Raw genomic sequence first — 72,089 nt, forward strand, 5'->3', positions numbered from 1 at the left:
AGCTTGAGCCTTTCTCAAACAGCACAAGTTTCCAGGTTGCCTCTAGTTGTGATGGACCCTGCAAAAAGAAATGAATGTTGTATATGTATGAAGAACTCCAAGAGATAGAGCAGAAAACAGTTGTTATAAATGGTTTTTTTGTTGTTTTTTTCACTTGAACTACCTGTAATTAGTGAGTCATAATTACAAAGCAGTGCTCTCCTCTTGAGCTGTGATAAAAAAGTTGCAGAGTTGCCTTGACAAGGTGCTAAGATGTTCCTTGCTGATTTTTTTCTTCTGTCATGGTTGATATTTCTTTCTCTCATTCCACACAAGAAAGACTTAGACAAGGACAGTACCTCAGTGAAATGCTGATAGGCCACGCGTGATTTCAGAAAATATCTACAAAACAGAATTCGAATAGACATACATAAGAAACAGTTAGGACTGAATTTCAGCCCGTGGTCTCACCATTTTCCTCGGTGTCAGTTTCAGCAGCAGAAAGATGAGATTATACTGAATCATAATCACAGTGTAGCCATTCAGGATTTCCCAGCCATCAGATCACTTGGGTAAAGTGCAGAACCATGAGCCTTCATAACTGATCCAAACTCACTCCACCAACTGCCAACTACAAACTTGCACGTTGTGATTCCATCTCTAAAAACTCAATGTACACGCTACTGCTAGTAACAACCCCCTGGAGCCTGGTGCCTTGGGGTGTAATCCCACTTTTACTGCCCACAGAAAAGTAAATTCCACTGAATGCCCATTTCTGTATGGGTGCTTTGATAAACAGGATCATTTACCCTTGTTTCAGAGTGTTTGAATATAGGACTGTTTAGACGTGACAATTGCTTTGAATAAAAGCAGAACAGAACACTGTTATAAGTCAGTACTATTGTTCTCTGACATATAAATGTGCTTCTTTGAAAATATAAAAAATAGGATAGAGTTTTAAGGAGACAATAAAGGATTGATGTGCAATTTAGTAAAGCAATCAAAAGCAAAGAGACTGAAAAAAAAACCCCAAGAAGGTATGACAAATGACACTTTAGTGTTAAAAAACCTAAAAATGGAGCAAAAAATATGAAGGGAGTGTGTTTATTAGAAGGTCATGAAGAGTCAAACTGAAAGCTAAATGTAGAGGTAAGGAGAAACTTCAGGAGGAGATAGTCTTCCAGGAAAGTAAACTTGTATATCTTAAAACATATGTAAAAACTATTCACAGATTTGGATAACTGACCAGCCAGGACAGCACTTCATCATTCTGATAGAAATACTGCCTCTGGCTAATACAGTATGATGATAATCACTTTGAATTGTAAAGCAAGAAAGGGATTAAAATTAGACCTGAATTTGAAGAAATTCTGAACAAGCTTCTAGTTAGATTCAAATGGAGAGTAGAGCTGTTCAGATTTAATCTTGCAGCAGTCTTGCATTTCTCAATGTTTTCCATATGGTCATCTGTCTTGTAGATATTATATCTTATTCCTGGTAGTTCAGACAAATATTTTAAGCATAAGAAATAAAATGAAATAAAATGAAATAAAATGAAATGAAATAAAATAAAATAAAATAAAATAAAATAAAATAAAATAAAATAAAATAAAATAAAATAAATAGTAGTGCATAAAATAATAGAAGCAGTAACATATAAAATATAAATGGAGTTATTTCATAATTTCATGTGTAGAAGACACTACCCATGGTCACAACATGTGAAATAAGTCCTGTGGCTGTACAAATGCACTTATGTCTGTTTTAGGCCAAGTACTTTATCAGAAAAATGGAACAGATGTAAAGAAAATAAGATGTCTGTCTAAAGGGATATCTCTGTACTGCTCTGTTTTTAACCAACAAGATATATGTAACAAAGAAGAGCATTTTGATCTGTTCAGATTATTGTTCCTCTTGCCAGAGATAGTTCCAATCATAAGCAACATTTTAGGAGTTGATGTGATTTTTACCTCCATATAGAGTTTTCTTTTTCCCATTTATAAAAAAGCACATTGAAAATAAAATAAAACACATCAGTTCTGCAGCTGCACATTAAATAACAGGCTAAATGGCTTTAATTTAGGTGACAAATTGGTATAATAATGTAATGTCACCCTCTGAGACTGCCTTACTGAACTGACCCTTTGAAAAAGAAGAAGTTATAATCACTTTTTTCTTTGGAAATCTCTCAAAACTTTTGTTGAACTTTATTCCTTTCACTTCTTTTCTGTTAACATCTCAGAGTAACAATGAGCCCAGTATCACATCTCTCACTACTAAGAGAGCTTTAGCATTGTTTACATCAGTGAAGAAAAAGGCTCAATGTGAAAACCTGCAGATGCTTCTAAATGTTAAATGCTTTGTAACACAGTGATGGCAATCAGAAGCAAATGGACTCTGGTGCCCCCCATTCCAAGTGTTCCCTGAAGCAAATGTTCCTCTGATGCACCTTTTAATTACTTTTTTTTTTTAATCAGTAAATGAAATATAAATTAATTTAAAAAGAGCGCAATGGCTGATCAGATTTACCTGGTGTATGTAGAATACCTTCCCAAGAAAACTGTGCAAACCACCTCTTTTGTGGTATCTTTATCAGGCTGTTTTTGCTCTTGGATGCAGTGGCCAAGGCATAATGGGGATATAAAATATCCTATAAAAATGTAAGCAAGATCCCATCTGCATTACAAGCTAGTATGTCAAATGCTGATATTAAGGAGCAACTTTGCTTTAAAGACATGAAATCAATGCATTATCTGTGAATAAAAGGATGCGTGTTACTTTAAAAATCGGATGTGATTTAATTATATTCTATCCCATTTTCAATTCTTTGCTGTTAGTTTTAGTTAAAGGCTTTGAATTTCTGTTCTTATGCTGCTGCTCTCTATCATCTAAATAAATATGATTTTAAGTAAATATGGATGCAGAGAAAAAGGGGAAAAGCTAAAAATTATTTGCTCAGGGCCTCAATACCCTTTGACATGCCTATGAAGAAATTCTCTTTGGAAATTATCACTGATAATATCACCATTCATTTTGAAAGGAATTTGACATACCATTGATATATGTAAATGCTTTGTCATGGCTTTCCTTCTTAGACAGTGTTTCCGTGAGGAGCCCATGAGGGAGTTTCATATCTGACAGGGTGACCAGGAAATCCCATGTGGGTGCCTCTCAGTCCCACTAATCCACAGAGGCTCTGAGATGCCTTATTCTCTCTGACTTGTTCAGAAATTGGTTTCAGGAAGGGATTTATTGAGATATGCCTCATTTAGGATCTACGAAGAATTTAGTATCTTGCAAGGACCTTGTGCAGTACTATTCTGATTGTGTCCTACACTGCACATGAGAATGTGATCTGGTCCTTGAAAATTAGCAGAGCTAGCAAGAATAAATCCCAGTATACCCTCTTCTGTTACCACATCTACCTAAATAAACCAGTAGAAGCTGGTCCTCAACTTTTTTCCCCCTACTAACTGTATCAATCAAGAGTTCATCCCTAGTGTGTAGAGGAGAGCTGATGCTACCACAAAACACAAGAGTTTTGCAAAAGGCAAATTCACAAGAGGTAAAAGACATGTTATTTGCAGACCTTCAGAAGCCTTACTTGCACACAATGTGGTTTACAGGTTTTTGGGTTTGGGCTGGTTTGATTTTTCTAATTTCACTTATGGCTTTGAAATCAGAAAGAAAAATCTTCTAAGTAAACTGTAAGAAATAATTCTTAAGGCAATAGTTTTTTTGCCAAAAATATTTTTTCTTAAAACTTTCCTAGGTGTCTTCCTTGTGAAGAGTGTGTACATATCTGCTTTTATAATAAAAAGTCTTTACTTTGGCAAAGTCACTAGTTTTCAAGAAAAAAATAAGGATTAGTTTACCTTTGAAGTGTTGGCAATGAAAAAAAATTAAGTGGTGAATAGAGATTACCACTTTTAACGTGTTTTCCCTTTGGTGTCAATTATTTCAAATCCAGGTTTCAGTTATTTCTATAAAAGTGTGGTAGTCATTTAGACCATGAATACCCTTAAAGAGATCAAAGACTACCAGAAGATTGATACATGCTGCAAAAATATATTCTTTTGCTTTCACTTAGACTTCACAGACTCTTAAAGCAAAAAATCAGCAGAAGCCACTCCTGGTGTAAAAAGTGAACACTTTCGTGTCTTTAACTCTTTGGATTTTAGATTAGAGCAGAGGTAGAAAAAACCACCCACAGGTAAGAAGCCTGAGAACATAGGTATCCATCCTACTTTTAGACAAGAAATATAAACCTAATAACATACTGAAATGATATTTGGCTCACCAGTGGAGATAAAAGGGGTTGTTTAAGCCCTGGCCTCTTATGATATCTGAGATTTGATTCTGAGCCTTCAGAAAACCCAAGTCCTTGAAGATTAGTCTTCTTATGACAAAAATCCCTCCTGTCTTAGTGCAGAATAAGCACAGCAATGGTCAAAACTCCAGCAACTACCATTGTCATCAACATTAGCACCAGTCGTTTTCAGGCTGTTACATTTTAATGGTGAAACTCAGCATCCTCTGTTTCTGAAGTCTACAAATTGTCTGTTTGAATGCTTCAAAATTAGCAATCACTTTTAAAGTTCTGGCTGCATTTTGTGTACGTCAGCTGCATGCTGACTACCTGTTCTCTCTGTATCAAGGACTCTATAGCCCAGTGCATGGATAAAACAGTTTAGGTCGATAACATGTTAGATGATGATACATGTACAGGCTACAGAACAGTTTCAGAAATAAGCAGAAAAGAAAGCCAGCATGGATGAATTGTGCTCATACAAGATTAAATAGCTGAGAAGAGACTGCTTGACAGAGGAAGAAAGAGAAGAAATCAAGTAAGCTCCAAGATGTGCTGCACAGGGAAAAGATGCTACTACATGATGCATTGTTCGCAGGGGTCTTAGGATGAGGGAAGAGGCGAGAAAGTTGACTCCATTTCAGAAGGTTTGGTTTATTATTTTATGATATATATTATGTTAAAAACTATACTAAAAGAATAGAAGAAAGGATTTCATCAGCGGGCTTAGCTAAGAATAGAAAAGGAATGAATAACAAAGGTTTGTCTCTGACTGAGACAGTCTGGACACATGGACTGTGATTGGCTATTAATTAGAAACAACCAGATGAGACCAATCACAGATCCACCTGTTGCATTCCACAGCAGCAGATAATCATTGTTTACAGTTTGTTTTTGAGGCCTCTCAGCTTCTCAAAAGGGAAAAATCCTAAGGAAAGGATTTTTCATAGAACATGTTGGTGACAACTACCTTATGAAAAAATAAGAATGTGTAAATCTTAGATCTTTGAATCCTTGTAATCTTATTTTCTGAGGAAATTTTAAATATGAGTTGTTTACTGTTTACTCATGAGTTGTAAACAGAAATTACTGGAAAGTGCTTCATTTTATAATTCAAAATATATTTTATAGATAGATAGTAGGTAAGTTTAATGTTTTCTGTCTGTTTGAATCTAACATTGTAGTTGTTGAACAGATGATATTTAATCATACCCTGAAACTGCCTATTACTTCCAAAGAGGAAGTGCACTACATTCTTTTCTAGTGCACTACATTCTATTTCCTTCCTTCACAAATATCTTTGATACATGTAGTTTTTACTGCAAGATTCAAGAATCTCTGTACTGAGTTCTGATGTACTGGATCAGCTGCTGCATGTTGCTGCACCCAGTCTTGCAAAATCCTCGTGATCCAGCATTTCTAGAAACAGCTTGATCATATACTGAATTGCTTTTCCGCAAGAAATCCCAGCATTTTAAAATATTTTCTGATTTAGAAGAGGAAATTTGTAGAATCCAGAAGATAAGGGCCTGATGTGTCTGTCTCAAACAGTGATAGCTAGATGACTGTGAAGCCAAATGAGCATCCTTGGTAATAACAGAAAATGATTATTGGTAATACCACACCACGTGGAAGAACAAGATGTGTCAGGAGAAGGGGGCTATAAGGAGGTAGGGCAACACTTTTCCAGGACAAATATCTTTGGTCTAGTCCCTGGAAATAAGCACAACACAGTACAGCACAAGCAAATGAATGAAACCGGGAAGTGAACATTGGAGTGTGGAGGGATGAAGACAACCAAAGACCCCTGAGTCCTTCTGACACATTGCCAGAAGTGCCTGAAAGAACAGACTGTGAATGATAACTAGTTTGCATAGGAAGTAAGAAACCTATATTCAGGGTGGGGAAAACCTATTTATAAAAGGCTACCCCCAACTAGCCTGGATGGGAATCCCAGGACCCTGGATATCCTGTTCGTGGATCAGTACTGGAATCAGAATTTGTGATCTCATTGTCTCTCTCTCTTTCTCTATTTTTCTTTTTCTCTCTCTTTCTGTCTCTTTATGTCTCTCTCACTTTCTCTCTCTTTGTCATTAATTACTCTCTTTCTATCGCTCTTCTTTTTCATCTCCTCCCTTTACCTAAAACCCACTGCTTTGTGCCTAAATAGCAGTACTACCATATTGATTTCTATGCCAAGTGTGTAATTTATTAATAAAACTTTGTGAATTTTTGCAGACTCTCTGACTTTTTTCTTTCAACCACAAGCATTTACAAATCTTAGGTGTCCCTTAAGAGTGAGATATCACAAAATTTAACTATGAAATTTTTCAGAATTCCAGTTATATAAGGAAAGAGGACTGATAGCTTTATCATGCTTTTTAGCTGCTAACATAAAAACACAGGCAGGCTCTAAGTTGACTTTTATAAAGAACTGTCCTTAAAATGGTGGTTCTGCTGGGGAATAAGCTTTTTTTCCTTCTTTTTTTTTTTTGTTTTTGTTTTTTGAAATGCGTTAATTTAAACACTTTGTGGTAAACGATAAATGCCTCAGAAAATTTGTTCTCACACCAAGAACTGATTTTCTTCCTGGATGCAGAAAAACAAGTATGTATCTGCATGCACTGGTTGGCTGGAAAACTTAGCTAAGCTAACAGAGGATCAGTTTCAAACCTTTATTTAATCATTCTGTGCCAGCGCAGCATCAAGCAGAACCTTAATCATCTACTTCGCTAACCAGTGCTCAACCCCCAGGGTGTCTCACTCTGCCAAATGACACATCTTCATGTTTTACTTTGGCTCTGATATAATTTGAATTTGTCTTCTGACTAGCCTTGTCTAATCTTACTGGGATTTCTTTAAGGAACTCATCTAGAAAGTTTAGCTGTTTATGAAGAAAAATATAGGGGGAGGAAACCAGGCAGATTTTTCCCTGCATACAGCTTGCAAATTTTGAGCAAGGGTTTTTACAAGAGTGCACAAGAAACTCCTACCCTCTCAGCATGCCTCTTTTCAAGAATATCTTCCTACAGGATCTGTCATCTGAGGAGCATAAATATGAAGACAGTGTAAGAAAAATCTTATTTAAACTACATTAGAAGATGCTAGAGATTTAATTTTTTTCCCAACTTCATTCATCTGAAAGAATACTTAAAAAAATAACACTCTCAGGGCTCTTTTTTAACAAAGAATCACAGATTTACAGAATCATCTAGGTTAGAGAGATCATCAAGTCCAACCTATGACCATCACTATCGTGTCAAGTAGCCCGTGGCATTTAGTACCACACCAAGTCTTGTCTTAAACACCTCCAGGGATGATGACTCCACCACATCCCTGGGCAGCTCATTCCAATGCCCAGCTGCTCTTCTGTGAAGAACATCTTACTAATGTCCAGGCTAAACCACCCCTGGTACAGCTTAAAATTCTGTCCTCTTGTCCTGTCACCAGTTGCCTGGGGGAAGAGACCAAGCCCCACCTGGCTACAGCCTCTTTTCAGACAATTGTAGAAGATTATAAGGTCTCCCCTGGGCCTCCTTTTCTCCAGGCAAAACAACCTCAGGTTCCTCAGCAGCTCCTCACAGGAGACACTTTTTGTCTCACAAACATCTTCAGTTGGAAATGTTTGAGTTTTCTTGAGATGTGTGCTATCTTATATTAACAGTACATTTTCTGCATGCAACAAAAAATCCTTAGGGAAGACTGTGACTGCTAAAGCATAACTGTCTCAGCACTTTTCTGAAAGTAATGAAGTTTAGTAACATCTCTGAAAAGAATGACAGGTAATACACTCAGTTTATATCCTCCCAAAACCCAAGATGTTATTTCTCCAGTGAGAATCCAGTGGTTCTCACAAAGATCTTCTAAGAGCATGCATTTGTGAATGCATTTGACTTTTTTGTTTAAAGTGCTTCCTGAATTTTCCATGTATATAATTAATCATAAAAATATTTCCTGAAGAAAATAATTTAGTTATAAAGTAAGCAGAACATAAATATATCTACAAAATAGAAAGACACCTACTGCTGAACCCAACAGACAACTAAGAAACTGTTGAAAGCTAAGGAAATCCTTTTCTATTTGTGTCCTGAGCCATAATGTATGATGCAGATAATTCCAGAAAGGGACTTTTTGAAGGATCATCATCACTGTAGTTTTTCTTACTCAATATGTCCAAAATTCATTTCATAACCATGCTGGACAAGCATCACAAGCATAAAGATCCTTCCTCTCCCACAAGGTAGCCAAGGCAAGTGCTTCTATATTGCTTTCACCATGCATTTGAAAATCTCATTAATATACAGACGAGGACATCCAATACCCTGGAGGAGCTAGTGCACCTTGAAGCACTGACTCACTAAGGAATCTTTATGTATAAATGCCATTAGTTTCCAACTCTTCCAGATGTTTCCCTTAGCCAACAGAACAAGTACAATTATCAGCTGCCTAACATCATTTAGAAAAGTTAATTCACCCTCTTTTCCCACTATACACATATAATTATTATACACATATAGTTCTATGATAGTTGATTTCAAAGGCTTAGACTTGATGTAGGAATTCTAAATAGATGTTTTCAATAATTGCACAGCTTATAGCAGTAGAGAAGAATGTGTGACCTACTGCTATCACTGCCTTCAGCATTTCCTGTGTCTGGCTAAACTACCTTCAAACAGGCACTTTGGTGCTTAGTAAACTCTAATTACACTTTATTTAGAAGTAAATCCCAATTAAGTGCAGAAACTTTCAGGTATATTTACCATTTGGTCACTTTACAGACATTAATAAGAAAAACAGGCTTTTATTTCATCATGGTCTTGTATTCTCCAAATTAAATGGGCTGCAGACCAGGTTCTTCCCTCTATACATAATCCAGACAAAATGCCTCTTGTTGTCATGTTTTTAGCTCATATGCCTATTTGTCAGTGTTACCCCAGAAATATGGTTAACTGAGATTTCCATGATCTAAAGCTTTTTGTTTTGTGAGGCTTGCTACATAACACCAAAGTGGCAAAGTTTGCAAGATACCCACTATTCAATTTGACCTAATTCTGGTGTTGTCCTGGATGTGCAAAATTGTTCCAAGCTGAAATTTTATGCCAAAAAAGATGCCCATAATAATCTTATTTGTCTGAGACTGATCCATAGGTAATTCAAGCATGTATTCTCTCCAAAGTAAATTTTCTACAGACACTTGTTCTTTTAAGGACCTGCAAAGAAGGTGTGAAGTGTTTTCCTCATCCAAATCAGTGGGAAATATCTGAAATCTTGCTTCTACAGCTCAGCAGTTGTTCAGATCTTGCTTGTGTTCTTATCTTGAAGGTTTTTACTGTCACCTTGTGAAAAGACTCTCACTAGAGAGTCAGAGTATGAGAGCTTTCCAGCAGCTGCAATAGATAGTGGATTAAGCCACGATTAACTTCTGTATGATTTGGGTCAAACCTTGGATGAAGACTAAGAAATGGACCTGTGTTTACTCTATAAATCTAACATTCTACAACTCAGACTGCTTATTGCCATGGAGAGACTACTGGTTCACATGGCTTATTGTCACTGAGCTAAAATATTTATGAATCCCATGTTAGTGTGAAAATTCAAACACATTTACACAGATAAGAAAACAACAGTTGCAAGCAGCAATACTATCATGTACCTGTCAACTTCTGAGCGCTCTAAGATATTTCATTAGTTATATATTTTTATATTTTTGTCCTTGCACTGAATGTTCCAAGATATTATCTCTATTTCAATCTGTGCTTGAAAAATGATCTCAAAATGATTGTTTGAAAATATTACCACTATAACCTGTTATTCCTTAGCCAAATGTAGAGACTCTGGTAAATTACTTGCCTCTTTGAATTTGTCACTGTTCCTGGCAGCTTGCTCATACATCCAGTTATGATTATGCATTGATTTTAATGATGAATAAACTATATAAATGCTAAGATAAGCATGGAAAACCTCACTGTTTCAACATTCTTTCTCATAGTAAATTGCATATTCATCTCATACTTGCTAGAGCTGAAATTCTATGGATTAGGACAGGTTAATAATGCAAAACATGAGTCTAAAAGGCATGTCTGTTCTCTTAGTACTGAAGAAGATGAAACCTTGCAAAGTATCATGCAGCAGAAGGCAGTGGAATAATTTGTTTGCTGTTAGAGCTTATGTAGCGTTTCCCTTTATCTGAAATGGAAATGTCCATTTCTTAACAGCTGTGGAGAATGTGGCTACAAACTCATTCCTCAGCCTGGCTACTAGGACTAGTTTCTGACCACCACAACAGAACACACACAAAGAAAGGAAAAAGTCGGTTGGGTAGAATAGTTTAAAAAACTATGTAGGTTGTTAGATAGTGCTTTTATTTCCTTTCCTTATTTTTTTTGAATTTTAAAGAGACTCTTTTGGTTTAACAGAATAAATTATGACAAGATAATTTACATTTTCCTGACTCTGTAGATGTTTTTCAACACTGTTATGTCACTAATACCTTGTACCTGTTCTCTGCTAAGGCAGAGGATACCAGGTACAAGTAAATTTGATCAAACTGAGGCTAATGAGCTTCCAACTGACTCTCACATATTTAGGGAGGTCTCTCTTGAAGCACTATTTTTGTTGCAGACAACATGACAAAAAAAGATAAAATTATTAAATTGATATTCACTGCTGACATTTGACTTGCAAGATGATTTTAAATACCTATTTCATATTATAAATAGATTACTAATCTGGAATAATTTAGTTCTATATGACTCTAGAAACAGTTTGTCAAAAGCCATGTCTCCAGCACATGTCTGTTCTGGCAGCTTGTGGTTGTGCAAACCATTGCAGTAGGCAGGCATAATTATTTTATACATTATTAGGAGATCACTTCAAGTACCATACTCAGTTAGCCCTTGATATGTTTATCCTGAAACAGGGTAGGTTGGTATTAGATAATAGTAAGTAATTCTTTATTATGAGGGTGGTGAGGCACTGGAAAAGGTTGGCCAGAGAAGTTGTGGATGACCATCTCTGGAAGCGCTCAAGGCAAAACTAGATGGAGCTTTGAGCAACATGTTCTACTGGTAGGCATCTCTGCTCATGGAAAAGGGATGGAGATAGATGTTTTCTAAGGTCCCTCCAACCCAAACAATTCTATGATTCCATGAGTCTATGATAATAAAACTATCTATAAAGGTGCTATGGTGGTGCTTCATTTTTTCTTTTTCACAAGTTGAAACGAACCCAAGAACTTATTTCCTGTAGCCACCAAATTGTGATGTGCCCATAAAACCTGACTTCTGAACAGTCAAAATGCCATGCCTGGCAGAGGGAAAAAGTTTCCTGTAGTGTTGTTTCCAACCACAAGGACTATCTAATGCTGTAGTTGCTTTAAAAAAAATTCTAATCATATCAGATTTATTCTTTCTGCAACTGAAAATAATAACACTGAGGGAATGACCATCGTACACATCTTCAGTATCTAACTACTATTTTTCTTTCTCTAGGTGTAGCAACAGTAAACTTTGCTTCCAAATCTGAAACCTATAAAGAAACAGCAGCCCTGAAAATTCTCTCCTGAGTCTCCAGGCTATACTATCTGATACTAAAGCTGCTTGAAATTGTTTGCCAGAGATGAGAGCTGTGGTTGTGTTGATGATCCCTGCCTTCGAAAGCTTTTCAAGATAACAGTCAAGTTCAACTTTTTCTAAGTCTGTCTGAACTTTGGGTATAATCTCTTTAAAGCTCCAGCTAAGCTCACCAAGCTTTACTGGGTTTTTCTTCCCACAACATTTTTTTCTTACATTTGAAAACTTTCAAGAGCCTACCAAGGAGGTTGTGAAGAGCCCTTTTTATTTCAGATTCTCCTCTGACAGAGAAAAGATCTCCACAAACCATCAAAAAAAGAGAAAAATATGCAAGCCTGAAAAATGTTTTGAACATTTTCCCACTGCAAATTTCATGTGTACCATTCTTGCAGATTTTGCTATTTTGCTGCGCATAGGTCTGAACAGGATGGCTCAGAGAGCATTAGTATTCCACTTAAAAAAGTAAATTCAAACCTAAATCAGTGGTTTGAATTTTCTCTGACACCTAAGTCCACTATGGTTTTAACTCACCTTCATGTTTTAAACAGGAAGCTGAGATGAAAAAAGAATCTATGTCTTCTCTGTACTGGCTTGGTTTTAAAGAATATTTCCATCCAGGGGAAGAGAATCTAGTACATATCTGGAGACAACATCTGGACATTGGCAAATAGCCTGCTCCCATTCAAAACACTGGGGTTTTTTATGTCAGCCTGCTCTGCAGAATGTGCTACAGACCCAGTACAGATGCCCCAAGAGACTCAAAGGTGTGAAGCTTTATATAGATGTATTCTGGCACCATCACTATTATTTCTCTTGTCTAAACTGAGGATAAAGGTATCAACTCAATTTTAAAAGTAGTAAGGTTCTTACTGACAACAGCTGCAGCTCAAGAAAATTGTCTTACAGTTAATATTAAAGTCTGTGTAAGCAATTGACCAGGAAAAAAATGGAAATTTGACTTTTCTGAGGTTTTGATCAAGCCATAATGGCAATAAAAGTCTGATTGGTTCCCAAGCTGAATTACTGCTTAGAAACTGAATGAGAGATGAGGTGTAAATGGCATAGGTAAATTCAGGATATGTCTTTCTGTGTAGCTGGAATAGAACAAACAGGTAAAGTGGGAAAGTGGTCAGGCATTGAACATGTCTTTGGTATAGAATGAAGCTGAATTTTTGTATGTGTTTACAATATGGGTACTGCAATGGGGTTTTAAATTTTTTTCACTTAAATTTTTCAGTATTCTTGAACAATTGATAAAAAATGTATGAACACATTTGGACTTTCTCAGGTACAAGCTGTTTTACACTGCGCAGTAGAATTGCCAGGAGTGTGTCATGAATTCCATATGGAAAGCAGATTTTCAGTGTTGAAAGCATGACTGAAATATTTAAGGTGTTTCAGTCATGAAACACCTTATACATTTACGCTGGAAAAACACTGCTTCTACTCTTAAGGAACTAACTAGGACAAAATCTGAATCCTCTTTTAATTTCCAGCCCTTTAACTCCACACTCTTTCATTTTTTATGTCATGTGGATGAAATGGAAAAAAAGGTAAAGACAATGAAAAGAAACATACCTTTCTAACCATAAAGAATTCTTGGACAAGGTATGCCCCACACACATACCATTGGCAGTGCCCATCATCTGTTAAACCACTCAATGCATTCAGATATAACTAATTTGAAACTCTCTAATAGAAGTGCCAGATAATAGTCATTTCATTGGACCCAAATAATAAATGGAGGAATGACACTTGTCTTATCCCCATCACTTCATATTTCTATACATGCTACTCATTGCTTACAAATCTTATATCCTTAGAAAATGTTCAAACATTTATAGCTTGTTTAATTCATGAAGATATTATGCTTTAAATGCACATTTTTTTTCTGCCAAGTCTAGTATGACTAACATGGCTCAAACTCACTATTTCCTTCCCAGGAGGTTTCAATGCCAGAAAACAGTTCTCTGGAAGTTGTATACAATATTGCTATGTATGCTTTACTCCCAAATCTTAAGAAAAACTGAACAAAAAAGCCATTCTAAACAAATGCTGATAATGTTCAGTTTTACTTTATGTAACATGGATCTTAAAAACTGTATTAAAATATTTGTATTTTTTAAAAGTTTTTTCACCTGGATCATAATAATACACATTCCATAGTTATTTTTACATATAACCTTATGTATTTATTGAAATGCAATGAGAGTTGATGAAATTCTCCACTGTTCTAGAGGGGAAAAAAAAAAGTCATTTAAAAATGGGTTTTGTGAATTCAGGACGGGTAAGAAATTAAAAGTAGCCTTAATTTCCTATGGCTTTTGCCTTTACCTAAACAAGGTAATGTCAAAGAAAAATTGTTTAGATTCAACAAAGAATTTGAGGGGTGTATGAAATCAGAACAAAACAAAGCAAAAAAGCAAAACAATAAAACAAACAAAAGCAACAATAAAAACCACAGGAAAAAAATAGAAAAAAAAAAAACAAAGAGAAAAAAAAAAAGGGTTTCCAAAAATTTCAGACCACAATGGATGAACATTTTGGATTTTCTTCTGTTTCTGTTTTCAGCCATTAATGGTTCATTAAGGACAGGGCTTGAAATAGATTGAGGCAAAATGTTAGTTTGTTGTTGTTGTGAGAGATAGTCCACTTATTTATGGATATAAACTGTGAAATTTGACTTTTGGACATGAGATGAAGACAGCCCATATCTATTTTCTTCTGAGACCATGTGTGCAATCAAAAAGAATTGCAATTATAGGTATGCCAATAGAATTATAGTAGCAAACGACGGTGTTAGAGACACAGTTCACCAAGGGAATGTTCTTCTATAGATTGAGCCAGCATCAATTTATTGGGAAATAAACAAACATCATGCACACAAAAAGAATATTTTGCTTATACAACAAATTTTATACAAATGTTTTTACCAATGTGACTGTACCAGAAATAGTAATAGGGGAAAACCTACTAAGAGATACATAATAGAAAATCTCTGCTCTAGACTGACCCTGATATGAAATGTTGCATTTTAGAATTTGCTGCAAAGTAGAAGAATTTGTAGTGAGGATGGTTTGGGATATCCAAAGAAGCTTACACTGTAACTTGGAAGGTAATTGATATGGCTGTGCTGTTTTATTCATATGATTTCCTTAATTTTTTTCAAGTTTAGTGAAAAAAATGTCATTTTTTACTTTTTCTGTGTTTGTTTAATTTAATCTCTATTATCACAGTTTTTTCAGTCATAAGAAAGGCAAATATGATAAATGTTTCCAGGACCCTTATTTTTTTTAGTATTGAATAGGACCTGTATATATGTTACTGAATGCTGCTTTACAGCTGCCTTTTTCTTTCTTTTGCATATGGTAGCATAATTGTTTTTTCGTTATTAACATGATTTTGGTTTGCTTTTTTATTTTTAATGAGCAAACAGTAATGGTTAAATTTGAAATACTGTCAGAAATAACGAAAAGTGAAAGAAAAATGCAATGTGATATATTTCTAATCTTTTACAAAACAAATGGTTTTTACTTCTGAAACCAATCAAACTAAGCATTGAAAATTACATTTTAAATTCAAAATATGCTACATGATTTGACCTGTAGGAGACTTTAAAACCCAAAAAGGAATATTTTAAATTCATTTGTTGATATGGGAAAACTGACACACAAAGAATTTGACTGAGACATACAAGGTATATAAAAATATTACCTTCCTTTCCTTAAGTTCTACTTCATAATGACTTACAGGTGTGAGATTTTTCATGAAAATGAAAGAGGAACAAGAAATTCATGAAGTGGAAATGCAAATCTGATTAACAGAATTATCTTCTTGCATAACACATATTTTGAAACATCTTGCTACAAGATCAGTAACCTAGTAAAATCCAGAAATATGTGAAATCTTATGTAAACAATAAACATATCTGCTACTCATACACAGTACTAACAGAAGGTTGAAATAAGTCTGCATCATTACTATAACACAATGTCTCCCATCTTTAACCTCAAACTGAGACAAATCATTATGCTGGAAGGATTCCTTCCCTGTACACCCAGATTTTATGAGCAGGAGAAAGAAGACATCTAGAAAGAAAGCATTCAAGGAAGAGAAAAGATCCTGCTTTAAAAGATTCAGCTACAAAGCATTCCTGGAACATACCACAAAATTTGTTCAGACATTGTGGTGAAAGAGCTGAAGAATGTTGGGTAGCTGTGGTGGTAATGTGAACATTGATAAAAGTGACTTTGATGCAAAAGAAACCCTAAAAATGGTACTGCATATTTACTGATTTTCAGTTACTCAAGTCTGTCTGTGTTCTCCTTTGAAACATTATTTTGAAGCCCACCCTAGTGCTTGAATTCTTCCCATTCTAGGCTGTGTTTTCACAAAGGGGCAAAAGCATACTCGGTATACTCGGCAGCATCCCAAATGATATTGCTAGCAGAAAACACCTCTGTGAAAGAAAAGTGAACTATATGTCAAAATAGATTATCACTCTGTGGAAGCCAAGAAAAGAGCTACAAGTTCTGACTTGGCCACATCTAGTTGCGCCTAACCATGAAATCAACACAGAAGTAGCAGGGCCAAACCTGGAAGAAAGTAAATATCTGACTTTGTCTAAGACTGAAATACAAAGGCAAATTAAATTCAATAGTGACCAATTACTGGACCAGGAAAAAAAAAGAAAAAAAGAAAAAAACCAAGAATAATGTTAGGCTTCTCTCTGAGAAATGTCATAAAACAGCGTAAACATGCTCATTTTTAGTGCTGCAGGAAGGGCTAATCTGTAATTAAGGCTTTACAAAAATTAGAACTGCTTATACAGAAGAATCTGGAGCTTGAAAGCCTTGACTAAATAATACAAGGTCAAAGTAAGAGAGAGTAGTGGTTCTATTAGCACAACAAAAGAGAAAATATCAAAGCAATCTCCGGAACAATTGCAGCAACTAAGTTGCCACATGTCAAAATGAGCAGCCATGCAAAGCAGAGAAAAAGAGACAAGGTTTATGCAGACTAGAAAACCTAAAATTTCCCTATCACACTGCTGATCAGCAGTGTAGCTGATACATGCTTAGCAACTAAATGGAATTCATTCCTGAAAAGAAACTTTCTATTAGTGCTGAATGCATGATGTAGAGGGAAAAAAATTAAAAAAAGACTTCAAAGGCAAATGCCATTCCCCAGACCAAATCCATATCTGTCTGTGTATGATACTGACGAAAGCTAAATGGAAATGGGGTGATTTGATATGCTGCTGCTGGGATTAGTTCTGATGGCAGTACTGTGCTGTCCTGTAACATTAAACGTGTTGCAGCATGATGCAGCTTCTCTGCAGTCTGCAGGGGTCTTTCCTTTCACTGAAAGGGGAAAGGCATCATCTTCTTAATAAGAAGGGAGAGGTGGGGAGCGATGACAGGCTAAATACTGGAGGGCATTCATTGCTGCTGCTTTCAGCCCAGCCCAGTGTACAGAGCAGTTGCATTTCTGCAGTATCAACCTGAAATGGAAATTGTCGCTTAGTGGGTCACAGGCTAAAACTCTATCTCCCAGCTTCTTCAAAGAGAAGAACAAGCATCAGTCTGCATGCATGCATTATCCCCCCTGCCGTATTTTATGTCAGAAAGCACACTGAAGGTGCAAAGGCACTTAGTGTATTCCCCACTCTTGCACTCCCTGGTCACCAGAGAGAAGAAATATGTCTCCATGCAACCTTCTCTTTTCTAAGTGCAGTTGGCTGTGGCATGTCATGCCAAAAGGGTATCAGCACACTTCCCTGCAGGCTGAATAAGCCATGACCTGACCCCTAGTTCTGCTCTTCTCTCTGTGTGCATGTGATAGAGAAATAGCTCTAAGAAAAATATGACAGAAGCAAATCAGTAGTGATAAAGGCAGTGGCTACCTTCTTAATCAACATGTGGCCCAGGTTCTTTTAAGAAAATAATGCTTCACAATAGCTATACCTTTAATTCTTTTATGCTATTTTCCTGCTGGCTTCCACAAAGCATTTCATCTGTCTAGTGAAAAAGAGAGGCTGCTGACCTTCCCATTTACAATAACCATTGTGAGGGATTCACTTCACCTAAGCTTGGCCCCATGCAGAATAGCCCTCTAGCTTAACATATTCATTTTGGTACCCTTCTTAGAGAACACTGCCTGTATTGAACACTTATTTCAGGATGTGCTGTGTCACGGTATTGATGAACCAAATGTATATGCTGTTGGCATAAATCTTCTTTTCTCTTTGTGTCCTTCATAAAAAAATTCCTACTTATAAGTTGCTGTCCTGATCCCTTTCTTCTTCCTGAGGCTTAGCATGTTTTGATTATAATAAAATCCATGTTAATTGACCACTCAAAGACTGGGTCTATATTTCAGTCACAAACTTACACATCTCAGCTATTTTTAAAATAGCTCTTCCTAGTATTGTAGCAGTTTAATCAAGATAGTATGGAGCTTAGTGCAGGCTAAGCATTTCTCCTCTGTACCGACAGTACTATTGTTATCCTTACAGCAAAATAACATCTCAAAGCTGTCCTTAAGGTGTTGTTATAACTGGAACTCAGAGCATTTTAAGGACATGGTAAGAAGGATTCAAAACAAAAACTGCGAAAAGAAAAATATTTCTCAGTCAAAGCATAAACTCAGGATGTTTCTAAACATCATAAAGTAAAAGTTGTAAAATACCTTTCCTGGAACGCTGTTAGGAATCCCCATTCACTGATCGTCTTAGTGATTGTATAGGAACACACATACAAGATAGGAACAAAATCTTGTCTGGCAGTTTTCTAGTTTGTTACCCCGGTTTGAGCACCTATCAGTATTTCAGAATGGCAACATTAAAGCCCTCAAGGAGTTTTGAAATTGTCTTTTCTCATCTCTGAGGGCAACGAATTTCAGCACAGGATCTGTTTTCTGTAACCTAGATGACAAAGAAAAAAAAATCAAAAGATTCAACAAAAACTGAACTTTTAAACATCTGTCCAGCATACAGATATGTGAAATAACATTTGAACTCCTTTAAAATATCTGAGACACAAATTCTTTAACACATTTAAGTTTTATGAAATATCAAAATTACACATTTAGATTAAACCCATTTTTTAATATCCAGCAGGTCAACATTCACCATGCTTCATTTAGCCAAGCCATTGATCTATCTTTCCACTTATTAAATAATAAAGCTTTCATATTCACTGTATTTTACTGGAGTCTGGTGTATATATTTACTCAAAATAGAGCTGTGACTATGTAAAGTAAAGAGTTCCAAAGTATACATTAATTGGTATTGGAGTTCAAAGCATTTTAATCAACTTATTAAAGATAGATGTTACTGTCTCTGGACCTGGTATAAAGATTTAATACTAGAAATGTTATTTTGCTCTGAAGAGGCTTCTGATATCGTTTTAAATGTATGGTCATTTCACAGACAAACTTTAGATACTTGCTTCCCCCTAATTATTTTTTCCTTTAATTTGAATAAAGTTTATTAAAAAAAGATTGGAATGAATGATCACACTTTCCATGGCCATTCATTTGCCTGCAGCACCACTTTTTAGAATTTTCATAATACAGAAAATGTGATTAAAATAATTTACTGTTCTTCATGAATAATAAATGATATAATAATTTCTTATTCACACATCTTGTACAGAACAAGCTTGTTTGGATATATTGCTTGTCATGATATTATGAAGCTATTAAAACTTTTATGGGTTAAAGTAAGGATTCCCTAAGTTTGCTTCAGTATGCTTGGTCACATTTAGTGCAAGTTTTGTCTAGTACACAGTTATGTTTGGTACATGTTTAGTTAGCTTGGATCTGGGTTCTGGCAATAGCTCTATTGTCCTCTTGGAGAATCTGCTTTTTGTCTTGTCTTGTCTAAACTTCCTTAGGTTTTATATTAATTTTTTTCATGCTGGGCCAGAACTTCTCAGCAGCAGCTAAAGCACTGGTGTGTTAACACCACCTTTCCTAGATACCAATGAAACCAGCACTGGGAGGGTTGCTGTGGGAAAATGAACTCCATCTCAGCCAGACACAATACAATCTCTAGCAATCATATCTGGGAAAGAAGAGCTGTCCCTATACGCAACTCTCTAACAAAAATAAATAAGTAAATAATCCAACATAAACCCTGAGTTATACTTTGGTTGATCTCAAAAGCAGCAATCCATGACTGAACAAAAACCTATAGAATGTGGCAGTAATAGGCAGAGCACGAGCAGATTTGGCTTTAAAGTTTCCTTCTACTTCTCATCCAGGGTAAAACAAAGAATCTACCTAACAATACTTTTTTTTCTTTTAAGGCCTTTCTTAGGAAAGCTTTCTTAATTAGCTATGGAAGCTAATTACTGAGGTGTTAATTTTCCAAGGCTTTAGGAATCTAAGAATGTTTGAGGTGAAATGGTCACAAGCAAAATACCAGAATAGTTGTATTTGCCCACAGAAGCGCAGACATACACTTGGTCTGCTTCCATTTCCCCTGACCTTTATCAGTTGAGATAAATGAGCTCCATTTCTCGCAGATACAAAAAAAACCAAACCCTCAAACAAATCCAGACCTACCAATTTGTCATGTTTTCCATTTCAGGGTTTTCCTCTCATTTTCTATTGCTGCTCACTAACTTAGCAGGACAATTGTGCTTCATTGCAATACCTCATTCTATCCTTTCATTAATGAGTCTGACTTGAAGACTAGATTGAGAGAAACCCCTCATGATTATGTAATGGATTATCTGGTAGTGTGCCATTAGTGTTACCCAGATGACATTTGTAGATGAACTTAACCTTTTAAGTGAAAATTAACAGTTAATAAAAAATATGGCTTATCCTAATAAAATTTTTTAAATGTGATCACATTTATTCATGATGTTTCAGGTGTTGAACCTTTTTCAGTTGATTATATTAGACTTTATAGGGTTTGTTCTCTTCCTTTTTCAATGTCTTTATTAAATTTCCATGATCAACTTTATTTGCTTTTAATGTTCAATCTTGATGACTTATTCAAAATTCCATTTTCATACTGTTTTCACATATGTTGCAAACCCGCTGGCTCCAGACAAGACTTCTTCAATTAGCATCAGGATCAAACTTTTCTTCCTTCCATCACTTGATCATAAGCTGATATAAAAACACAGAGAAAGTAGGAAAGGATGGAAAGGAGGGGTAACCTGTTTTACAGTGAGGAATTCTGATCACAGCATTTTGAGCTGTTTTTATTTTACTTGGTCGGAGTTTTGCTGCTGATTTTGGTGCCTATTGGTCCAGCCTTTATTAAAGAGATTTTTTTGTTGGATCCTTAAAAGCCCCACATTATATTATTCAGAAGGGAAATCAATATACCAAGAGAAGTCACTTTTAGAGCAAATACAGTAGTGAGCTGTGGAAATGCACATATTTTACCTTTGAAATTTCTTTGAAAAACATGTTATTCTCCCCAGTATCACCTTCAAAGGGCTTGCTGTAATGGCTCTCTTTCTTTTGATTTCATTGGAAATTGAAGAAAACTGTGCCATTAAAAGACACTTGAGTTTTGATAGTAAAGAAACTGAGAGATTTCTGACTGTTTAATAAAAGATTAAATATAAAATGCATTTAAACCTCAGATTAGCACAAGACAATCATTTCCACATGCAACATGGGAAACCTGTAAGTACTTTCCCCCAATATTTTAAATGTTTGCAATTAGTTCATATGAGACATTAATTCTTTCTCCCTGATTTCATCAATACTGAAGTCAAAGGCACTCAGTCATTAATTCTGCTGTTAAAAACAACACAAAAAAATCAACTTTCACTAAGTATACAACGTAACAACAATAGGCAATCTGATAACTGTCTGCACTATGTATAACATTTAAATTATACTGTGTGTGTACATGTTTACCCAAGCATGTTCATATACAATTTGGCTGTGCAGCAGCAGTTACACAGCTCTTTCCACTTAGGGATTCGTCATCTGGTCCTCTGAAAGGACCAAACACAATTGTGACATCTATTGCAAATCCAACAGCACCACAAACATCAGGCCCTTGGCAGAGCAGGTGTAGAGTTTCATCTTCAGACAAGAAATATGGAGATGGTCCCTCTCCTCAAAGAATTTTTCATTTTCCCCTCAAATAGTGATATACCTTAGGATTTAACAAAAAAAAAACCTCTACACCAATGAAGTTGCACAGCTTCTGTCAAACAGCCTGATCTTGTTATTCTGTGTATCATTGTACTCTACCATTACCTATGGGGTAGATGTAGGGAAGATAAAGCCAAAGCCTTTCCAGAAATTCACAGTGAAAAGATGAGAAGCCATGGATACTTGATACAGGGAAAAGAATTTACAATGAGCATGCTCAAACACCAGGCCAGAGAAGTCTGTGTTTTGCAGCTTATTGACATAAAATAGCATAATGATAAAAAGCTGAGGCAACCAGTAATGTATTTCTGAAGTTCCATGCCATGGTGTGTGAGAATTGCTGCAAGGAATAATTTGAGAAATATCTCTGCAGATGCCTCATATTTTCAAAAATAACTAGGTCATTAATCCCTCAGGGATCGAATTCCACCTTCATTTTACTTCCAGAAGTTTCTTTATTTACAGGAGTTTTCTGCCAAACTCAGGAAAATGTGTCGAGATTGGAGTACACAAGAAACAGCTTGGATTACACAAGCATTGCCTCCCTTGCTGTCTGATGGAATAACACAAGAGTCTCTCTGAGAAATGAGCCATTTCCTTTCATCTATTTGAACTGAAAAGACACCATGCTGAACTGCACACTGAATCTTCTAGTCTGCATATCTTTAATTCAAATGAATTAACCACACAAATCTAGATAGATCTAGATCTAGGAGACAGAAAGAAAAGGATGAAAATAGAGTTCAGCTCAAAATCCGTGGGCATCCTACTTCTTTATGACTTTTCTTCAGGAGAATCCTCAGGGTTCAATCCCACGGAGTGCTGAGTTACCTCACCTACCACTAACATCAAAGGGGTTCAAGGGCACTCCATGTCTCACAGAACAGAGCTTCAGCCTGTCGACACGTTTAAACTCCAGACATTTATTTTTAATGAATAAAATAGCATTCCCTTCTATGCTCTCCCCCCTTTCCCTAGTACTTTTCTCCTTTCAGGCCTGATTTAGAAAAGTGCTAAGTAAAACGAACACTTAGCCCTTTCCTTTTCCATCACCAATTATCCTTGACAGACATAGAGCCAAATGGCACAGAGGATTTCTTTGCCACATGGGTGGTCTTCAGGCTACAGTTCTGAAGCATAGTAATAAATTCAGCACTGCCTAACAGAAGTCACAGAAGTAAAAATGAAGGGAGGGCAAAGTTACTTTCTAACATTTTGCTAAATGAGACTGAAAAGAATGTTTTTGTTCAGAACCTCAGTTCTTGCTTTATAAAATCTGGCACGTACCTCTGCAAGTAGAATAACTTACCTTAACTATGGCCTTAACTATTCCTAACTTACTAATTACTGAACTCCTCAGATGGGACAAGAGCAATATCAGAACTGAATCACTCAACCCCTGCCACAAGCCAAGCTGGCTGAATATCACATCAACACTGAGTCCTGAAGGAAAGAAATTTGTGATACTTACAGCTTGGGTCTCCTGACTAAGGAATAGCCTCTTTTCAAAGGAAAAGCACAGAGATTTTTCAAAGACATTATGGAGACTTTTTTCCTCTTCTCTAATTTGAGTGAAAAGTCATTGTATGACAGGACAAAAAGTGATAGTTAGAGCACACCGTGCCACTGCACCTATGTCACTTTGCAGTCCATGTGCCAGGTTGGATAAGGCAAAAGGAAGCATTTCAAATAAAAGGACTGAAGGTGAACTGCATCTCACCTAACGTCAGATGGACAATGCTGAGGCTGCTGTTACTATTCCCTCTGTAGTCAGTAGGAAAAACCAGGGAGCTGCACTATTTAAAGGGTTTCTTTTAGGATGGAGTGAGATACTTTTGTCCATGGACTACAAAAGTGGATTTGACAAACTATTGATTAATAGGCCCAAGATTCCTCTGTTTGCTGCAGACCTGTGACTTCTCAACCTCTGGATACTGTATAGTGCTATTATCTGTGTTCCAGTCAGATCGAAATAATCTGGGCTAGGAAATGGCTTCTATTGTGAGTTTGTGTGGAGAAAAAAAAAGCACAATGGAGACCATATATGTATGTTCTCCTACTAATAAATACTAATACTGAGTATCTAGGGAACATGGCAGAGGTAAACAGCAAATAAAACCAATCTCAGTTTCTGAAATGTTTATTATAAGAAAGACATTATATTACATTATATATATATTATTAACCTTGTATTGTTATTTCATAAAGATGCCAGCTACTTTGATGGCATTACTTTTTAATAATAAGCTGTTGCAAGGTACAGCATTACCTTGAAAAGCTGTGGTTGCATTAGATTTGGGTAATTGCAAGGGCTGAGTCAATGGAGAAAAGAAAGTGTTCTTATATTGAAAAAGCTCCCCACTACTTTACTTGTACATTAGCAGCAGGGCTGGGGGTGGAGGAGCTCATTGCTTTCTAAAGGCTGGAAATGGTTCCAACATTGCCACTGCCAGAATACTTTATTAATATTCCTTGTCTTACAGCCTGGCAAGTGAAAAACTAGAGACCTGTCATCAATTAGAATGGTGATGATGAGCCAGCCTAAAATAGGCCAATGAACAGGGTAAGTGCCCCTGTGGTTTGTCAATTACCTGAATTATTTGCAGTAGTTTTAGTGTCATCTGCAATGAATACAAATAGAAAGCACATGATGTCTGGAATGCAGCATGTTTAAGATCAGCTTTGGTGTTAACAGAGGAGGGGAAGCAACTGACATGTTTTAACAGAAAAATTGCAAAAAAGGAACTCTCATTCACATCTCTCTCCCCACCTTCATACATGTTAAATGAACTCCATTCTCTCTGGCAGCCCTGTGCTTTTTATAGAAGTGAAACCTAGTGGAGGGAAGTGCAGCTCATGCTGCCCTGCAGTCTGTGTCGCAGCGTCACCAGCCAGTGTCACCACTCCTTGTCAGTGACTCACCCAGAATCAAGAGAATGGGCCAGCAGGACTGATGGTGCAGGTAAATTCAGAGGATCTCAGATCACCAGTGATTTTCTCTTCCCCAAAAATTCTGTTGTAGACAGAAGCTGACAATAAGCAGAAGAAAAGGCAAGAGTAAGGATACCCAGTATTCCTGAATTCAACCAAATTATAAAGAATAATTTTAAAAAAGGGGAAAAATCAAATAAAAGAGAATGATCCCTTTTTTGTATGTGCTTGTATGAAAGCTTCTTAGAAAGTTTTGTGGTAAATTGCATGAGAACTGTTTAACAGAAAATATTATACTCTTGTAACAATGAACTTTTATTCTTTATCACAAAAGCAGCTGGACTACCACTGGTTTGGTGAATATATTGACTGATTGCTCATTTGTTGGACTTCCTTTCACTTTTCTCCTTTTCTTTGTATTTTTCTGTCCTTCTTTGCTTTGTATCTTTCCCTCTCACTTCTTTAACTTCTTCAGAAATCTTTAGGTAACTGCAATGATTTGACATTCATAATTATGTATCTGGCCACACTGATATTCTTTGTTATTTAAAAGAATGCATGGGTTATTATTGGTATCTCTTCAAGTTATCTGCTGTTCCTGGACAGCATTTTGAGATGTGTATTTTATATGGCATGATAAGTTTCTGAATATTCAGTAAAATCACTGAATACAATAAAGATTTGGAGTACTACAAAGAGACCTATTCTTCTAGAACCTCCTCCTCTCCTCCTGGCTTTCATATAGCTCTGGAGGCTAAACCTATGACAAGCATCTAACCTTCATTAAGAGTGTTAAAATGTAGCTGTTTAGAATCCTGGCACTCTAAGTGTCTGGCTTACCCATAACCTAAGCATTCAGACTAAGACAGAAGAAAGAGGTAACTATTGTAGCTAATTTTCCTCTACATGCTCAGTGAATGCACAGTATATGCCAGTAGTACTGGCCTCCCTACAAAAGCAGATAATTCAGGAGAAGGAACACAGAAGCCCATTTCACCTACAGGAAAAGGGTAAAGTTGACTGGTCTCTCCAGGGCAAGTAATGCAAACAGGTTAGGAGGTCTTGACCACTAGAAAGAAAGAAGCTCTAAGACCCAAAATGTGGGCAGAGATCACTGTTTAGGAAGGAGCACTCTAAGACAGTGCTAAAATATCAATTGGCTTCATTCTGCCTACCAATAACAGTGACTGCATCATCTATAATGAAAAAAGTTGGAATAATTAAGATATTGCAAATTTCTTAAAACTTTAGAATATATAAAGCATTCAAAAGAATTCCACAATCATTGGAAAGAACTCCTTAAAATAATCTTAAAATTCCTCATTCATGTATAGAGATACAATAGAAGTGTGGAGTAGAATTTTGGCTACTTTTTTACTTGGTGCACATACTCCCATCATGCTACAAACATTAAATGGGATGATTCACTTTACAGAATATCCAGTATTGTTACTAAATTCCACAGTGACTGTTTTATTATGCTAATTGATAATCTAGTGTGCTCCAAAGATTAAAGGAAAATGAAATTAAAGCTACAAAATCAAAGGGTAACAACTTTATAATGCCTCTTTAATTTAGTGAAATAAAATTAAAGTCACACAGAGATAGAATTGACTATGAATACCAAAATGAATGTAATTGACAGAGTAAATGCTACAGAGCAGGGCTGCATAAGAGCAAAAAGAAATGTGAATAAACTTCGGTGCCACAGAGCTGTGCCACTGAGCAGGCGCACTGAACCTCACAAGTCTTAAAAAGTCCTTGGGGATAGCCAGCCACAAAGAAAGCTATGATGAATGTTTATGAAATCACAAGTAGATAGTATTGGATGGGTCTGATTTTATAGGCATGCAAAAAGCACTTGAAATGCAATGTGGACCGTAATTACAGTAGAAGCTTGACAGTGCACGAGAAAAATGCTCCATTGATTGGAAAAATTTGAGCTGAACATACAGTAGTTTTTAAAACCTTCTCTGCTCACAGCCAGCATTTAAAAAATGGTTTCTTTTGGGCCATAATCTGTGGAGAAGGGGCCTCAATATTTAAGTTTTTGAAATTGGTAGAGACATGGCAGTGTAACCTTCAAATTTGTGCTATTGTTGTCCAGTAATTCAATAGTTCTTCTGTGCTGGACTACTTATTAAAACCTCTTTTCCTATACCAGATCCCCTGACACCTTCTTACTGGTTGCATTTGATCTGGGAGAACTGCACAAATCCTATTTAACTGAATATCATACCTTCAAATTACTTTGTGGATTGCTGGGATCAATGACAGTGTATAAGGCCTTTTCAGTGGAGACTGCCATTTCCAATGCATCTCTGATGTTAGAAATTTGAAGGTGTTACCTCCTACAGGCCTTGTGGCTCTAGTGATAAATGTGTCAGTTGTGCTCTACATCCTTTGTGATATCCTAATTTATCACAAAAATCATTAACATTTTATTATCCCTAGAAGTAACAGATATGGATCCAGAAAAAAGTCATTTTTGGAGTATCTTCACTAAGCTTATTCTGTGATGAGGAGTTCAGTTCTTCTGGCTCTCCACACAGCATATTTTTGAAATCATGAATTCACAGCCAAAGAACATTTTGCAACATTGCCTGTATTTAGTGGACCAGAGTTTACATGAGTATGATAATCAGGTTTCACACAGTCAGGTTTTCACATCCTTGCATAGTAAAAAAAGGAATGAACCTGCACTGAGGGATGCATCTCAGCTTTTTAAACATTTACAATGTAGATTTTTACATATACTAAGCATCTAAACAACCTCTGTAGCTGAAGTGAAAAATAGTACCTTCTGGAGAATGATTTGTTTCATTAAAGATGAATCATAGCCATACATGTGTAAAAAGCTCAAGTATGGCTATCTATACTATCAGCTTTTGATATTGAGTAGAAATACTCCTTTTTTCTTCTAATCAGGAAAATAGGGATTCCAGTTATGTGTGCTCTAGAAAATAAGTTTCTCTTTCTCCATTTGACATTAATATCATGTTTATTTATTTATTTATTTATTTATTTATCAAGAATTGGAGACAGGGAAAGAACCTCATTGAAATAATTCAGTAATCACATCATGCCTCAAATATGGGAATTCCACATTTCAGTCCTAGTCTGAATGAGAATCTTTGATTTATTTAAATAAGCTTTACATTATTATCTGGTATTTTCCCCACTATTGCAGTTCCTGCAAATATTCCAGTTATTAAGTTCATGTTATAGGAAAATTAGACCCAATGGTGATACACATACATTACAGATTTCCAGACTGGCTCTGAGATTCACCAGCAAAGAACATCCCACCTCCCTACTTCTAAACCTTCCTATTCAGCTTAACACAGGGCCTGCAAGCTACAGTTTTTGTGCTGTTCCTGCATTGGAATTGTTTGCAATTCCTGCATTGTCCTCTGCCTTGGAATTGTTTGCAGTTGCTTTTTGGTATGGGTTCAAAATAATGTCAGGTGCTATTCTAATAATTAAGACAATCAAGGCCAGTGATATCCTCAACATTTCATCTGCACTCCAACAAAATACATTCAATTCTTCTGCAATTTTCAGAAGTCAGTTCATCACTGCCTTTTTTTTTTTTTCTGAAATATTCGGAATTTAATAGGCTCTACCAGTCGGCTAAAATAGGTCTATGTAAGTGTGTGGGTCAGCAGCTGAGCACAAACACAGATGATCAGTCATTCCACATTCACACCAGAATGGTAAAAGCAAGAGTAAACCCTTGGGTCAAGATACAAAAAGTTTCATAACTAAAGGAAGGAGAGGTGAAAAACAAGCATATGGTGTAAAGGCAGTCACTCATCAACTCCCAGCAGGAGAACATTCCCAGCCAGTCTCAAAGCAAGAACAGTTTGGGGAAAATCTACCTCCTCAACTTCACTGTTGAGCACAATGTTAATTATGTAGCACACACTGTCCCTTTGATCAATTTAGGTCAGCCATCCTGGCTTGGTCCCCTCTCAACTTCTTATGCACCCCCAGCCTATTCACTGGCAGCCAAAGGGATAAATAGAGAAAGCCTCTATGCTACGAAATTACTGTTCAGCAGTAGCCAAAACACTGATGTGCTATAAGAACCATTTAGACACAGGTCCATACAGCTTCCTATGAAAAAGGTAAACTCCAAAACAGCCAGACCCAGTACAAAGTCACTACCCAAAATGAACAAAAACATTTTGGCCTACGAAAAAGCTCTTCCAACTGCCCAAAATCACAGATTATGGGAAAAGCATTTAAATATGTGATTTCTTTATAAAAAGAGGATATTTAGAAAGGTGATATTACTGGGATCAAACTTTTTCTAAAGTAACAGAATGTAAAGATATAAGGATCAGTCATCTGAAATAATACCTTCTTATTAGTCTCCCAAGTTTTGATTTAACTCAGGATTAAAATTTCAAGATTAGTTGAAAGACACAGGAAAGATCACAAAATTATAATTCTGATATCAGTGTGTCCCATAAATTATAGGATTTTGTACATAGTCAAACAGCCATTTGAAGTACAGACAGTAAATTTGCAACATGCAGGAATGTTTAATGCCACTGGATAATTGAATGGTGTAGAATAATACAGACCTAAACAACAACATTCTGATTTGCAAAGTAACCTAAATCTAGCCAATTTAAATAAACAGGTCAGGGATGTATATTTCAGCTAAAAAACCACATCTATTCGATCAGAAAATAAAGTTCCACATCTTTTGTGGACAATGTCAGACAAGAAAGGAAAAAGTGTTCACCTTAGGCATATACACCATCCTTTTTATAGCAATTGAGAAATTAGACTCAGAAGGTTTTTTTCTGAGGTTTGTGAAGTTCTGACTCCAGTGTGCACAAGGTCAGAACTTCCCAGGATTCAGCTGTAGGTTTCTTGGCCAGAAGTCTGGTACACAGGAAATAAACAGTGACTAAGAAATAATTTTGTCTGGAAGATAAAGAATCCAGGAGTACCTTACACTTATCATAAATTCTTTATTAGTCCAATAAGCCAGTAAAGCTTATTTGGGAGCCCTTTCTGAGCCGATGACATCTTTACAACATGAGGTAGCAAACTAATATACGAGTTTCTGTATTAATTTGTGGGCAGCTGAAATGTCTTTCAAAAAGTAATGCACCAGGGAAGCAAGAGAAGCATCTATGTAGACAGGGATAGAGCACAGAAGAGCCAAGATCCAAGCCTGTATAACAAATATGGCTAGGCCCTGGATGAAATCTGGAGATGAGCACTGCTAACTAAATAATTGTCCAAGTATGGGCTTCACTTCAGCAGGAGGAACATTTCATATGCAATGGAAGAGATGACAACTCCCAGGGCTTGCTGGGTCAAGGAGGCACCTTCACCATGCATCTTGGGAAACCCTTGGGAGGAGACCAGTTACAAGCTGGCAAGTTGAAGTCTCAGATAATTAAAGGAATCATATCTCAACCATAGGAGAATGACAAAAACTTTTTCCTATGATAAGAAAGCAAATTGGATAAAGCACAGAAAGGCAATAAAGACTAAAATGTATTTCCCTGACATAAAAGCAAAAGGAATAAAGAAGAGCAATTTCTCTTACCCCTACTTCTTTACTTTTTTGTTGTGACATCTGAAAGTAAGTTTTAACATTTTTCCTTCTTTATTTACAAAAAGAAGCTGCAAAGAAATCCCACCTTCACTGCTAAGTCTATGGAGACAGAACTATTCTGACACCACCAGAAATGCAAATTCATCTGTTGTAGGCTTTGTCACAGGGTGATGAGCAAACAAACAGTAAAATCTGCTTCTCCAAAACTTATGGGAAAGCTGTGATTTGGAGAGGTGAGCTGCATCTTTATTTCACATGTACTGGAAAGATGTTATTGTCAAAATTTCTCTACAAATGTTATCAGACATTTCTTGTTTCTTCTTTTTTACTATTTGACAGCAAGTGTGGGAAGGGAGGTCTTCATTTAAGAGATTCAGTTGCACTGTGTCAAGGCTTCACAATAATTTAAAAAGTGCATTGGGAGGATAATTTTACTGATGTAGTGCAATCTGATCCAGCACAAAAATTGCATATCAAAACTGACGTTGGTGTATTACTGTAAGGGGTTTTTTATGTCATTATAAAGGCAGATAGGAGTGTATAGCAGAATACTGACATAATTTTGCTTTTTGTTTTTAGTAATTAAAATATGAAAATTTCAATTTTACCCTACATATTTGCTTTACTCCGAAATGAGGTCTGTTTTGGGACCCTTTAGAGGTCTGAGCTTAATGGCAGAGATGTACTTATCCAGATCCTGACTGAGTAGTCAAGACCAGTATTTGCCCATACCCCTCAAGGCTCTCAGTGGTATAGACAACATTGTCAAGCTTTGGTACCCAAGATGAAGTCAAATAACTTTCCAGGATATGTAAACTTTCCCATGCTCTGCACTATGTGATCATCAGTCTCCACTCCATAAAGCTAAAGGCAGTGAATCTAATGGTGAATTAGCACAGAGGAATGCAGGACTGTGCAAAGATAAGTATTCGTGGTCCAGAGAGTTTTTCAGCAAACTTACTTGAATAGAAAGGGTTAATATGGCCCTACATATGAATGGTGCAGACAGCAGACACTCGTTTTCAGAACCCATGAAAGATTCTTCTTTCACTTCAAGTTGCATGGTGGCTGCCTGCTGAGAGGAGGTGTAGAACCTCCTGGTAACATTATCTCTTCCTTTCAACTGACTTGAATGATTCTACAAGTGTGTGAAGTATGGCAGAGAAAGGAGGGCACAGAAAAATCAGGGCTGCTTTTATAAAGCCCTTAGGCACATGTCTAATACAGACCTTTAGTGCTGGGATTAGTCATGTTCTGGTCTAGCTCCAGAATGATTGCATGTTGTAGATACACTATGGAGAACCCAACCTCTAAAATTAAGACGTGGTGCACACAGTACAGTCAAGCTGCCTTTCTATGCTCAAAACTGGATTGCATTGGGAATTTTTTTAAGTTTATTCCATTGTAATCCATCATTGTACTTTGGTGGATTGTAAGGACAAGTAAGAAGAAACTCTGTAAACGTTAAGTTTTGGTGCCTTTATAATCACTTTTTTGTTTTATTTTTTTTCCAGAATTATAGATAGACACATTTACCCAGGCCATCATATTCATAGAATTATCTAGAAGAAAAAAAGGAATCATTTAATGCAAAGGGAAATTTTAGAGTGTATGGTCAACATTTCTGGGAATTTATGACTGACACATTTATTTGAGGCTGTTAAGGAGGTCTTGCTCTGACTAATATGTCCTTTGAGAGTCATAATTGAGGCCTGATGGATTGATTACAGTGGATAAATCTTTGTTTCCCAGGGATTTTTTTAAAAATTCCTGGTACTCTTCCTACTCAGTTGTTTAAAAAATACATTATCTTGTTTTAATCTTTGTAAAGAAGTTAAACTAAGCATTTCTTTATATATCTGTGTTGCATTTTTCTGAAATATTGTTTAGAGTAATTCTCCTATCTATACAATTTCCTTTACAGTAATTTTTTACAGAAGTACAAGTGCTGATTTAACTGGCCATAAAAAGAGAACATTTATTCACAGCATCTGGCTTATATGCTGTGTTCAGAATGGCAAATGTTTTTATTTGAAACAGTATTGGTTCATCTAGACCATCCCCCTGCCTGTGCTACTGCAGTTCATATTGCACCATTTAATTGAAAACTAAGCCGCCAAATGAACACTATTTTGCAGCATCCAGCATTCCTCCCAAAAGAACTGTGATACAATACATTGTGGGAACAACAATGGCAAGCTGGCAACAGAAATTTAGTAAATCACATTTCAAAGAAGAGGGAAAGAAAAGGATTTCAATCACACTATAAACTACAAAACTCATGTTTACTGTAAGTTTTGATGTCCAGACCTCCTTCTTTCTCTCCATCTCTCTCCAATCCTTTCTCTTCCTGCATCGCATAACATTTATTTCCTTAAATTTAATGCCAATCTCAGTATAATGGATTACAAGTGAGATAACTTCATTCATAAAACTGGCAGTGTGAATATCATTATATTCATGTCTAAGTGTTTTTATAAGACCAATTTTCAATTTGATATATTCCCAGTTTTTTAATTTGTGTACTTAACATGGAAAGAACATTAATTTATGAATACTATTTTGCATACTTCTAAAAATCGATTCTCTGTTTGGTTGTTCACTCTGATAGGTATGGAAATCTTGAATTATGAAAATTAGTCAAGAAATAAAAAATCTTTTCTTTAATTTACCGTTTTATTTCTTTATCATAAAATATTTTTGGACCATATTGAGTATTACTCTTTTCAGAAAGGCAGTGAAACCTTAATTTTCAATTCATTATTAGGACTTTAAAAAATTATCCATACAGCTTAATTATTTCATCATTTTCCTTTTTGATTTAAACACCACCTAAAAGAGTATCTGTCTACATCTTTGCATAGCATTGACATAAGCTTTAAAGTACAACTAAGCAAGGTTGTGTAATCAATTCAAATAGCAGCAGCACCCTTTCTACAACTGTGATCACATCTCAAGCAAATCAGGAACTGTCAGACTCAATATGGATTATAATTCTACTCCACACTGTGTTTTCTTCTAAATAATGCTCCAGCTCCCAAAAGACAAGTTTTGCAGTAACCTTCATGGTGAACGACTGGAGATCAGAGGAGCAACTGAATGCTTTCTTGTGAAAGGAACTTTAAATTGATCCTTTTTTGTAGTCAGTAAAAAATGCATGCCAGCATCATGTTTCCAGCCCCAGCCTAGGCTGAGCATCACACCCCTGCTGCAACAAAAACTGCTAACATAGCAGAGCAGTGTCATGTGATCTTCAATAAATCATTAGCCTATGAAACTACTTTTCTCAAAGAACTGAGCAGGCAGTTTGATGCTAGAGCAGTACGTTAATAATTTGACATTAGGAAAAGAAAATATGCCACTAACATATAAGTTGCTGATATACAAGACTCAATATAAAGAATACAGACTGAGAAGAATGTTGTTATTTGCAAGGAAGTGGCCCAATGGAACATAAATTCATGGTAAAACCTGAGAGATTACTCTAGTACAATAGAAATGGATAATGTACATTCAATGTGGATCCTCATTTCAGACAAATTATGAGCAGTAAAACGAAAATCTAGTAGGAAATCACAGTAAAACTGGACAAGACAAGGATCAATACCCTTGAATGAAGGCCAGTGGCACAGGAATTTAATTAGGAGGGATGAAATCATAATTCAGGAATGATTCCAAGTCCATGCCTGTCACTGCTGTCTATTCTCAACATCCTATCCCATCAGAGAGCCTATCTCTGAGTTACTGTTCTAGATTTAGAACAACTGGGATGAAGTGATTGCATTCTCAATTTATTATCTACTCTATCCTATCTTAATAGGCCCGTTAAGATTATAACTGGAGAAAGATAGGAGAAATCTGCAATAGTGTACTCAAGTAAGACAGAAGAAAATATTTAATGAAATGGTAAATTTGTTGATTATATACAATGCCTTACAAGTAACATGCTATTTTATTGTCCCATGCTTACCAGAAAAGGAATTTGTTCATTCTTGATTGAATTTAGAGTCCACACGTAACAACTCACATGAACTCTGATTAATCATATTTAGTTTTCAGAAATTATGCTTCTCTTGTTTATACCTTGAATAAAATTCCCATCAAATATACTTTAAGCAAGATAGAATATTCCAAGCCCAACACCAAAAGCCCTCCAAGTCAAATGAAAACCCATTCCTAATCTTTAGGTCTAGAAACAAGACCTTCATTTAAGGATGCATTTCATTTTTTCACACAATTTGATTGCACACAGAGATTTTTATCTTTTATCCCTGAGCTTCATGATGACAGTTATTTGTCAATGTGTGCCAAAGCGATCACCTGTAAAGTCAGGTAATGTATTAGTTGAAACTTACATTTGCAGTCCTGGGTCCTTTGTGAATACGATGGATATGAAACAACATGATTTTAACAATCTACATATGAAACTTTGGGAAATAAAATTCATGGTCTTAGTAATTGCCCTGGGACAGGGCTTAGAAAAATATCTTTTGCTTCAGAACAAGCCATCCTCTAAAACCATTAAGAGGAATGTTTATTCCTGCATTCATCCACATAGAACTATAAACAATGTATGTTTTCTGATGAAATTTGAAGCATTAAGGTATATTTTAGAGGACATGAAGCTCATTCCACAGTCACTATCACAGCAAATGTTCCTGCTACAGGTTGTTGATGGAAAGGAAAGTCAAATGAAGATCACCTTCAGATATCCTGACCGCAGGGGCAGACTTGCCAGCTTATTGTCTTCCTTTGTATTTCTTCTGTCTCATCCATCCTCTCTACTTCAGTTCACTTGGTCTTTGAACCTTGCTCTGTAATATATCATGCCATGTTTTTCAAACTGCAGTGTATGTTAAAAGAAGCACAAGTAAACAAGCAGGTGACACCATCTGGTACTCTGCTCTCCCAAGCTGTTGGATAATGGACAGTTCTGTGCTGCTCTTTGTAACTACTAGATATAAAACTGGATTTAGTTTCTCTCCACAGCCTTCCCCTCTGCTTTCTTTCAAGACTGTGCTATTCTCCACTTCTGCTCTTCTTGCAAAACAGTAGAGGAATGCTGCCTGGATTCTCCCTTCACCCCTTTGCTGTATCCCGGCATTCATAGCAGTCAGTTGAAATAGTGGCTTGCAGCTATTTGTCTACCTCATGAACTACCACAAGACAGTCAGGACCTTCCAACAAAAAATATCTTACAAGAAAACTGTCTATTTAACTACAGATAACACCTAGTTAAATGTGTTTATTTGTAACTGTTGATAGGTGGAATAGATGATAGATAGAGGAATAAGGTGATAAACTAGAGAAACAAGTACATAAACAGACTGCTGGCTAGTACTGAGGTCTGGCCATGCCTTGCATCTGATCTGCCCTGTCTTCTCATTAAACTGCATTTCTAACTGTTGTCTTGGATGATCATGCTCTCTATTCTGTGACCATGTGTGGATGTCTAAGTGTCAGGAATCGGTGACCAGGTCATAAGCACCATGTGCTCACAGCGTCAGAAATTGAGCCATAGGTGTCATCACTAGAAAGGATGAAGCTGAACTAGCTGGTGAGTAGGGTAGAAGCTTGGTAGCCAGATATTAGAGCAGCTTTAGGTCTGCATGAGATATTGGAGAGAGCAAAGAGTCTGAGCCCTTGGTGCTGAAGGGATCAGGAGGTCTAATTCAGCACCTGTGGGGGATGTAAGGTCTGGCAGTTGACTACTGGTAAGGTCATAGGTCAGGACCAGACAGAAAGCCCTTTAGTGTGTGTGAGCCTGTACATGAAACTGCTGGGATACCAAGGGATCCAGTTTACAGCTACTGGTTAAATCTGGAGCATAAGGGCAGCTGCTGGGAGGATCCATAGTGCTTGTGGCTGTGAATATGTGTGTAAGCCAATGAAACAACAGCTGAGCTGTATCCACACCCCAGCATCTTGGATGAGAGAGCAGGGATACAAGGCCAGCTGCTGGAAAGACCCAAGTGTATAAGGTCAGCAAGTGAACACGTATTGTGAATCTATATGTATGTATATATTTCCCACTAACAGACCTTCCTCTGGAGCAGCGAGCAAGGCAGGCAGATCAGGCCATTTGAATTTAGATCCTCATCCTCAGTCAGAAAGTGATTTTGTTCTTGATCTCAGCAGGTGTTGTTCAGTGCTGAAACTCACTGAAATCTCTTTCAGGAAAAGCCATTTTCTTTCCTTAGGATTGGCAAACATATTTTCTGTTAACCAAATGAGTTTCTGTATCATTGGAGGACTCTGCAGACATAATGCCCCTTATATACTTGATGCCATAGATGTTTCCTAGCTTAACTACATTCTTTTGCAAAAATCTTAGACAATTTCTAAGATGAAAACTTTCAATACACCTACAGCAATGCCCCTTTGACTCTTAGTTGCAGAGTTCACGCAGCTTCTCAATGAAAGGCATGTTTTGAGGCATTCTCAGATGACCCTTGCAACTGCAGGTAAAAGATCAGGAATCTGGCTCTCTGTTTATAATTCATGTACAGTTGTACCCACCTGCATGTTAACACCAGTTAACCCACATTTCTCAAAATTCTCCCTGAAAACTCCTATTGTACCACCCTGCTCACTTGGTATTTTTGCAAAACCTTCTTCACATAAGCAGTTCCAAAAAAACTTAGTTGGAGTTAAAAGGGGGAACACTAGTTGTGGACTTTTCTAGGGACCTTCTGCTCCCTAAGGGCAAGACACCAGTGTGATATATTGCCTACTTTAAGCAGTCTGCCTCTAGCTATAAAAAACACCTTCTTTTCTCTTATACTCCTTAAGTTAAGGGACTTACATTTTCTTTACATCCAAGAATGTTTAAAATTATAACTAAAAATTTTATATCATTGTAACTTTGATTATTTATGTAAATAGAAGAGAAAACAGATATATAGTTCTATGGAACGCCTTCTTTACACATTTGAGTCATTTAATTCCCCTGTATCATACCTTAGCAAAGGCAACAGTACAAACCTTATGAGCTTTCAGAAATCTATCCATATATATTTTCTGACAGTTCAAGCTTCTCCATTCATGACTCTGGTACCAAATACCCAGCATTTTGTATAGGGTAGTAAAGGATATTAAACATCCTCACAACAGAAATATCCTATCTTCCATCTCCTACAGCAGATGGAAGCTTTCTTCTGGAAGATTACAGTTGAGTGGTGAGTCTTTCTGATAATCTACTACAAAAATAAAAGCCTAAAGTTAAGCACATGAATCCATATTTAGATCTCTACCTTATTAAAAGCTGAGCTCACATTAATTTCTTTCAGAGTGTTTCAGAATCAAAGATGGCATGAGCTGGAGAGCCAGAGAGCATACTGAAAGCCAGGAAGTGCCTGAATAGGACCTCGTATTTATCTGTTCCTGAACTTTTATTTTTGAAGGTTTTGGCTCATCATTCAAGTTGTTTCATTGTGGGGAAAGCAGGGAGAAGATTTCGACTGAAAAAAAAAAAAAAAAGAAAACCAAACAGAAGAAGGCCTCTTGATTCCTGAATGTCTCTCTGGCTATCCTTTCTGACGAGTGACTCACTGCTGGCTGGGAAGGGAATGAGTTTTCACAGTGAATAATAAACTCTGCTGATACTCAGATCTGTTATGCAAATAAACATATTAAATGAATGCATTTTCCATGCAGCATAGCTTCTGCCAGGAAATTTGTTGAAAACATTGTTTGCCATTGACAAAGGCAACATGCCAAATTCAAACCTGGTGTGAGTGGGCTCAAGTCTGCTGGTTTCAGTGGCATTGTGCCCATTCACACCAGGTCTGTAATTGGCCGATTGTGTTTCAAAGGCTTTCATAATCCAAGAAGTGCCAAAGTGCAGATAAACAAATTCTTTAGCTATAGAAGAGCTTTTTCAGGGTCAACATTAATTTTCAGTTCACTTAGCAGTCATAAACTCCTTCTGGCTGAGTTCAGTCTATGACTGTACCAACCTTCTAACCTACAGAATGAAAATTCTTGGGGACTCTCAACTCCCTCTCTGCAGAACTGCTAAAATGAGCCAGCCTTGAAGGCACCAGCTTCAGAAATTGTATCTCAGTCAAAGATGGGAAACAGCACTGATTCAATAAAATTTAACCTGACCTTCCTGTTCTGACTTCATCCCAGGCAAAATCTCTTTCAAGTTTAAGAAATATTTTATTTTCTCTTTCTCTCCACAAGTTATGTCAAATGTCAAAAAAAAAAAAAAAAAGGCTAGACATACAAAAGAGTGTAAGATGAACTTTTCCTGTGAAATCTTTAACCTTGTTTTATGGTTACAAATTATGTAAATAAACATCTCAATCTTGTGAGATCTGCACTCAGATTAAGTCATCCTTTGGAATCTTTTGAAGTATACTCATGCAATTTCAGAAAGATGTTTCTGAACTCATACTTTTTTTTTATCTCAACTACACCAAAGACTGAAGACTATCCTGATAACTTTCATGAGGACATGATAACAAACATCAAGTTTGGCAGAGAGTTACTAAGCTGAGAAGTACAATATTTGCTCAGAGAGGTCTAACTACTCTGGGACATTCTATGACCATTAGAGCAATATGGGTATCTAAATGGTAAAAACAAACAGTGACTAAGAGGCTTGGGTTCCAATGAGACAGAATCAAAGATTAATGTGAGAATTAATAGAGTGGTATGCAGTATAAAAATAACAAATCAGATATGATACAATTTCTTATTCAAGCTGACTTCTTTAACATTTTTGGAATGTAAACATGAAGCTGGCTGCATAAGACCAGGTCACTTATTGCCTGAGGATAGCAGACCAAATTTTATTGTCATGATTTTGGAAGACTTAAGTCCTGATTTGTCTTCATTGGGGCATAAGAAGTCCTGGGGCAATTTCTCTCACATACAAATTACTGATTTTATTTTTTTATCATAATTTGTGTTTGGTTTTCTACTGCTCCTATTTTTTTTTTGTTTTTTTACATTAGAAGTACTGCTGCTATATATATGAGCAGCATTTGTGGCACAAAGCTGAAAAATCAGGTTTCTTGCTGTACAAGTATGGCATAACAGCAAACAGTGCCATTAAATCAAAGCTGCAGTAATCTGCAGCTCCACTGGCAGATATCTGCTCATAACTTCAATGTGACTTATGTGCTAAGATAATGAATTGTATAATGCAAATTTACACACCAGGGTCAAATAAGGAAGTTCTTTGTATTTGACAGTACATTGGGTATTAGGTATTTGTCACAAAATAAATAATTCATCTCGCATAGCTACTTGCTATGTAAATGATAGTCTATGTATATTAAAGCATTTAGCACTTAGAATAAAATGGACAGCTGGGGCCAAATGAATATCTCTCAGGACATATTACCATTAGAGCTCCCCTGTGAGTTTTTAACTCTTTTCACTTCTGAGTGCTGTCATGAGGACATTAATTGAATAAGGCACAGAATTCTTTCTAATGTAGGCAGAGCCACAAAAAATGAGAGGAAAATAATGTAAAGCAGCACATTAATTTCAGATTTGACTTTCCCCCAATTTTAATGTTTCTCAAATCCCCCATGTAATTTGGTTCTGATTCAATTTGGGAAAAAACAAAGGTTAAATATTTTCAAAATATCAAGCAGATGACAATCAATACACAATTTAAATAAGTTTAATACAAGCTGAGATTTGGGCAGAATTTAAAGTCCAAAATTCCCCCTATATTTTATATCAATTTAGACTATCATTGAACACATTCTCTCATTCCACCCCTCTAAAATTCCTTCCCCTATTTACTCAGACCCAAAGTGAACTTTAAACAGAGTATGAAGTTTAACCCATTAAAGAGTAGCCATGCAGGTGGTTTGAGGGTAACCCTCCAGACCCTATGGAGAGGGTAAATTGGAATGCATGTTCTCAGTCCTACCCAGTAGTGCATAAATTTCCTCTAAAGATAAAAGAGAGAGAGACTGTTTTAACATTCTGTGCCCTGCTCCTGGTGTTAGAAACATCATGAGACTCAAATTGTCTCTCAGACCTGTAGCTGTGAATGCAAGTCCACTAAATTCAGTATAGTTGCCTGAGATTTATATCCTGGTTTAAGCTCAGCCTCTTCTCTACACTGGAACTGCTCTGAAATACACAGAACTTCTAGAATTCAATGATTACTCTGAACATGGTACTGGACATGATTTACTGATCTACATATATTTCAATAATCTTTTCCTCCTTGGTTTCAGGATGATCACATGATGCCCCTGCCAACAACCTAGACTTCCCTAGGGCTAATTTAACAGTTAAAGATCAGATTACACAGAAATATGATATTCAGAGAAGTAATTTAGAAATATTCATAGTATCTGTGATCATCACTGTTGCATCAGTGTAAAGTTTAAGCTACAGAGAAAAGATTATAAAGCTGAATAGTGAAGAATAACAGATAAAAGATTCTGATGTTTTAATAATTTACAAAATATGTCTGTTCCCAAGTGAACTCCTAAACCCCTAAGCCAGCATGAACTCTTACTTTTTAATATGGCATACCAACATTTACTTCATTTTCAGTTTATATTATAATCATACTAGTTATCATAAAATGAGTTCCCTGCTGAATCCAGCTTTGAATTAAGGTGGTGAAATTGAAAGAGCTAGACCTATGCGTGTCCTGGATTTTTAGTATCCTGGTTCGGCACAAAATATGTTAACATAACCATCATTTGACCTCAATACATTGTCATTCAATTCTGTAAAACAAAAGAAAGTGGAAGACAGTACTGATTTAGTAAAGATACTTAAATATTTTTATGTTTTCCTAATTGAGAAGTTATAGGTTCTGTTATAAACACAAAGAAAAATCTTTGTCCTTTGAAATCCTGGCCATTTGAGCTTTCAAGCATAGATCAAAGACACGTAAGACAGTAATACTCTCATTGACAAACCCATCTAGAACAGTGCAAACTTTGGCAAAATGGAGTTTTGACCTCAGGTAGCAATACTGGGATAATGCTGGTGAGCATCAGGCTCCCCTCAGGAACCTGGTGCTATGCAGGTCAGGCAGAAACCGAATGAGCCATTTGTGGGGTGTTCTTTATTTGCAGCCAGCAAGGTGAATACAGTCCTCCACTGTCAGTATGCCCTTAGCTACCTGGCTGGTTTGCTTTATTTAGGGCTGTAAACAGCTTGCCACATTTTAAGGCAGAAAAAAAAGCTGTAAGTGTCTGTGAGGGTAGAGAGTAAGGAGGAAGGGGTTTCTCTCTGGGGCTGTTTAGGGTCATCTAAATATCATTTACTTGATAATTTCAGTATTACAGCCTTCATCACTACTTTAAAAATGTTGGTCTACAACCTGATAATGCCTCCACAGTAAGCAGTGTAGAAAGAAGACCTTAGACCTTTTCTGCAATAACTCTAGTCCTGGTGGATTCAAACTCTCATTGGTTTTGCTCTCAAAGTCACATTTGTAATATGGTGACAGCTGGCTCAGTGCTTTTTCATGTCATTAAAATCCAATGTCTTAAAAGAGTAAGTTTTGGGAAGCCAAGACACCATTTCAAACACAGAAAACAAACTGTATAATAAAATCTCAGTTGGAGGTTTTTCCTTTCTGAGATAACCTTTCCTTCACAGCAATAACTGAAGGACAGGATTATGTGGCATGAAAGGGGCACACTGCTATCATGTGCAAGATAATTTGGACCTCCAGCTGTGGAAGCTGGGAGAGAAGGTAAGGAATATTTCAGTGTGGCCAGTGAAAGTGAAGGTTTGTTTAAATTGATGGAGCACAAAGGGGATCATGTAACCCCCTTTGGGTCCACCAGCTGTGGCACACACATGCAGTGCCACTTCCAGCAGTATGTGCGCGATGCCTCCACTTGCAGACGAGAGCTCTTTGTGGCTCTCTGGGCGGCATGAGAATTGAGACAGTTTCAAGAGTGCCCTGGCAACTGGGCTTGTGGGAGATTGGTCTAATTCTGATATTTTGCTCTCTCCTGTGCTTCTTCAGTACCAGAATGCGCAGCTTCTTCGCAGTTGGAAAGCTTCATTATCTTGCTCATGAGCTGCTTTCTCCCCTGCCTGCCTCCCTGTGAGATTGCCCTTTCTGTGTGCTCCTGTTGTATCCTCAAGGTCAAAAAGTGTGGAAGAAACATAATGTTCTTCCAGGTGTTTTTCCTAAACAGCTTATTCTCTGAAGATGCCATTGTTAAAGGCTGCACAATAGTAGGAGCTAAATGCAGATGATGAATATTTAATGCAGAATATTGAGTTTTCATATCTTTCTTTATTTTAACTTGGGACAGAGATACTGCTTTGAGGAAGAAAATTTTGAAGTGAATAACTGGAAATTGATTTGAATCAATCAAAGCATTTAATTTTTATTAAATTATTCTTGCAGATTGATTTTTGAATTATCAAAATACAGTGGATACATGTAACAATCAAATAGAATATTATTCATTTCAAAAGAGAAATTAGGCCATCTTGTTCTAACAATGTCAAAAAGTAGGATTTGTTTTTGCCAAAATAGATTACCATTTGGATGCGAATACCCCTGCAAACCATTCCAATTTCAGTGAAATGGTGTTTGCAAGCAGAAATTTCTTTCATCTTTTTTCCTTACCACTGCAAAAAAGACATAATTTTCACAGCAAAAGGTAGAAAAACCAACACGCCCAAAATAAATACAAGGTTTCCACTTGTTTATTCACGTATTCATTAGTCTGTTCCTGATCCAAAGGCCATTGGATTTCATAGAGATTTCCTTGAACTCTTTCCATACCTGTGATTTCTGAGCAAATGTTGAGACAAGCACAAGCAGCTTATGTGTGTCCCCATACCCCACTCCTTTTATGAATTTGCATGTTAATCCACATGTTAGCTATTCTGAGGTTGGCCTTGATGAGCAATTATTGTATTGTGATGTGCAAAGCTTTGATAAAACTATTTTCTAACCCATTTTTGCCTGTGCAAGGAATTTGAGTTGTTGATCCCAAGAGCATGTAGCACTAATCTGCTTCTTGAATAATACACTCTTTTTCTTTCATTCTTACTTTGATTACTTCTGAAATCTAGTTTGTTATTTTCCATTATTTGCTATTGTTTTATTATTTGTTATTCATTTCTTAGTTTGCTCTCATTATTTGTCTTTCTTCTTTGCTATGGCTTTATTTGTTTGCATTTGTTTCTGCAATATTTTTCCTTTTGCTATTATTTTTCTTCATTAGTTGGAGTGAACATTTATCTCTGCATATCATGTAGCTTGTTTTTATTTCATTATTTCCTGTGTTTGTGTTACACAGCCACCACTGCTCAGTCTCACAAAGTCTTCTAAAGGCAGCTCTTATCAATACAGCACCACTGAACCTCACAGATAATGCTTTATTAAATGTGACACTGAAGCTGAAATCTTACACAGTAGGTAGCATAAAATCATTACCAGCTTGAATATTTTTGAGGATCAAGATGATAATGATAAGAGCAATGTCCCAACAGGGGACTCGCCACTTATTACTTAATCCACCAGCCCCCTATAGGTGTATTTTGGTGTCATTGAATGCCCACCCAAGGGTTGTATGAAAGCCTGAAGAAGCTAAGACACATCAATGGTTCTGCAAAGGTCTTGTAACACAGCCTAAGCTCTCTGGGGTTTTTAGGGACTTTTGTTATTAATAAAAAAGTTAATGGGAAGTAAAAATATTGCATGGGAAATGTGGGCTTAAAAGTCTTACTTTCTTTATGACTCTCTCCTGTAAAACTGCCCAGGAAATAACATCCCACACTGTCTTTTCTTTTTAAATAGTGTATGTGAGGGATCTCTCATCTCTTCTTTATCTGTGGGATATTTAGCTATGTAATATAAAAAGGATTTGTAAAACAAATAGTGGTCCCCACACTCTAAATTTCTCCAGTCAGATCAAACGCAATGTCATTCACTTAATAATCTGATCTATATTTCAGATATAAAAGGCTAAAGTAACTTAATATTTCCTGAGCAAAGCTATCAAGCAGAAAAACAGTATAAAAATGTTATATGGTCTTTGCTTCTCATGCCAGTGTAGATCTTTGATCCTCAGATCCAGTTTAAGAATCTTAAAGGACTGAGAAGATGTACAATTTCTTTAATAATATTGGCATTTTCATGAACTGTGTAATGTCCTCTACCCAGATGGTCAAGATTTTCAGGAAGATTATGTCTCTCTTTTGAATTATTTATAATGTTTTGAAGGTCTCTGTTCTAGTACAAATCTGCATTTCCCTCTAAAGCTCCTAGGATTTATCTATTGGAACAGTTGGAGGTTGGGTTTTATTGGTTTTTATGTTCTTTTTTTTTCCCCATTTTGACCATAACATAAGCAGGTCAAGTCCAGCACTCTCCAATGAGACCAGTGTTACAGGAGCGTGGTCTTAGCATGTTATATCTGCTCTTCAGGGAAGAGAGAGGTCCCCACAATGAATCTAATTTGTATAAAATAGCAGAGATCTCCACTGTCTGTCACTCTTACCATTGACATGCTAATGGCAAAGTCCTCAAGTCAAGGCTGTACTACATCACCTAAAGAAGCAGAGGTTGAATGCTAACCCTAATTGAATTCCCAAAAATCACAACAGGACCAGGAATTTAACCACTACTGTGTAGAAGGTAATACATACCAGAGCCAAGAATTTCTTACAGGGTGTAATTTTTTACCTGGTAATGGCATTGCAACAACTACAATGGCAATAAAGGCCTTATTTCAGGTACTTCAGAATTAGTGTTTCAGGTAATTTAGAATTAGTGTGCCTGATCAGACAAAATTTCTAAATTTGAGATCTCTTTCCCCCGTAACACAAGCAGACATTAGAGTCTGCAGTAAGAAGTTTCATTCAGTGTTTGACAGAACCTTTTCTCTAGCTCATTTTGCCTAAATGAGGTAAAACTTCTTTTTATGGGACACAAAGGCAAATACAAGAAATACACATTATAAAAGAATGGCACTTGATAGACTTCACTGAGCTGAAGCACAGACAACTATATTGATAACTCAGTCTTACAGTGAGACATCACTGGTTTTAGATTGCTCTTCTCTGACTGTTTCTCTATACAATTTCTTTTATTTCTCATTGTCTTTAACATTCAATTCTGCTGTTCTTTCAAGTAGTCAAATATTACCCATCCACACTGGTATAAAACCAATGCAAAAGGGTTATTATTTTTAGCTACATAATTTTCCTTTAAAAGTTATATAGTCATATACATCTTATGCCTTAAAATATTGAGAGAGGGAGTAGTAGACACACAAGCCCTTCTCTTTCCTTCCAGTAGCATGAGGTAAATTGCACAATAAATCAATTTTTATGGTTGCTGTTGACTTGCAACATTTGCTGCTTTTAAAAATTAATAGCTGAAATAATGAACATCCTCAAAAACTCTCTGAACAGTCAGCTTGATTAATTTCCTGATATGAGAAGCAGTTGACAGGTGCAATATTCTCTGCTGGAATTTTCTGTAGTCTGATCAGACTATGATCTAAACCTGTTCCAGTAACAGGAGTTTGTTTGCTCTGGTTTTAATTTGTGCAAAACAAACAAACTTAAGTCCCATATTGTACTTTGCTTAGACATGCATACACACACACACCCATAAAATATTCCTTCCTGTAAAATAAAATCAAGTTTAATTTTTGTGCAAATATTATTCTGGAGTCATAATAGCACTGCACAGTTCAAAGTGCAGCTGGCATGTCTTCATATTATTATTGCATTACTGCCAAACTGATAAGGAATTCCTGTGTATAAGCAAATGTGCACTGCATTTTGAGCATTTCTTAAATAGTAGTCCATATGTCAAAGTGATGTAATCAGGAATACCTCCTTTGAGTGAAATGTAGATACACAGCTTCACCCCAGCGTTTCCATTTATCCCCATTCTGGGTCTCTCTATTCATAGTCCTTTAATATAGGAGTTAAACACAAAAAAAAAAAATTGATAGCCATTTCTCTCTTTTTTCTAGAGTTGGAATTAAATAATTCTGTTCTCTAAAAGGGGAAACATTTGATATATATTTCTAGTTAGGATAAAAAAAAAAAGAAATCAAAACAATTTTGATTAAGTATATAATTTGTTTAAATTTTAAAATATTCATAAGATTTAAAATACCTGAAATTTAATGCCAACCCATGTTCTTTATTGTCCAGCTTTTTATAGAGATATTGGTCCAAAATAATCAAGACAAATGCCTGAAATCATGATTAATGAGGCCGCCAGAGATATTCAGATGATCCACGTGACTAGATCCTGCATCACAAGCAGTGAATGGTCATAGAATCTTCACTTGCAATGAAAAAGATCATCAGTTCCTCAGCTAAATACAATCTCTGCTACCTAAAGATCCTTGAAAACTAGCTCTTGTGAGGAATGTCTGCATTAAAAACAAGCAAAATACATTTTCAATCTGCAAAATACATATTCAATTTGGCATTCTTTCTTATTTTTCATGACATTTTGAGCTCCATGATCTCTCCCTGTATACCTATGGAAGTTTTTTGTCTGTTATTCAGGAGTTTTCTCTGTTGATGAACAAATTCAGTGTTACTGTGAGAGAAAACTGCAGAGGCATGTCTTGTTCAGGCACTCAAATAAATGAAGCTATACAAGAATGTCTGAGTGAGACTGAAGGAAACCTTTGTAAAAGTTTCAGTTGGCAGATGGGCATATCATCTATGTTGCTGTCGAGGATTTCCAAGATAATAAATATTTCTCTCTTGATAATCACATTGGATAACTTCTCCATCAGCAGCTCTTGCAACTGTAAAGTGTCTGGGGGGTTTGTAGATTAACAAGATGTCAAGGCTGGTCTTTACTGTAGTCTTACAAAATAAAGAGAAACACTCAAGGGAGTCTGCTTAAACAGAGTTCATTAAATTTCTCAGATATGCAGAGGAATTACAGAGAGGTAGCTAATAAAACTATGCAATCTGTTTGTCAGATATGTCAAAAAATATTAATTTACAAAAAGGAGGAAATTTTTAGGATAGAACTTTCAAATGCATACATGATCCATCAAAATAAGGTATTAGACACAGGAGCAGGCAACAGGACAAAATGGGCTTGGAAACATGATTCTAGAGAAAAATCTAAAACTCATCACGAATAAAGAAGTATGAAAGAAAACTTCTAGATAACAGTGTAGACAAAGTGAGATATGAGAAGGTTTTAGCTTTGTTCAAATAAAATTACATTTTGTCCCCAGAGGACTAAGGTATCTTCCTGAGTGAAGAGAAACATCAAGGTTTTTAGCATCTGCAAATATATTCTTGTTAAGTGATAAATTCTGGCTCTGTTTAGACAAAGATGAAGACTGGGGGTTATCAAGTTCTCAGAGACATCCTGCTTACAAAACAGCAAAGGGTTTCAGACAGTCATGTGCTTTTTAATGCTTCTTGGCTTGATTAGAGAAAGGAATAGCTGATGTCACCCAGGGTAATTTGCTCACAGATGTAAATTCATTAGCATAGTAGAGATGGAACCCCTATACATAGCTGGTCTCATCTTCCTCTCAGGAGCCTCTACAGTCATAATTTTGTCTCTTCTCTCCATTGTGCCTCAGTAACACAGCAGCACACTGATGCTGAGTACATTTGTAAAGGCCGTGCAATCACCTCCTCCTAAACACACCAGTGCTGTATTGCTCATGTCCCTTTACTACCCTGAATTAGTCTGAGCATTTGCTTAGGTTATGAAACACTGGTTTGCATGGTCCAGGGAGGGGGACAAGGGAAATTGCCATTTCAAAATCAGAAAAAAAAGGCAAAGCATTGAAATTGGCATTATATAAATTAAAGTACATGACAAGCAGTGCCAGAAAAGCATGTCACTGAGCAGAACAATACTCTACTATGAGTTAAATAATGATGCCAGTAGGAAAAAAGCAGGCCAGGGTCAAATAAAAGACACCTACTTATTCACAATCTAATCTTAAACTTTTGTTCCCTGACTCAGAATAGACACCCACAAGATGTTAACTCCAGATTTATTGATAACTCAAGATGGAAGGGCATTTCATCTTTTTATGATTAATTATGGACAGATTGAGAGCCAGGAAACTGCTCTGATAAGCTTCTTGGGCCATGAGGAAGGAGAATACACCCAGAAATGCCCAGCTGTCTGCTTTGCTGGAGGCATTGACCCCAGGGAACCAACTTAAGGCAAAGCAACATGAAGATGGAAGCAACACTAAGGAGGCTAAAAGACTGTCTGTTTCACATCTTAATTGCTTGAGCTATTAAACAAACACATCTGGTGTTGATGTCTCTGGAATGCTGTACTTTTGTGTATCACATATGCCTCTATGTTAATGCTTTTATGAGCTGCTCACTTTGGGCTTGGAGGCTTAGGATGCTAGCTTTTTTTATTTTTTTTAAATCTTCTAATGCAAAACATATAGGCACTTACTTTGTGATTTCATTTTATTTGTTTTTACCCTCAGCCTTTTGGGGTTTGCCTGTTTCATTGTCTATCCATTCACCTCCCGCGGTGTCTGCTTTCCCCCATTTGTTCAAGAGAAATTAGCAAAATTAAATAAAGAAAAATTCCACTCTGACAGGCATGAATTTGTTAGAGTGAGTTAAAGGAGACAAGTTTCCACAATTTCATTAGGAAGCCAAGTAATTCTTAAAAGAGATGCTGCTTCTTATTTGCTCAATAATGCTTTTATACATTTCAAGCTTTATGAAGGATTGATTTGATAAAAATATCCTTGAAGGACTGTGACCTTGAGCTGCCTTTTGTGGAGAAATTTGCTGGGAATAACCTAAAAAAGAAATTAAAATAGAGACTACAGAAAATTTGTATTTGTAAGGTGATACATTTGTACAAGCATACAGAATAAGAGTTATTGATAATTTTTTTCCAAATGTTACTGGCAACGAAAGGCATTGCCACTTGGCATCCTGAAAAATTCTTATACTTCTTAACCTTTAAAGATGTAAAGTAATGATAAAAATCACATATACAATATAGGGGGCTGAGATAGTCAATCACTTAGGAGTCAAGGACACTGTAGAGGCACAATCCTCTGTTGTTATCTGATAACATGAAAATTCCAAACTGCAGAAGTTATTTTGGCTGATACTTTGGTCTCTTTTTGTGAAATACTGCATAAAGGACTGCATTTCCCTCAAGATGGCCTAGCTGGTTATTCCATAAGAATGGGAAACATTCCTTGTTATCCCAAAAATATATGGTGTATTATCCTACCCAAATTATATCTGCTGCATAGGCTAAATACCCACCAATGATGTTGTGCCAGCAATAGAGCCTGCAACATTTTCTCTGAGCACAGAACATTCATCTGAGCAAATGTATCTATAAATAACATATATGAATCCTTTTTTTCACTTACAATGATACAGATAATAGAGTAACTCAAGATTCTTGAAAGTCAATATTATATGTTCCTGTAGTTTCAATATATTTCTATAAATATTTTAGTGGCTTTATTTAGTTATCTTTCCTCCTGCAAAGTTGTTATAAAAGCAAAATATGTAAGAAAGTTATAAATTTTCTGTCGGGGGCAGTGGCAAAGGGGGTGTTGGGAAGGTTTTTTCACAAATGTTATTTCTAATATGGGTAAAGTATGGATTATTTATGATAGGATTTAGTTTTAGATTCAGATTAGTAATCTAAATTTTGGGGTACTGAATTTTCAGAGTGGAATTATACACCTTAACTTCCATTTAAGCTTTCCTGCCATTCACTCTACACTGACAATGTTTGCAACACTCACAGTTTGATTGCATTTGTATCTATGAAAAGTTCATTTTATCATTGTTTAAATAGAAAACAAATTTCATCTGGCAATGAATATAATTTACACTGCTGTGTTATTCTATCATATTCATTCATGCAGTGGCATTTGGAAACATTTGCATCATTTGCAATGGGGTTATGTTAGTGTTAATGAAAAGCTAAAACAAATATTTAGTCCTTTGTTAGTTTGAAAGCTAACATGAAGCATAAAAATCTTAGTCTAAATTTCTAGAACTGCTCTATAACAAGGTAATTTTGCAGCTATCCCTGTCCCCAGGACTTCCGAGGAGAATGCCTGGGCATAGCTGTGCTTCTTTTTTACAGAAAGGAGTGAGAAAAATTTAGATAAAATCATAGCAAAAATTAGTGGTTATTATATCACTGTGGTTTCTGCCTGTTCAAACACAACAGTCTACCTGAATCTTTAATGTCAGCTACCTGTGGCAACTCTTTGCAGCACCTGGAGATATGGAAATGAATGGAATTAGCAGCTGCCTTTTTTTTTTCCTCCTATAAGCACTTGCTTTAATGATCTCAGTGTCTCTGATGACCAGTTATTAGAATTATCTAAAAGTACATGGTTTGAATTTGGATACTCACTCCTGTATTTTGGCACCATTTTCAGAAGACCTCAGTTAATAAAGGCTTTCTGCAAACTGCATTGGTCTTCTCCAAGTCAGTGGCATTTTTTATGGTTTTCCTTCTAAAATCTACATAATGGATGAAAAGTCTTCAATGTTTATTAAATTAATTTCACTCAACCACTTAGAAACTTCTCTACTACAGATATTCTGAAGGGTAACAAGATAATATCCAATTTTTACTTTATAGAAATTTTTGTTTGTTGAAAGAATTGAGAAAATACTGAATTGTTGAAGTGTAAATATAGAGAGAAATTATCAAATTGAGTAGTTATAGCCATTACACTTGCCTAACTAAAAACCGACAAAACCACAGTCACACAGTCAATTCTAGTGGCAGCACGGTAGTCTTTTTGAATTAAAAATTCTTTTGTTCAGATTAACTTTATTCCATAGACAACAAACCTCATGAAAATATTGCTTACACATAGTAGTTTAAGATAATTAGAAATATGTTCATAAGATGTCAAAAATTTTTGTAATATAATGATAGGCATAAATTGTAGCAGTAACTGAATTGAAAGACAAAATAGCATATTCAGATTTAAAAAATGTCGTATTTCAATAGTATTTTCAATCATGGATAATATGTGATCACAGAAAATACAACAGGACTGACAAACTCAGGAAGTGACATTGTTCATCAATTTAGTCTGCTGTAGGATCAAAACCAGTTTTACCCTGCTTTCGAGGACAAGCTGGGAGAAGGTTTCCTACCTTTGGTTCAGCACAGAGCCCGTTGCTTGGGAAGTTACTGACATACAGCAGCAGGCCACTCCTGTTGCTTTCATCACTTTCCATAAATTTGAGGCTATCTCTTTCTCTGCAGAAGGTCACTTCTCAAAGACCACATTTTCAAAGTCTCTGCACATTCTGATGGTTGGGTTTTGTTTGGGTGTTGGAGGGATTTTTTCAAGAGTTCCTTTTTTACTGATATTACCACCTCTTAAAATATAGTGCCTGAAGTAGAACAGAAAAGAGAACCAACTGAGTAAGTATTAGGGGAAATGTAAATATTGCCTTTTATGTGTTATATGTTACACTTTGGTAAATAAATACTTGCATGAACCTTATCTATTTTTGCAACAACATCTAACATCAACTGTGAAATTTCATTGCACTGCACATTTCTGCAGGGTAATTTTGCAATTTTGCAAGAAAAATATGTCTCAACCGCATTATCTCACACCTGTCTTCAGTTAATTCCTTTTGTTATACTTTGGGTTGGTTCTTTTTTCATTAGGGCCATTTACAATTTCATTCTTATCCTTCAAATCCTTATTTTATACAATGTTCATCTAAATGCAATTGTTTATGATCCACAAGGAAATATATTGCCTACTTTGCTGACCTAGTCAGTAAACAAAAATACTGGACAGCATCCAGACCTTGAAACAGCCTCCTACAAGGCCAATTCTGTCCCACTTCAATAACAAATCATTTTACTAATTTCTTCTGGACTACATTTCCTTTCTTTCCATATTAGAATATTTTGGCCATGTGAAAAATTTTGCTAATATACTACATATGTCTCTAGCATATGTTTCACAATTGTCCTCTTCAGAAATTAATGTAGTGGGGTTTAAGCACATTTGTTCTTAGCAAAATCAGGTCTGCCTTCTCAGGGCTTCCATAAAATGATTGTTTAAAAATGTATCATAAAAATGCTATCATATCTTCATTGGTGCCATATTAAGACTGACTTGTCTACAACTCAACATTTTTACTTTCTTTCTAATTTCACCACCTATTTTTTTAAAAATAAAGTTGTAGTGTGTTTGCCCTTCTACAATCCTGTAGGACTGCCCTAGAATTCTTAAACATAATTAATAATGGTTCAAAGATAGTTCTGGCTTAGTTAATTTCATCACATCCTGACATCTTGGCTGTTTCCAAGTTATTTAATATTCTCTAACCTGTCCTTTCTTTGTTCTGACCTATTCTCCTAACTTTTGTTAAAATTAATTGCGTTAAAAATTAATCACTGCAATTTAAGATGCAAAAATCACCTTTGTGTTCATGGCAATAACGTATGAAGGGAAGCTAGTCTTTGAAAAACAGGGGGTTCAAGCTAATTTAATTCAACCAAAAGGTCATGCTGACTGAAACTGAAAACCAATCCCAATACAGATACAGGTACTGTAAGGTTTCCTATCCACCAATCAGTTCAATATACAGCGAGAGGATGAGGTCAAAAGGGCCATTCATTCTTATGGGTCTGCAAGATCTTTGATTTATCCAGAATTCCCTACAGTGCGTTAGATGATTTATTGGTTTTTTTCAGCATGGACATTCTGTCTCGAAAAATTGGTTTCAAATTATCAATTTATGTGATATTTGCTTACCAAAGTACTAACAAATATTAACTGCCACCAAGAGCTGTATTTCAAATTGCACTTTGGATATAAAGAACATTTTTGAACAATGAGCAATTTGCCAGGAATATATTAATTTTCCCTATCATCTTCTTATAGAAAGTCCCAAAACTAATGTGGTTGCATTGCTTTTCCTCTCTTCTTTCTGTTCTCCTGTGGCCTCTGATGTCTGGCTGTGTGGTATCTTGCAACTGGGGGGAACCAACATGATTTGTCCTTTTATTATCGTCTTTTATGTAAGTTATTACTTTGCTTTTAAAGGAGCATCACTCCTCTAATGAACCCAGCAGTACACTGTAGCCTAACCCCAAACATATGTCAGTGTAAAGAGTCAGAGGTTCTTCTGCCTAGTCCTGCCATTAAGTCAATTTTCACTATTAGACCCTCAATGACCACATCATAGATGATTGTCCTTGTAGTTTACCCTGAGGGGGACCTAATCAACAGCATCAGAAGTGGATGCCATTGGACAATAGACAAGACAATCAGTTATTTTGGGAGTAAGAAAGTACCCAGTGCACCCCTCAATCTAATTCTTCTATGAGGGGAGGCTTTGAAAAAGTTAATGGAATTTCTTCTTCATCTTTGTAGGTCATCTTCAATTTGTCACCATGAAATCAAATTTTTTGGGAGCTCCACCATTACCCTCCACTAGCTCAGGTATATCCATCAGGTCCTTATACTGTTTATCATTATTATCAGGGAAATCATTGCTCTTCAAACCACTGTGGCTATTAATTTTCTACACAATATGAAATAAACCCTATTTTACTCATAAAAATCAGAAAAGCTGCAACATTCACAGGTTTTCATGGGGCATATAAATGAGAACCTTGTGACTTTACATTCTTTTGAAATATCATCTGTGGAAGTATATTTAGTACGTCTAGATAAGAAAGCTACACTAAATAAGGGCCAAACTTCCTTTGAAAAAAAATGCTAGTTTCTCTCCTCCTTTCTTAACTCTTCCCTTTAAAGAATGTTTCAACAAAATATCATTCATTTGAAAGATATTATGAGTAATTAATTCAGCAACCATGTTATCTTTTCTCCACTCAATGGGTCTTTTAATGTCAGTGAATGTTGTGTACACGCATTTATAATAGAATGTACTCCCACGGTAGAGATTAAAGGTTTTCATAGAAACTGCAGGTCTATACACTCTTTTTCTGTAATTAATATCCCTTAAAATAGGAAAAACCTTAACAACCTGGCTGTCAACAACTAGTGGCAACAGAATAGACTCAGCCAAAAAAAAAAAAAAAAAAAAACCAAAAAACTATCATATTTTGATTCAATTGTTTAATCTCATTTCTCCTACACTACAGAATTCACATTAATTTGTTTTCAAACAATGAACACTTTAAATGTCTCCTGCTTATAGGTCACGCATTTCCATGTCTTTCAGTCTCTTATAGCATTGTAATCTGACGTTTAAACATTGCAGGTATAATGGGGTGTTTTGTATTAGGTGCAAAATATGACTATAGCCTACAGACAAGAACAAAGCACTCAAAAAATAAATAAAGCAAATTCTAGAAAATTTATGGTTGGGACCACACTGATCTAGTTGCAGAATTAATATATTTACCTATAATGGTTTGAGATTATCTCTGTGCTCTGTGCTCCTTTCCCTGGGGATGCATTATACTTGATGCCCCATTACCTAGTTTGGGAATAGCTTAAGATTCATTCCCAGGAAGGAAGGAGGGTTCTTCTTATAAAATATATATTAAAACACAAGTGGAAAAGTGCTGAGAACAACATCATAAAAAGCAGAGACAGGAAGACGGAAGGCGTCCCAAGCAGGCATAGAAAAGAGCCAAAAAGGTCTGAGGTGGTCAACGCAGCAGTTTTTGGAGGCACAGACTCACAATAAACTTGGGGGCTGCTTCTCAGGAGACCAGTAAGAGTTCATTCAGTCGACAGAATGCTCTGATCAAACTGTGGACTTGAATAGGTTACTATGATCTTCATGGCCAGTGTCAAAAGTGTAAGAACAAAGAGGCATAAACCCCTTGTAGTGGAAAACTGAATGTGTTCACAACTCTTTCAATTATCTTATATTTATGGTAGGAAATGAAAGAGGTTTTGTGAAATGGAAACTGAAAAAAAGGGTTCACCACATTTATTCAGGGACTTTTTCAAAGCTTCAACCAGTTAGCCTCAAGTGGATTTGAGAGAAGACAAACACCTAGTCTGGCTGAGATGTAAAACCTTTTCCTGATGCTCTCACTCACTCAATTGACATGACATAGCCAGGTGTACTTCTCCAGGGTGTTAAAGACTGTAAGAAAAGGGAGTACACTCCCTCACATCAGCAGTAAGTGGGGAGAAAAGTCAACTTCAGCAAAGGCACTGGACTTTGATTTCCCAGCCTGTTAGATACTGTGCCCCTTTTCCACGTCTACTCAGTGGCAGAGCTTAATGCATGTACCAAAGATGCAAAATGCACACACACAGAATATAAGTACACACAATAAGACAAGGGGAAGAGCAAGGTCTTTACTGGCAGTCCCATTAGCACAATCAGCACTTATGCAATGGAGAGCACCACCAAAAGCATCATTTTGCTCCTCATTTCCAGACTATGAAGGTTAAAGTTCTCAAGACAACAATCTTGACTCACAAGGTTGCTGTCATTTCTGGATGATCTCTAAATTTTAGCATTGGCCTCCAGACCTCACAGCTTTGGTGTCTGCAGAAGTCAGTCTTCTACTTTCAGGCTAATCCAGCTTGTTAAATTTTCTCAGAAAATATGCCCACATACTCACACTGCCAGTCTTCTCTGTCTCCTCTCCTCTGTTTTTCACACTTGTTCCCCCTGGATCCATTTCAACTACACACCCCGCTTCCCTTTCCCCAGCATGTGGCCCTTCCTCTGAACACTCTATTTCAATTTTTGCACATCCTCACAGCCCCCTTTCAACATTCCATAATAAATTTCACACTATCCTTCAAGCCCTCAAATACTACATATATTTATTCTTTCCAGTAAGGCTTAGCATAATCATATTTCCCCTTGTTCTCATCAGTAACAAAGTTCTAGTCTAATATCATAATGTTATATTGGAGTGTTTTTTTCTATGGCTTGTCAGTCCATGATATGAACCCCTCTGTACCATTTCTCCTATCTGCTGTTGCTCAAGCTGGCATTTCTGAGTGTTTGATTTACTTCTTTTCCTGTCTCGTCTCTTTGTCTCTTAAGCTGAATAGCCATTAATCACATGCCTGTAATAGACCAGCTATCCTTGAATGCCTCTTATTGACACACTGAGGTCTTCAATCAGTGGCCAGGCCAGGGCACAGCACTTAACTTTAGCCTGTAAATGGTTGCAGTAACACCTGCCCAGCAGGTGGCTGAGGTTCTGACTCTTCAGAGCAATCCTTAGAGTAGGACTTTCATACATTTCCATACAAGAGACCTCACCCTGTACAGACTGAACATGAGATTCTAGGCTAAGACTGTAAAAGGAGATTTCTCATGATCTGGTAAGGTTTGTACACCAGGTTAGGACCTCTGTCAATAGAGGCCGATGTGTGGCTTTTAAGGACAGACCTCAGCTCTCCAGAAGTGAGATGTTGTTACACAGCACAGCTGTAGTGGGTTTTGCAGAAAGCATTAATGAGATTTCTGATGTTACAGTTATTACTTCAGAAGATCCACAGGGTGCATTGATAACCTGTTAAAGACAGAGGAAAATTCTGTGGAAAAGATTTTTCTCTGTTTGATTCTGAGATTGTCAACATTACCTTAAAGCTACTCCCCAGAACAGTGGGTTTTGGCCCAATGCACTGACATGATTATTCCTGTTTCTATATCCCAGTTTCACCAAAAAATGTAAAACAACACAAAAAGTAATATTTCACAGGTTGTTTCTTTGTCTCCTTTACCTTACACAAATATTAAACCTCTAATCAGTTTCTAATATTCTCCTTCTTTTCCCAGCCTCTGTAGTAGTAGTATTTCTCTTACTGGTAATACTACCAAGTCTACTGGCAACACATCCTGTGTTATTTGAAATATATCTCCTCTTACTTTCTCTCACTCCTATTTATTGCTTAATCTTTTTTCTTTGGAAAAGATGATTTGTCTAAGGTACATTTTTGTATTTTACTGAAATAAATTAAAACTACATTATGTATAAGGAAGAAATATTGTAAAAGAAAAAAATCCCTCTCAAGTCTACAGTCCAATAGTCATTGGCTTTGGTTGAAATATTTTTGGATAACTTCTGTTTTATCTCATTAAGCTGCTTTGATTTTAAATGTATCATGGTGATACAAGTAGCACTTAATCAAATAAAGAGTCTCTACATCTTTCCATTCATTTAAAGAAAAAAAAATCTATAAAAACCTTAAGAAACCAAAGGAACATTTACAACTACAAAATTACAAAGTAGTTGAATATTCAGCTTTGGTAAGAAACAGCTATCTTGTGATGTTATACTTTAATTTGTAAATCTATTTCAGGGTCATGAAATGTGTCTTAAGATTCTGATTTTTTTTTTTTTTTGGAGGATGAAGAAAACTGAGAGTTAATATGTGGTTTCCAGCACAAACAATAAGTAAATGAACTGCCTATTAGATACACTGATTTTTGTTTCATTTAGACAAATGCCATCTGAAGTATACACTGCCAAACAACAAATTATGGATTGAAATTCATACTGCTTGATAGTATGGGCACCTTTGTTATACTTTCCCAGGTCAATTTCATGGTATCTTGGAAATGATCAAAACAAAAATGTTCTACTCTTTCAGAAGTGCAGTAAGGAAAAGCAATCAAGTATCCCGAAATTTATACATTTTGAAGCTTCATTGGACACAGAGATAAATATGTCCCTTTCAATCAGTTAGGGGAGCCTTCTGTTCTAGCAACTTAGAAACCTTCAGTAATTACCACCTACTCCTCTTTATGGAATCTGCTCTTTTTCCATGACCTTGCCTCATTTTCCTTTCTTCGGCGTGCAAAGAAATACAGGAAGGGAATTTGGGCTTCTAGAGGGGAGAGGACTTCTCCAGCTGCAGGAAGAGAAAGAAATGATTGCTTGGGGTTAAACCTCAGGGAAATGTGCAGGAAGAAAGGAATATCTCAGCTGTTGTTAATACCTTTTGCCATCTGGAATAAGCTGGTTCCCTCTCAGTCTGGCTTTTCCTTAGTCTAGGGGAATTCTGCCACTGAATCTGAAGCAAGATTTAATTTTGTCTTCCTCACTACACTGCAAAAAAGGCTTGAGTCAGCTCTGACTCCTTTAGCAACACCTAAACTGTTAACTTAAGTGTCCAGTGAAAGAGTTTCAGAAAATTTGTCCTTGGAATTACTGGTTATGACCAACTCTTCTAGTATGTCAAATCATCCACCATGAAGTCTATCATAAAGAATCTATGTTTTTACTCCATTAAGGATGAAATGGGTTATGGTAAACATTACTGATATCTGGTACATAAAATAACTTTATTCAAGGGCCATAATAATTATGAGTCAACCATGATCGACTGTCTTCTCATTCTGGAAAACACTGAACATACTTTTCTTTTAGGCATGTATATCTAGACTTGCTGACCAGATGTTACCAACCTAATCCCTCCTGTGCTCAATGTCTAGTCAAACACACTATTTCACCAACTATAGGTATATAAACAGTATTTTTATTTAGGTCTAGGTCATGATCACTCTGCCTGCTTATGATCTGATGGTCTAATTCTGTAGGCTGCGAGTACATTTACACTCCATAGTCTGCTTTTGTTCGTTACAAATATGTGATATAAAATAATCCCAAGACACTGAAAGACAAAGTATACAACACTGACTATTGTTTTTTATGACTGGAAATAAATGTGGAACTTATATTTTGGTTCTTTTAGTGTCTTATTCATCTTTTTCACCTACTTGTGTTATAGACCAACTCCGGATTCAAGATCAGAAACATATTAGGAGGTTTTATTAATTAGTAGAGGCATAAATAAATATTAGATAAAAAATCACTTTCCGGATCAGATGGTTAGCATTATCCCAATCAAAGCAATTTTTTTAGCTCAAACATGAATTTACAGAACCCATTTCACCTCCAGTTTAATTCAGAGTGCTGAAAGTGAGCTGTAGCAGAACTCACTGTGCTCTGGAAAAGCCAATTCTTAACAATCAATCAGTGTTTTGAACTCCTTGTGTAAAAGGCACTGAAACTAGAGTCAAATTGCTCAGATAAAATGACATGGTGAAATATTTAAATGGGAAGAAAAGATTGTCCATTATCCTGCCCTTACTTCTTGCAACACTTGGTAGACTACACTCAAATTAAACTAAGGTGAAATGGGCATGACGTCATAAGAATTTGGGTTACTCCCTCACAGAAAGTATTGTGCAACCATTAAGACTAACTGGTTTAAATAACCAAATTGACTAGGTAAGGTGGAGGACTGTTCAGTTTTACAGAGACTTTCTTAAAACTGGGGAGTTTGGAAGGTCAGCAATTAAACATTATAGTAATGGATACCATGGAAAAACTAAGCCAGAGAATTTCGGAAAAGATAAGAGATGGATTAACCTGGAATGCAGACGGGTGAAAGGGAACAGTGATCCAGAAGAGCCCCAAATCTTTTCTTATCACACTAGTGTTGATAGACAAGCCACATACAGCAAGAGTTTTCAATTTCCTTAGTGTGCAATGTTGTGCTATATTGAGTGACATGGGATTTTTTAACTATTAAATAAAGATTTATTCTTTAGACTTTGGGCTGTAGTCTGAAGAATTTGGTGAATTCAACTCATGAGACATTGTACTGCTGTAAGTTTCCAATTATATATTTATAATTTTCTATTTGCAGCCAGCTATTTTAATGACATTTTATATTGAAACCGTTCTCCGTTACCTTTCTCTATCCCAAAATATACACCTTTGCATTTTACAAAAAGTGAAAGAGGAGAAAGTCCCTAATTTTAAAGTTCAAGATGTAGATACCAAATTGCTATACTAACTCTGAAAATATGAAAACAATAAAAAAAGCCTTATTAATTTTATTAATGGTATTGTTTACCATGCAAAAAACAGAATCTCTGTTGCACTGAGTTTTGCAGGTAATCAGAAATAATTTTATTTTACTTATTGAGCTGTGTTTTCTTGAATGCCAGCCTAATTCCAGCATCAGGCCAGGTATTTTTCAAGCATATATATTTGGTTATAGATTCCAAAGTTTTTAGGTCCTCCAACCAAGTCCCTATTACACAGCTGTGATTTATGTAAACTTTTCCTCTGTTGGAGAACTCCTCCAGCTAGCCAAGTTAGGCTGGTTTTCATCCCTTTTGCACCACTCAAGAAAACAAAGATCTCAGAACATCTGAAAATCTGATTTTTGTCCACTTGCTGCTACTTGGCTTCCTTGTTAACTTGTGCCCATTAATTCCATTAGCTGCATGTTATGAAACTATATGTTTTAGCATTTCTCTTGCTGTTGTTGTTCTATCGACAGCTGGGACTACATTCACTTTCTCAGGCTGTTGGTGATGTTTACAATAAAGCCAACCACAGTATTATCCCTCCTCCCTCTTTTACTGCCAATTTATCTGTTATGACTTTTGGTTTTTACTTCAGGTCTTAGTTTGCTATAAGGCATGTGTTTCACAGGATGGAGCTGAAGGGTGACACGTAGTGTACACATTCTGTCAGCACCAATAGATGTGTAGTCCTGGTGCTAAAGGAAAATAAAAAATATTTAAACAGACACTGACATTCTGTCAGTACTACTCTTTCTGATCTGAACAATAAGAACTGAGTTTTCAGCTGGCTAACAGAGCTAGATATTCTTCTTTCACTGAAATACAAACACAGAAACCATTTTATTATTGGGAATCATTACCAAAGACCATCAGGCATTACTAATTCTCAATCACAACTGATTCAGGATGGATTCATATCTCTAAGCCATAGTAAAAATTTCTCAGCCAAAACATTGTCTTATGCCTAAGTATTCAAGCCTTCCAGAAGATGTCCACCACGTCAGTTTAAAAACACCCCAAAAACATTCTTTTTCTAGTACATGAAGTTTCTCAATAAAAACCTGATCTAATAATATCATGTAGCAGATTCCACAGTCCTTAGGCAGTCCTGTTGATGAGGTCCAATATGAGGTTTTACACATGACTGCTTACCCATAATCAAAAGCAAGGCTTGCTGGGGAAGGGGGAGGATGAAATTTTGATTGTATGAGAGCTCTAATTTTTTCATAAACTTGACAGATAGGAGAAGGGAGATATGAGAAATGGAAGTTAGGCTGATAGGGCAACATCTGGAATACAGAGTCAGCGGCCTTCGGATGAGATTTCCACCTCAAATAAAAGTAAGAGGGCTGAATAAATCAAATACACACTGTTTAGAACTAGCAGGGGCACTGTAATCTTTTCCTTCCACAGCTTACTTGTCCTTTATGGACATGAATTAAACGACCTAAGGCGATATGAAGAAACTGTGTGAGATAACCCAAAAAAATCCCCTAGCATTTCCAGATTCAGTAAGGTAGTTTTTGATAAGGGCTTTCAAACTAGATGTGTACAAACAAGCAGCAAATATTGCCTCCAGCACTACATAATTGTTCTGACTAGCTGTACACTTAATCACTCCTCACAACTCCAGGGCCTTCTTTTGTATGTGAAATTTAATACAACAAGCATTAGTGCTGTTTAGCATTCAGGAATCAAGGAAAAAACTTTTCTAATCAAAGAATTATGCTTTCAAACTGAGGATAAGAGACTATAGGAGGACTACAAACAAATAAAAGTTTACTGATATCATGAAGAATGTGAACTACTCTGGTTGCTTGGGCATGGAAGCCAGAAATCAAGGATTTTATAAGAATCTCAACCACCTTCCAATCTCAGATTAAATTTTAACATAAATGAGGTAAAATATCTCATAAGAACAGTGTTCTCAAAATCATTTCAGTGTATCAGCACTGTTGTCTCAGCTGCAAAACCTCTCCGTGCTTTTTCCTTAAAACACTTGTAAGGAGAATTGCTCTTAAAGAAATAAATAAATAAATTATCACATCCTCATTAACTTTTTAACATTCCACAGTAATTAAAAAGGTGAAAACTAGAGCATGATCTATTTATCAGAAGGCTGCTTATGTCATAGCACCACATAGGGAGTTGAGATCCCTAAGTAGCAGAGAGCAAAGTACAACCTGGAATCTACCTATGTGAACTCCCCATCTCATATCTGAAACAATGTGCCTGCCTCTGGGCAAGACTTCTCCCTCAAGCACACCACCACTGTCATTTTTAGTTTTTGGTGTTTCACTTCTGAATATTTCTGTTAGTACAAACAAAAACAGTTCATATCTTTCTGTATTTGAAGTCTGCATCTAAATGTAAATATGTCCTTAAGCTAGCTGGATCCACAGAGATTAAATGCAGAAGGAACAGTTTAGTCAGCTAGTCTGGTAAACTCCTGTATTTCATCCAGTTACCCTTTGCATATTTGAGGGATAATAGGAAGCCCACACCGTCAGGAAGCTCAGTGCAACTAAACTGATTATGTGCATACCTGTCTGCAGTTACAGGCAGTGGAATCAGAGGGAAAGAAAAGCACTAGGTAGCGGGTTTGCAAACCCTTTTTTTCCTGAACTCTGATATGGGTTTGCCTAAAATCTTGATATAAAAATTTCATTACAATTTTTATTTCTCATGCATATGAAAATAAAATAGATCATGTGTTATTCTGGTGACAATCATCTTCAAAAGCCTGAACCCTTTGGCCTGATTGGCAAAACATTTACAGAGCCTCCAAGAGAAGCAGAACACTGTAGGGCACCCTAATGTTTTTGTTGTTCCTAGACACATTTTTTTTCTCAATCTCTTTCCTGCTACAAGAGACACTGTTTAAACCAGCTCGAGCATTTCAATTAGTTGTAGGGTTAGTGGCTTTTTCTATTACTAGTATAGTAATGCTGGCATCCTGTATCTTACAATCAAGATTATTTTTTTGAAGCCTCTTTGGATTCATGTAAGTCCAGGATTATTCTTTTCACTGGGCAGGAAAATCCCCAGCAATTTTTTCATCCAACTGGCAATAAAACATTAGAAATGTGTAAGGATAAATGCAGTTTCCTTCCCTCTAACTTACACAGAGGAATAATCAAAGGCAGGCCATGTGCTTCTTGTGTTGACCAAGAAAAAACAGATTCTTTTTTTGTGTGTGTGGGATTGGGAATCCAGGGGTGACTTTAACTGAAATGTTTCACATCTTTAGCCAGTAATGTCCACTTCCGTCTTTAGGGATCTTGGGAAAAAATTGTCCTATTGCCATGATACATTATGGTGGGTCACACACTGGTTACAGCTTCACATGTCAGAATTGTTCACACTAGGGACCACCTATGGAGGTTTCAATGTGAAAATAAAAGACCTGGGTAGTTGCTCAGGGGATTTTCAATGGGCTATAATACTTCTGCCATCCATACTGTGTTTATAGACCCACTCAAGGTGGTAACCACAAAAAGGTGTTACCATCTACTGACTGCTGAGCTGGGTGCATGAAAAGACTTTGTTCTGCCCAAGGCCACCTCTGTGTCAGCCAGGAACCAGGGCATCCACTGCCACCTGCAGCCATGTCTGAAAGGCTGAGATCTGCACGGCAGCCTGTGCTCCCCCCAGAACAGGCAGCACAGCAGTAGCCTGTTAGAATGCCCATACTGTGGCTGCTAAAGCTGATCTCCCCAATGCCACAGCAAAATTTCCCCACCTGTCTTTCGGAGTGTTGATCAGCACTCATGTCAGGAAAGAAAGAAGAGAAGAAAGGGACAAGAAAACAATTCATGAGGGGAACAAAGACATCATATTTGAAGTTTGCTGAGAAAACAAATTCATAAGTGCCAGATTACAGTCACAGGCACCACAATTTATCTTTAAAGATAAATTTCTTGGACAGACTCTGGAATACTTCTGACTGGTTGGAAGGAGCTTTCTCTCAATAGGCACTGTTCATATGTTAGCCTCATCCAGAGCTCACAGTGATTTGAATATGAACCTGATTTTAGGCTCTGAGGTATTATTTATTGATATCGACACATTTAGCCTGTTTCTTTTGGTGTAAGGGCAAGAATTAGCCATAGTACTCTCTAACCTTGTAGGACAGTAATACCCTTCTAATCTCCATAGATATTAGAACTGACATAACCAATATCAGCAGCAAATTAGTGTAAACTTCTTTAAATTCTGTTCTGTCCATCACACATAATGTTATACAGACTAAAGGTTTCAAATATGTTATAATGTGTGGTAATAACAGTTCTGGAGGTCTTTGGCTGGCCTTCCTGATAAGAAATGGGTGCAAAAACTTTCAAAATACCATTGCTAGCCAAGTTGTTCCAAAAAAAATTGCCTAGAGAGAAATTACCATATTTCAAGTGACAATTTTCCATTTTTCTGAATGTTTACTTTATACACATGCTCACATAAAATGAATTTCAAAAACATATTTATTATGAAGCTTAAAGGTTAATTCTTTATGAATTTCTACAGAGGAATGCCTGCATACATATCTCACATAAAGAAAGGTACATAGGACCTAATTATTTCAAAATCTTAATCATGGTAGAAAGAATAGAGTTTTAAAAGATAAGGCAGGGAGGATCTGAAAAAAAGTCAGAGAACAAATATGCATTCATGGATACCTCACAGAGTCCTAGTATCAGCAAAAAAATGAAATTCTGATCTTAAATTACTTGATTTACTACACATTACTGTCCTGTCTATAACAAGTAGTTCCTAAATGTTTACTGAGTATAACTTCAGGTGCTATAGTTGTCTGAGAGATTTTTTGTCTGGTATTCTTTTTTAAATAAGTCTAATAGAAAAGGAAATCAATTGAGGAAAAAGACTTCATTTTTTGCTGATACTAACTACCAAAAGCATTCAGTTTTGAATATCCACATTGAATTTCACTTGAATATATATGTACTGGGTTAGTTAAATGGAGAGAACATGCTGGAATTACCAGGCATGCACCTTTGCTCACTTCAGGAAATGGAGCAGAATCAGTGTGACTAATTAAGACCTCGGTGCTTTGCATACACTGTATGATGGAATTTTTCTTTCAAATGCAATTTGAAAATAAACATTATCCCCCATAAAAGTGATCTCATCTTTAGTTTGGAAAAAAGCACAGGAACACTGGTTCATGATGCAAGACCTTGTAGTTCCCAGAGAAATAGGCATTATCAGAGACAAATTCACCTTAGGATGGAATAACCTTTAATAAATGTTGAACTGTCTGCTATCTCTCTCCATCCCATCACAGAAGCAGAGACACCTAGGGCTATATTCACTTGCTTAATGTAGATATCTAGAGTACAAATCAATTGTTCACTCACATCTCATAACTAGTGCAATTGCACTGCCAGTGTCCTATTTGATCCAGCCTCTGATTGTTTCTTGGGAAGGGCACAGATGTGCCACAGATCCTATATTGTCTGTTACAGCCCTGCAATGACATCCTAGAGATCCGCAGACATTTTCAGGTGACACTAGAAATTGGTGTATACACAAAGACCTACTCAATTCAGCTGACCAAATAAATGGGTGTTTACTTTGGGATGAGCTAAAAAGATTTCTGGAGCTCAAAATTGAGTTTATCATGGACTTACTTCACTTCCCTAAAGAAAGACTAGAAAAATGAACAAAACTTACTAGAACCAGCATATTACTGAAGTATCCTGGGATTTCACACAGTTCATTATATAAAATAATAATAATTGGGTTTACATTGCTCTTTTTTGTTTTTTAAGTAGTTCAAGCTTAAAGCTTTGCAACTTCTTAGTTTTTAAATTTTGATTTTTTTTTCTTCAATAATCTGGCAGATACACTTACTACCACATCTGTTCTGATCTATATGCACAGTTCTCTCTAAGGATCAGGCCTCTCCTGACACCATCAGCTGCCTTTGCAATATAGTCTTTGTGCTTATAATATTACATAAAATGTAACAGCTCATCCAGCTGGCGTGGCAACAGCTCACATCCATACAGCTAAACACTTCCAGCTTCCCAAGAAAAGCTGGCTGTGTGCAACTTGTTTAATGAGAATAACCCTGGCCCAAGCTTAACCTCAGTAGCCTGTAGCTTAACAGTTTTGGTCCTACAACCCAGGTACCAGACCCTGGTACTGTTTAATTTACTGCAACAGCTATACTCAGAGAACCAGTGGAAACTGGAATGAGAAGTGCCTTGCTGCATCAGAGTGTGGTCCATGAGCCCAGTATTACTTCTCCATCCATCAGTGACAGCAGTAGATATTAAAGCACAGCCTTGACCACTTTCTATATCCCAAATTCTTCATATTCTCCATTATCCAAAATTGTTTTATAAGCTTTTATTACCATTTTGGAGCAGCTTCTAGACTGTTTGCAGACATCTTCCTTTTCAGACGACTGTTTTAAGTTACTGTTTTGTTTTTTATTAATCCCCTCATTTTTATGTTGTTCTATGTCTCAAATATTCAATAATCTTGTAAATATTTGTATGCTAGATTTATTTGGGCCACTCTCTCCTAAAAAATGTTCAATCAAATTCCTTACTGATCCCAGCTAAGGAGCAGCTCTCCCATTCATTTTTCTTGAATCAGGTTCTGTGTCCCAAGATACAGAACTGCACCTCTTCTTGTGGGATCAGAATCAAAATTTCTAGGAAGAAGTGATTTATTGCATTTATCTATTCCTGATGAGGCTCTGATCCAGTCAATATGCAGGTAGTTTAAGTCACTGACTATCACCACCTATGCTAAAGCTGCAGCTACTGTAATGTTATTTAACATGTCCTGATCTCTATCAAGTTACAGGACAAGAAGAGCGTGAGGTTTTTACTGTTGGAGTATAGGATTTCCATCTGCCAGCAATTTCCTCTATTGCCTCAATATTTTATGCTGCAACACCTTATACTATCTTTTGTGTACTGTGTCTGTACATCTCAGTTTGTCACGCCTGGAAAATTAGCACTAGCATCTCCTACAGAGCTCCACAAGGTCCCTGAGATATTTAAATCAGTATTGTCATTTGATGCCAAGCACTCATTTCCTCATCTTATTCTTAGGATTCCAGATTGGTGTAGAAGCACTTAAAAGTTTTGCCCTTGCACTGTCACTCAATACCACATGTGCCAGTCAACTGGCACTGTAGGAGGTGTCATTTGCCTTCCATATTTATTATGATTGCACTGTTTATTTCCCTCCTGGTCCTTTCAGAGACACATGGAACACTAATCTTGACACCACCCCCCCCCGTTTTACTGCATTAAAAACAGACAAATAAACAAACTTCACCTTGAACTCTGCATTTCTACATAGACTTTTCCATGCTGAATTTAAATAATTTGTACCTGGGAAATTTATTGGAATGAAAGTCTTAAAGCATCCTGATTAAACCAATTTATAAACCAAACCAATTTACTCCTCAGAGATATTTAGAAAGAAATTTTCAGGTTTTAGTTTGTGAAAAAATGTCCTTTCCTTTTGGAGATTACAGGTGGTAAGTAAGGCTTTTTCCTGATGCTTTCAAAGAAAGTACCACTTATTTTTATCTAACTTGGGCATTGTTAACTGGTATTTCCAACTGCAGCTGCACAACTCAGTGAAAGACAGTAGAGCTTATCTACCAGAATCCCCCTTTTTAAAAAAATCTCTCTCCTAAGCCCTCCAGCATATTAAGTACACTGGTCTTGGAACCTGTTAAAATTTTGAGTACTGATCTCTACTAAGTGATGTGATCCGAGTTGAAACTGAATGAATGATTTCATGTTCAAAGACCTGAGAGAATTGGCATGGACGAACATTAGTTCTTGCACTCACGCAAATAGTAACAATTTCTTTGTTTTCACGCTTTTCCATACTGACAGAAATTTAGCCCTTGGGGTCCACTATTATGTGCAGAGTGAGTGGTTTAGCTTTGTTTCCATTAGTATGAGAGACTAGAGAGTGACACTGTGCAAAAAAGAAAGGCAATACTGAGGTGGATGTTCAAAACAAATCCAATTTCAAAGGCCTGTGGTGCTGAAATGGAAAAGCCTGTGTGTGTGTTTTCGTGTATGTGTGTGTGGTGGCTAATGTGTGTTCCACTGCAATATGAGGTAAAAGGCATTTCAAGTGCTCCCTGAATGACAATGAAGTATTGGAAAGCAATGACATTCTAATCATTGCTGCAAATGTCAGTGCAAGGAGCCCGTGGGTTGTGGGTCCCCAGCGCACAAGTTAACAGCTTTACAGTAAAATCACCGGGGATCAATTAAAAGAAAACTGTTAGTAACCTTCATGCACTCTATTGCTGAAATGCCTGAGAAAAAAAAGGTCTAATTATAGTCCTAACCTTTCCCAGTGGGCCATGAATGAACCTCCCAATGGTCTGTGAATGAGCTTCCAAATATGGCATTGAATAAGAAGGTGAAAAAAAGCCGTGGTGTGTTATTTTCACATGTTTAGGGTTTCTTATGCAAGGCACTCAATAACACAGCTGGTGACCAAGCACACTGAGATGAAATGAATACTCTGTAATGTAACCAAAACCAAAGAGTGATAGGAATTTAAGTTTGTTAGGAGACAGAAATCAATGTCAACCTGAAAACTATGAACAAGAAGTAGATGTAAAAGCACAAATTGCATAGAACTGTTGTTCTAATAACTTTAGTGGAACTTTCTGCATATTAATTTTACTCAGTATCATGCTTCATTTTAGCAATGTTTCAAGCCAATGTGAAAAAAGGAGAGAAGTGACTGAAGACTTTTCCATCAGAGGAACACATTACAAGATTTTACCCAGTAACTGTCTGAGGTGGAAAAAAAAATCCAGCCTACTTTGCTTTCAGCCATTCACCTCAAAAAAAATTCTGAAGTCACAATAGATCACAGAAAAGGAGGGGCCTAGAGAGGACAGGTTCTTCATTTGGCCAGGTGTGGCAATGTGTTGAAGGTGATTTTCATGCAGAAAAAATCCGGAGGGACAAAAGAGCCTGGATCAGTCAGCCTTGCAAAACCAAGCACAAAAAGACTTATGAAAAGGAGACACAGTAATGAAATGCATAATGAAAATAAACCACTGCATGCTATTACCATACAAGACCTACTTGAATAGTTCTTGTTGAGTTCTTGTATGGTAACTCAACACCATACCTTAGGGTATGTCTCTTTCCTTGCCTTGGCCACCCTCTGGGGTATCTCTCTTCCACCTGAGCAGCAAGCAGAATTAGTGGGGACAAGAGGGACACTTTTCTAATTCTCTGGTTCAGGAAGACAGGGAGTTGAGAAAAGCAGCTTCCATATGTATGTTTAAGCTCCAGTCTTTCTCTATTAACATCATGAGACAATGTGCAGTTCTGAGATGGGGGAAAAAAAAGATTGTATCCTCTTGGGACCTCAAAGACTTTTACCTCAGGTGCTGGCACATTGACTTGTTTTGTGAAGCTATGAGCTTATTCTTAAACAGTATCGACAGGAAACAGCAGATGGCTAAATTGCTTGCAAATGCTTTTATATTATGGTTTATATTCACCAAGACACTTCCACACTGACATGAGCAATGTCATTTTCTAGTAATGTTTGGAATTAGTCCCTTGGGTCACCAATTCCCAGGCATTACCAGATGATAACTCTAAAACTGTGATTACTTAAATATTTTCAAATCCTGAAGTACTCTTATAAGGATACAATTTGCAGCCATGGGAGCCTTGTTACAGTGTTGGTATCCATACAAATATCACTAGAGTCATGTCTCAAGTCTCCATCATATACCCCCTGGTAAAAGAGATGATAACGGGAAAGGAAAAATTTCTTTAGGATGAAGCATATTTTACGTGACATTCATCAAATGTGGTTTCTCATCTCCCTTTAGAAGAAAAATACATTTTAAAAAGAAACCAGTTATTTTTAAACTAAAGCAGATTAATTTGAATTTCTTATAAAGTGTATTAGAATATTTTTGACCTTGGAAAAGAGAATACCACTTTTGACACTACACAAGTATCAAAATATGCATAAGGGAATTAGATATTCAAAACCTGCTAACATCCAATTGTCTCCAGCTCCTCCATAAAACTTCACTGCTGTTAATTCCACAGATTTTATAGATTCATGCTGAGTATTTTATTTGCAAATCACAAGCTATTTTCACTCATCTTCCTATGTAACTCTTTACCCTATGTAAATATTATCCTATTCATACTTGTCTGAAAATATATAACATAATCGGCAAGAAAACATACAACTGAAAACTCACAAGTTTATACTCACAAGTATATTTATTGGTAATATTTTGTCTTAAACTTTTTAAATTAGTAATATCATTTTCCAGTATTAATTCTATTGGGGCATTTAGTAGTTAAGATTATATTTTAATAAGTAGTGTGACCATGTTTTAACCTATAGGAAGGAGAAAGTATATTAGATGGAAGATTATTTACTTCTCTTCTATATATAATTTATTAAGACCATATAAAAAATTCTAGTCAATTACATTTTAAGACGATTTCGTCTATAACATTGATCTTGAGACCTATTCAGCAAATTTCTGGAAATCTGAATGGCCTCAGTGCTTTAGACTTATATATCTAGAATAATGCATTATAGAATCATGTCCCAAACCAGAATGTTTCAAATAAGCAGAAGAAAGAGAAGTATGCAAGAACAAAAAATCATACATTAAGTAAGCTGCTTGAACCAATAATAGCATGAGTAGTTATATCAGAATATTTGATAGACTACATAGGAATCCTAATATTCAAAGTCTGAACATGGACAATATCCATAACCAAAAATTTAAATGATTAGAAACTCTTACAATGCACTTTCATTAAACAACAATAAAAAAATACAAGCCAGATTGATGGGCATTACTGAAAAGAGGTATGTAAAATATTCCTAACTTCCTGCTAATAAAATTCTGACATAATGCCAACAACTACATCAATAAACAAGCCATGATATATTGAATAATATCTAGATAATAATGCAGAGTAGTCATTCATCAGATCTGTAGGAATGCCAGTGCTGATACATCTGAAAAGGTTCTAGTTTCAAATGTTAATAACATTCTTTTGAGAGTTTATCAGATTAGTTCCAAACTTTTGTCACAACACCTCCTTTTACCAAAGTGGAAACACTGTGCTGAACATATATTTTTTAAATTCACTTCACTAAGAGATTTTTTTGAGGTTTCTGATACCTATGTTCTATTTAGTATGCATATTGGTTTGGCTTAGGGTTTTGGGGTTTTTTTGGGTTTTTTATTTGTTTGTTTTTGTTGGTTAGTTGGTTGTTGTTTTGGGGGGAGTCTTCCTTTACAAGACCTGGGATGTTTTGGCTTTTCTTTCAAACTCCAGAAAACAGCAGCAATATGGAAGTGTCATCTCTCAGAGAGGTCTGGCTCCTGTTTCCAAATTTATATTTGAAAGGAATACTTGAGAAGGCTTTCTCAAAAACCCTGTCTGAATTAAAAACATCTAGATGTCATAAAATAATATTGTTTCTGGAAGTGGCAGTACAGATGTCTTCAGGCTGAAAGTTCAAAGTTTTCTTGTCTTGGTGACCACCTAAAGGACAGTGTTCTGCTTTACAACTCCCTTCATCCCTTCCAGGGAGCTGAAGCCCTTTATGGTTTTTTTTTTTGGTTTTTTTTTTTGATCCTGTCTTTTATGGTGAGTGCAAGGCTAACATGCCTCACCTGTGCTTTGTATCATCTTTCTGCACCAGCCTCTACACCACAGTGCAACATAAACAAACTGTAAGCTTTGGGGAAGGATTTAGCTAAATGTCATTAAACTTAGAAGAAATTTAACAG

Source organism: Haemorhous mexicanus, chromosome 3 (assembly GCF_027477595.1).
Source record: "Haemorhous mexicanus isolate bHaeMex1 chromosome 3, bHaeMex1.pri, whole genome shotgun sequence".
Taxonomy (NCBI): domain Eukaryota; kingdom Metazoa; phylum Chordata; class Aves; order Passeriformes; family Fringillidae; genus Haemorhous; species Haemorhous mexicanus.